General features: G+C 44.4%; 2 protein-coding genes and 1 long non-coding RNA gene across 4 annotated transcripts in view; 2 read left to right on the top strand and 1 right to left on the bottom strand.

The window, feature by feature from the left end:
- Positions 1-9,338: 9,338 nt before the first annotated feature.
- LOC141128178 (elongation factor 1-alpha, oocyte form) lies at positions 9,339-16,331 on the top strand. Of its 2 annotated transcripts, XM_073615296.1 has the most exons (7): positions 9,339-9,581; positions 9,676-9,855; positions 11,839-12,135; positions 13,077-13,227; positions 13,315-13,571; positions 14,565-14,799; positions 16,136-16,331. In XM_073615296.1, exons 1-7 carry the CDS (start codon positions 9,438-9,440, stop codon positions 16,255-16,257), a joined length of 1,386 nt encoding a protein of 461 aa, XP_073471397.1. In that variant the 5' UTR covers positions 9,339-9,437; the 3' UTR covers positions 16,258-16,331. The 2 variants fall into 2 exon arrangements, with proteins under 2 accessions (XP_073471397.1, XP_073471398.1); XM_073615297.1 differs by lacking the exons at positions 9,339-9,581; positions 9,676-9,855 and adding an exon at positions 11,003-11,169.
- A 35,973-nt stretch (positions 16,332-52,304) lies between these two features.
- LOC141129937 (uncharacterized) lies at positions 52,305-53,498 on the bottom strand. Its single transcript, XR_012241915.1, has 3 exons — positions 53,203-53,498; positions 52,680-52,786; positions 52,305-52,534 (listed from the first exon to the last, which is right to left on the bottom strand). It is a non-coding gene; the product is annotated as an uncharacterized lncRNA (long non-coding RNA).
- Positions 53,499-66,699: 13,201 nt separating this feature from the next.
- The window catches only part of RPL11 (ribosomal protein L11), an 18,844-nt gene continuing 13,454 nt past the window's right edge, over positions 66,700-72,089 (top strand). The window contains exons 1-3 of the mRNA XM_073615299.1: positions 66,700-66,842; positions 69,705-69,852; positions 71,733-71,839. Of these exons, the coding sequence (XP_073471400.1) occupies positions 66,837-66,842; positions 69,705-69,852; positions 71,733-71,839 (261 nt within the window). The 5' untranslated portion in view covers positions 66,700-66,836. The remainder of the gene's footprint in view (positions 66,843-69,704; positions 69,853-71,732; positions 71,840-72,089) is intronic.

A 72,089-nucleotide genomic window follows, 5' to 3' on the forward strand; every position in this document is an offset into this window, starting at 1 on the left:
CGCCTAGGGTCTAAAAAATCCTTGCACCAGCCCTGCCTGGGCTCAATGTAATTACATTCATATGAAACCTTGCTGCTCTGGGTTGTTTAATATTTGTTCATCTGTATATATTAACCAACATATACTGACTGTGCGCCATAATACATTTCAAATGGATGAGGGATAGGATAATGCTTTTATGATTCAACTGTGTGGCTAGCTAGGCCTAGTTTATACTGAAATATCTGGTTGTACAGTCTGAGGTAGACAAATTTCCCCATGAGTTTATCCCCATTTAGTCAGATCCTTAAAAAGACCCTGTCAGGTCTTTAGAGAATTCAAACCGTCAGTTCTCTGCAAAAGAAGGGCCCGTATACTCACATCTCTGATGGCCCCATGTCCTACCTCCTCTCTGCTCCATCAGTGTCTGACGCTACTGGAGTGTTAAGTAGAAGTGTCCTCCACCATGGTGTGTGGCCCCTTCCTCTAATCCCCATATCACAGTTGGGGTGACATGGGGGTTGGGGGAAGGAAGCACAATGCAGGGATGGGGAAACACAGGCATCCAAGACTCTGGTAAATGTCAAATGCTAAAGACACTGATAGTGGGATGGAGAAGAAAGAGGATAGACATCACAGGGTCTCTTTAAAGCTGACAGTACACATTATACTGTATACTGCTTATATAATCATTCCTGAAACTCCCTATAACTTTGCAGTGCAAAAGCGTACCTAAGTGATTACAAATAGATTGTTTAGGTGGGCCCTCACATAGTAAATCAAAACAGATTGTGGAGCATAACTCACTGAACTAATAGAAACCAATGCAAAAGTATCACAATGAATAAAGCCCAAAAAATCGCCCTAACATCCACTAGATCACCAATCACTAATAGGATCTATTATCTCTAACAGATACAAATCGGAATATGTGTGTCCATCCTCAGTCTAGCTTTGGCCCACCACCTCCCTTTTCCACTGTTAAAGACGGTTCGGCGAGCCAGAACAAACTAACCAATCTAAAAATACCTATAGATGGTGGTTGGCTGTGAATGCACAATCTGGTCTTCTTAACCAAAGATCATCATAAAGACATACATGTCCACACTGGGGAAAAAAGTACATGCCTTTGTCTATGGGATGGGGGATGCACCAGCTCACAGTGCTGAGGTAAAGTCTGGGGTAAAGTCCCAGAAAAGGAGACATCTTCTTCACAATGATTATATATACAGCCTATAATATATATTCTTCAGATCAGCTGGATTTTTATTTATTTTTTGCTTTTTCAGAAGTGTGCACATATGTATATCTATGTGCATAGGGTGAATACAAAGATCTTTCAGTCTTTTTTGATGTTACATTCAATTTGCTTGCTATCCTTTGTGTCCTCATAAATCTTAAAAAGCCTAATGTCTACTGATCTGGAAACCCCACATTCATTATGTCCACAGGGAAGGTATATCAGAAAATCATTCTGCTAAAGTAAAGTAGAAAAGAATGAAACAAAGTACTAGACTTCTGCTTCAAATGAGGACATTTCTGCTATAACGGGACCCTGTAGGCACACAACCTTTTGGCAGCCAAAGCAACTTCCCTTGCTAGAATCACCTGTGTAACATAGATCATTTTCTTGTTTTACAGGTTCTAACCCAGCTTAGAGTTTAATGACAAGCTATAAGTAAGCTTATAGGGGATGACTGAGAAAAAATGTGTGGCTCATAACAGTACTGAGAAAGGCTGCCTCTTTTATGACTTGGAATTTTCCTGGTTATAGCTTGGAAGTTAAAGCATAATGGGGGTTATTTACTAAGAGCCCTTGCACACTGGGGTGGTTTGCAGGCGCTATTGCGCTAATAATAGCGCCTGCAAACCGCCCCGAAAGTGCCGCTGCTTTCATTCCAGTGTGCAAGCCCCGAGGGCTTGCACACTGGAGCAATGCGCTGGCAGGACGGTAAAAAAAGTCCTGCCAGCAGCATCTTCGGAGCAGTGAAGGAGTGGTGTGTATACCGCTCCTTTACCGCTCCTGCCCATTGAAATCAATGGGACGGCGCGGCTATACCGCCGGCAAAGCGCCTCTGCAGAGGCGCTTTGCGGTGGTATTTAACCCTTTCTCGGCCGCTAGCGGGGGTAAAACTGCCCCGCTAGCGGCCGCATACCGACGGTAAAACGCCGCTAATAATAGTGCCCGCCCCAGTGTGCAAGGGCTCTAAGGGCAAATCCACTTTGCACTACAAGTGCAAACTACAAGTGCAAAGTGCACTTGAAATTGCACTGAAAGTGCACTTGGAAGTGCAATCGCTGTAGATCTGAGGGGGACATGCAAGGAAAATAAAAAACAGCATTTTAGCTTGCACATGATTGGATAATAAAATCAGCAGAGCTTCCCCTCATTTCGGATCTACCCCTCAGATTTACAGCGACTGCACTTCCAAGTACACTTTCAGTGCAATTTCAAGTGAACACAGAGGGTTCACCACAAGATGTAAACCATTGGTGAGCCTCAAAAACAGGAAGGCCAGATTAGAGTTTGCCAAACAACATCTAAAAAAGCCTTTACAGTTCTGGAACAACATCCTATGGACAGATGAGACCAAGATCAACTGCTCATGATCCAAAGCATACCACCTCATAAGTGAAGCATGGTGGTGGTAGTGTCATGGCGTGGGCATGTATGGCTGCCAATGGAACTGGTTCTCTTGTATTTATTGATGATGTGACTGCTGACAAAAGCAGCAGGATGAATTCTGAAGTGTTTCTGGCAATATTATCTGCTCATATTCAACAAAATGCTTCAGAACTCATTGGACGGCGCTTCACAGTGCAGATGTACAATGACCCGAAGCATACTGCGAAAGCAACCAAAGACTTTTTTAAGGGAAAGAAGTGGAGTGTTATGTAATGGCCAAGTCAATCACCTGACCTGAATCTGACTGAGCATGCATTTCACTTGCTGAAGACAAAACTACAGGGAAAACGCCTCAAAAACAAGCAGTAGATTGCACTTGTAGTGCAAAGTGGATTTGTCTTTCGTAAATAACCCCCATAGTGCCCAGCTATCAAAACTGATATTCTGATCAGTCATACTGCTTATGAATTTTGCCTGCCCTTTACCTTATGGTGCCCACAAACTCAAGGGAATACGGTGGACAACCTGTGCGGGCCCTGCTGTACAACCTGTGCGGGCTCCACACGTGTATTTAACTTAACTCCTGAACTTCCGTACCTCTAGGCAGGTTGGGAACCTCTGCAGTGTGAATCCACTCCTGTCGCTCTGGAAGACAGACCGCTGGAGGAAGGAGTGCTGACAACATCTCCCTCGCTACTAGAGGCCATTCCACCTATAACAGGTACATGCTAACAACAGGCTGCTGTAAAACTTCCATGTTATATCCACCTGCTCTGTTCAATGGTTTTGAACAGAGCAGCCCGAACCCTCTTCTTCTGGGGTTTGTCACCAGCACTCCGCCTCTTAGGCGGGTGCCCCCATTGAAAGCTGCTTGCTAAAGGGGGTGCTGGTGTGGGCTCAGTCTTGAGCCACCCTGTCTGTGTCTATAGACACAGACAGCGCAGCTGAGTCCCGTCCCTCACTACAGAATCTGATTGCCATTGGCTCCTGCTGCTAGCCATTTGCCCTATGAGGAGGAAGAAAGAGAAGAGAGCCGCTGCTCTCATGCACACTGCTGGATCGAAATACGGCTTGGGCAGGTATAGCGGTTAAGGGGGGATCCTGCAGCATAAAAGGTTTTTTACCTTAATGCATTAAAAACACCTTAAAACTTAACTTTACCCAAAAGGAGAAGTTCTGCGTGTCTGGACCCAACCCCCTCCTTTAAGTTTTGGCCCTTTTTTGAGGGTACCTGGGGGGAGCAAGTACCTAGTTTTGACAGCTACCTGCTTCCACTTCCAGTGGGATTGGCGTGGGGATCCGAGCGGAAGTTCGGCCCCTCTCATTCCTCCACAGCCTTCACAACACAAATCCCAGAAGCTGCAGGACCATTCAGAAAACGCAGCGTGGCTCGCACATGCACAGTGGGAAGCCAGCTGTGAAGCCGCAAGCAGTCACAGATGGCTTCCCAAAGTAAACAAGCTGGCGCCTGGACCCAAAGATGGTGAAAAAGCCAGCTCGTCCCATTCTAAGGCTTCAAAGAGAACTAAAAAGAATAATAAACTGATGAGCGGGACAACCTTGTGGACCATACCTCTACCTTTCTACCCTTTTTCTTCTTTCTCTTTCCTTTTCTCCACCTTATGATTACAGCTCATTATCAGAATTTATTTGACCTATATACACTCTACCTGTAAACAATATGTATAGTAGGTATAAATCATTTAAATACCTACAAAAGTAACTAAGGAAATGATATATATCTTTAATTTAGGTTTACGTGAACCCAATGTTTAATATTTGAAATTTCATGATATTTACCGATATATAAACCCTACTGTAAAACAATGAGCTTACTTTATAGATCCTTGTAAACTTACTTTATGTATCTTTATAATATTGTATACTCAATAAACTTCTTTTGACAAGGAAAAAGCCAGCTCGTGTGAGGACAGCGCTGTATCCCTAGACCTGTAAGTGTCCTTTTATTGAAAGTCAGCAGCAACAGTATTTGTAGTTGCTGACTTTTATTTTTTTGTTTCAAGGTTGAAGAACCGCTTTAAGGCTTTAAAACCACTTTAAGGCCCTTGGAATAAAGTTAGTTGTCTCAAAGATGGCAAGAAAAACATGTTCTGACAAATGTTTTTTTCAGTATTTCCAGACGAATGTTTGAACAAAAGTCCAACCATGTATGGCCAGTCTCAGGCTGATGTCAGATGAATGACTTTACCACTAGTGCTCCTACCATTTGTGGTTTATCAAAATCAGCAGCAGGATGGGAGGCTTGTCCCTATAAAACTGCTTCCTATGTAGCTTAGGCAGCAAAATGCGCTCCCAACTGAGATTTATCAGCGTTTGGACCAGCGTTTGCAGCTGGCTACGGAGGAACTGATTCCAAAGGGACAGACAGGCTGCCTCTTTAGCCATCTTGCTACTAGTGATTTGTTTCTAGCCATTCTGAAGTCATCCTCTTGGGGATAATAACTTACCTTTTGCATCACTTCACCTTCCAAGCTCTCTCGAGCAAGGCCCTCTCTGCCCTCTTGTATTAAACTGTATTGTTAAAGAGGAACTGCAGTCTGCTCACATAATTTGTAATAAAAACATCTTTACCATTCTGAAGTTTCCCTCCAACCACTTTGCATATTATTTTATATATACTGTGATTCTGTACTTGCCAAATATGCTGCAGAAATCTCCCTCCACTGAGTCTGGCTGCAGACATTTTAACTGTGGGCAGCTGAATCTGCTGCCTGTTCACTTCCTGGGTTTACAAAGACACAGAGGCACACCTCCAGCTCTGCAGCCCTGCCGCTTTTATTGACCCTCTTATGACTCACCCCCCCTCCCTTCCTGGCAAACGCTCACAAGAGTGAGGCTGAGTTCACATGAGCACGCAGCGGCTCACAACAGGAGTCCGGTGCATCCTTGTTCACCATTTCTGGTCTGATTTCAACCCGAATTTTTGGCTGTTTTCGGACCTGAAATGGACCAAAAGACACACAAGGCTCCTATGCAAATCACACCAGAGCCGCTGTGGAGATATGTGAACCAGCTCCATAGAGAGCTCTCCTGCTGTGCAAATTAGGTGTGGAGAAACTCGCATACAATTTGCACTAATGTGAACCCAGCCTGTGGGAGAGAGCTATGCATGATGTCATAAGCCTGGGCTAATGACCGGACAAGAAACAGGAAGTGGGCTGTATAACGGAAAATTTCCTATCAAATACTATTTTTCCTTTCCTGATAGACTCCATGGTAGCATACGTGTGAGTTAACCCCGCCTCCACTCCTTCCCTATAGGACCCCTCTCCCATAAATCTTTGCTCCAAGCCAGCGGCCATGTTCCGTAACTAGCCTAATCCGGACATTTGGGAGGGAACTCCTGCTGCCATGGAGTTTATCAGGAAAGGAAAATTACGGTAAGTATTTGATAGGAAATTTTCCATTTTCCTGACAGACTCCATGGCAACATACGTGTGGGAAATAACTCGCCCTACACACCCAGGTGGGCAAAATGTTGAGCAAAGAAAGTTTAACACCATCAAACGACAGTAGTTGTAAAACAAAATTAACTGAAAATGGGGCAGCTGGTTCAACACAGTAATGGGACACAAACATGTTCATAGACGACCAGGAAGCCGCCCTGAAAATTACTTCGGGAGCTACATGACGCAAAGCTTCCCAAGATGTAGACCCACTCCTGGTCGAGTGGGCAGACACTACCTCCAAAGCTCTGTGAGCCTGTTGGATGACCTACTGTAGGCAATCCATGTTTGGTGTGATGTAAGTAAAGACAGCACAAGCAATTACTGTACAGAAGCCATGTTCATTGAATAATAACCAGCAGGAACAGGAAACACCACACAGGAAGTAAATACAACAGAGATGCACCATAGAGTTGCATTTAAAGAACACAACATCCATGACAATCCGTGCCACAATCGCCCTAGATGAGGCACGTTTCTCTGTCCTTTCTGGCAAAAGAATGAACAGGCGTCCTGAAGCCTGGAGGAAGCTGTAACTTGTAGATATGACTTTACAATATCTGAGGGATTCCTAAAATTAAAAGAAGGCACTGCTAGAAATCAAATCAGGATTTCCTGTTTACTAGACATGCGCTTTAACCAACTAAGCCACAGCGTGCTTTCTCCCATGCAAGTTAGAACCCTAAGGTTGGCAGAACAATTTCTTGGCTCCCACATAGACTGATGCACCCTTGGGAATTGAGCCAAGAGCATAGGTAACAACACCGCTCAACTGGAAAGAACATAAGAAAGTTCTCCATGACCAGTGAACCAATCTCTAATGCCCCGTACACACGATCAAATTTTCCGACAACAAATGTTGGATGTGAGCTTGTTGGCGGAAAGTCCGACCGTGTGTACGCTCCATCGAACATTTGTTGTCGGACTTTCTGACAAAAGATGTTGGCTAGCAGGTTCTCAAATTTTTTGCCAACAAATGTTTGTTGTCGGACTTTCCGATCGTGTGTACACAAGTCCGTCGGACAAAAGTCCATGCATGCTCGGAATCAAGTACAAGCCGGAGATATAACTTGCGTTCGTAATGGAGAAATCACGTAGATCTTGTACGTTACTACGTTGTAATTGTTGGCCAACATTTGTGTGACCATATGTATGCAAGGCAAGTTGGAGCCAACATCCTTCGAACAAAAATCCACAGTTTTGTTTTCGGAGAGTCCGATCGTGTGTACAGGGCATAAGGCTTTTTATGCCAACGTGATAACCGGGAAAAGGTGAACTTGACAGAGAGGCCTCTAACTGATACACAGCCACTGGCTTGGAGCAAAGATTTATGGGAGAGAGGTCCTATAGGGGAGTAGTGGAGGCGGGGTTAACCCACATGTATGCTGCCATGGAGTCTGTCAGGAAAAGGTATTTACTGGCAGAAAAAAAAAGTTCTACTATCCAAAGTTAAAACAACAAGGGCAGAGAAGAAAAGTAAATGGAAAGTTGAAAAAATTACTGAAGGTCCGCTTTAAGCCTAGTACACACCGCGGGGTTGAACGAAAAAAACCTGACAGTTCCAGTCAGAGCCGCTGTACCAACAATCCGATGTTAGTACAGCGATGTCTCCCCGTTGAGCTATTGTGTTCTGACAGGGGGATGCCCCTGGCTGAGAGCGTTGATCGGGAACCAGTCGGCTGCTGGTTTTCCAGCATGTTCATCTGACAGAAGACGCAGAATGTCTGTATACACGGGCCAATCGTTGGATGCTTTTTATTGAAACAGCCGATGTGGCCGGACATTTGGCCCGTGTGTACTAGGCTTAACTGTACTGTCTTCCTTTCTTTTAACCGGTTCCCGACCAGCGCACGCCGATGTATGTCGGCAGAATGGCACGGCTTGGCAAATGGGCGTACCCGTACGTCCCTTTAAATTTGCCGCCGTGCCATTGCGTGCGCAGCGGCGCGCGCTGGCCGGGAGCTCTGTGAGTCGGGTCGCAGGTCCCGCGGACTCGATCGCCGCGGGGATACCCGCGATCGCCTCACGGAGAGGAAGAACGGGGAGATGGTAATGTAAACAAGCATCTCCCGGTTCTGCCTAGTGACAGTGTCACTGATCTCTGCTCCCCACAGTTGGAAACACTCCCCAGGACCTACTTAACCCTTACACTGCCCCCTAGTGGTTAACACCTTCACTGCCAGTGTCATTTACACAGGAATCAGTGCATTTGTATAGCGCTGATTGCTGTATAAATGACAATGGTCCCAAAAATGTGTCAAAAATGTCCCAAGTGTCCGCCATAATGTTGCAGTCATGATAAAAATCGCTGATCGCCGCCATTACTAGTAAAAAAAAAAAAAATCAATAGAAATGCCATAAAACTATCCCCTATTTTGTAGATGCTATAACTTTTGCACAAACCAATCAATAAACGCTTATTACGATTTTTTTTACCAAAAATATGTAGAAGTATACGTATCAGCCTAAACTGAGGGGAAAAAAAAGTTTTTAAAATATTTTTTGGGGGTGTTTATTATAGCAAAAAGTAAAAAATAATGCGTTTTTTCAAAATTGTCGCTTTTTTTTTGTTTATAGCGCAAAAAATAAAAACCGAAGAGGTGATCAAATAACATCAAAAGAAAGCTCTATTTGTGGGAAAAAAAGGACGTCAATTTTGTTTGGGAGCCACATCGCACGACCGCGCAATTGTCAGTTAAAGCGACACAGTGCCGAATCGCAAAAAACGCTCTGGTCAGAAAGGGGGTAAATTCTTCTGGGGCTGAAGTGGTTAAAAAGCGCTGTGCAAACTGTTGCCACTATATAAATCCTGTAAAATAATCATTTAAATTGAATCAAAAAGTTATGATTTATTTATCGCATACAGTGTATACAATTACTGTTGTAATATATACAATGAAAGTCAAATCTGAAAATGGCTACATAATGTGCAGAAAGTTTCCACAGTACACATATTTATTCCAATGCTTTAAAATGATTTCCTCTGATTTGTTTCATACTGTTTATTTAATATCACTGTTTTCAAGAACAAAACAAATCCTGGCACCTCACCTATAGAGGTTTATGTGTGCTTTGTGTAACATTACTGATTGTGTTGTAGCTGCAATTAGCATTTTCTTCCATAGACCCCATAGAAAGGCATATCTTACCTGGCTCAGGTGTGCTCAGCTGAGGTTCTTTCGCCAGCTGGAAGTGTTCGGCCAATCACAGTGCAGCACATTCAGCGCGCTGCGCCTGTGATTTGCTAGTCCCAGCCCCGCCCACCCGTGGACCTTTAAATCTCAGGTGCCGCTTGGACTGTTCTCTCTCTCCGCTTGCTCGGGAACTTTGCTTGTAGCAGATCGGTTGTGTGTCCAGTGCCCACCATGGGAAAGGAGAAGATCCACATTAACATCGTGGTTATTGGCCATGTCGATTCCGGGAAATCCACCACCACCGGGCACCTCATCTACAAATGCGGAGGTATCGACAAGAGAACCATCGAAAAGTTTGAGAAGGAAGCTGCGGAGGTAAGTAGCCGAGGGTTGTCATTCAGACGATTCGGGCGGATCTGGTCTCCTGAAGTGTGACTGCAATCAGCTGGCTCTTGTGTTCTGTCTGTAGATGGGGAAAGGCTCCTTCAAGTACGCCTGGGTGCTGGACAAGCTGAAGGCTGAACGGGAACGTGGTATTACTATTGACATCTCTCTGTGGAAGTTCGAGACTGGCAAATTCTACATCACGATCATCGATGCTCCTGGTCATAGGGACTTCATCAAGAACATGATCACCGGCACCTCCCAGGTAACTAAGGACTTTTAAATCAGTCATTGAGCAACTTTCACCTAGATGTGGCTGGATCTCCTGAGTGCTATGCCCGAGGCTTTCATACCTGGTTGGCTTGTCCAAATTGTGCTACAAAGGAATCCAGAGAGATCAAACCTTAGAGTTTCAATTTGTATGCAATCAGGCAGGCACTGTGGTAGATCTAAAGGAAATTGGATATCACGTTGTATGGGGTCTTAGGCTGGCCATACATCTTTAATATAATTTTTTTTTTTTTTTTTTTTTTTACTATACTTCTGGAAAAGTATATGGCTCAAATGGCTTTTTTTTTTTTTTCAGAGTTTGAGTTTTCACAGCTGAATATATTAAATATTGCACCCAAAGAGATGCTGCTGGCCAAATCATAAGCTAGGAAAGCCTGAAAAAAAACAAAAGCAGAATCTAACCTGCATTATATTGGGTTTAATCAACGCAAACCAATCCATAGGGCAGTTTATATCTGACTTTCCTGGTGCCTTCGTGGTAGTGTATTCATGCGTCTGCTGTCATAGATGGGCAACCAGGAAAGTTAAGTATTTACTTTTTTTTTTTTTTTTTTTTTTTTTTTTTTGTGTAACATGGAGTCTGAACAAGTGCTCCCCAAGTAAAAGATGCATTTTGACTTGTGGGAATCTTTGCAGGTTGACCTGTTCAAAACACAGCAAAAACTGAGCTTCACGAGAGGGTATATTTTCTCTTTCTGAAAAGTTTACAGGGAACTATGACTAACATGCAATGTAAGTGGGGAGGTAGCTGAAGAAAACCCTGCAGGGTAGGAGATAGATATATAGAGAGAGTGTATATATATATATAGATATATAGAGAGAGTGTGTATATATATATATATATATATATATATATATATATATATATATATATATATATATATATATATATATATATATATATATATATATATATATAATATACTATCACTGCGGGTTGGTGTTTGCAATGACTTTTCAAAGCTGGAGGTTTTTACCTTCATGCATTCTATGCATGGAGCTAAAACTTCAGTGTGCAACTTGCCCTTATCTGCTGAGGCTGCTCAGCAATGTGCATGAGAGCAGAAGCTCTCCTGGGTCTCTCCCTCATTGGCTGACACATGGCAGCATCCATTGGCTTCTGCTGCTCTCAATCAGCCAGTGAGGGGGTGGGGCCATGCTCGGTCTCCAAGCAAGCATACATGAATGGCACATAGCTTGTTGTGGGGGCACTGGGCAGGGATCAGGAGTGTTAGCAGGAGATGAGAAGATCGGGGCTGCTCTGTGCAAGGCCAGACAGGGTCACCAGGTGAAAATAAAGTGCGGGGGGGGGGGAGCGAAGCCTAAAAATCAATGCTGAATTTAAGGATTGGCAAGCTGCAGTTCTAAAGGCTCAAGGTTTTTTTTTTTTTTTTTTTTTTTTTTTTTTTTTTCTATACATGAAGGTAAACCTGTGCGGCAATGCCACCTCACAATCCAGTGATGTGCATGAGCCTCAGTTCTCAATTGGCTGAGGCAGTAGCCAATGGCTCCCACTGTCAATCAGCCAGTGAGCTGATGAGGGGGCAGGGCTGATCTCCACTGTGCGAATGGACACATGGCATAGTGGCTCTGAAGTGAGCCTGCTCAGGGGAAGGAGACAGACCTGGCAGGAGAAGTGGACCAGTGCTACTTTGTGCAAAACCATTGCACAGAGCAGTTACATATAATATGTAGGTTTAAAACGTCTATCACTTTAAATGTGTTTGGGTTTAATCCTGGTTTAAATCTGCCATATGTGAAGGTGGTGCCTTTAGTTCAAAGCCTACATGATACAAGTTGGTTGTGTATTTGAATGGACCCCTACTATTAAACCAAAGCTGTTCAACTTCTAAAGTAGTATTACTGCAAATTCAGCCAGATTCTCCTTGCACTGACTGGTAAAGAAATGAGCTTCTTTGAATCCAATAACTTTTTTTTTTTTTTTTTTTTCTCCTAGGCTGACTGTGCAGTTCTTATTGTGGCTGCTGGTGTGGGAGAGTTTGAGGCTGGTATCTCGAAGAATGGTCAAACCAGAGAGCATGCCCTTCTTGCGTTCACATTAGGAGTCAAACAACTAATTATTGGTGTCAACAAAATGGATTCCACAGAGCCACCTTACAACCAGAAAAGGTTTGAAGAAATAACCAAAGAAGTTAGCTCATACATCAAGAAAATTGGCTACAACCCAGCAACAGTAGCATTTGTGCCCATCTCTGGATGGCATGGTGACAATATGTTGGAGGCTAGCAGTAAGGTAAGTGTTATATTTTTATGGCTGATCCTGCATAACCTTTAAGCAGTCTCTACAGCCTGCTTTAGACTTGTAGCCTGTAGAAACACTAATGTATCTAAAGGCTTACTGTAATGGCTACTTTAGTGTTCATATTTATTTAGAGCACATGCTGGATCTGGTGGTCAAATGGACATTAGGCCAAGCCTTAATCTTTAGCACACTCTAACTTGTGTTGAAACTAATATGACCAAGTCAGTGTGTGGGTTTTTTTTGGCATTTAAAGTACTTTAAAGGGTTTGTTAACTCTTCTATAAGAATTATGCCAGCCCCACTTTGAGGCTGACATAGCACACTATCAATAGTTTTAAAAATGAGCAGTGTAAATGCCTAATTTGAGCTGTCGGGCTGGTCACCTCACCCTCTGACTTCAGATGGGGAGATCACATGGCCACTTGGCTCCTCCTCAGAAGCCATGTATTGGAGCTGTGAGTCACATGACTGGCCTGAAGACAGCTCAAATTGGGTATTTACAGTGCTTGTGTTTAAAAACTGGCAGTGTGCTATGTCAGTCTCTAATAGAGGCTGGCAGTGAAATTCTAACTTACAAGAATAGTGGCAGTACCAGCTGGAGACGGGGGGGGGGGGGGGGGGTTTGGTGGCAGCGGCAGGGCACCCAATCAGAGGGAGGCACTTTGACCACTGATCAGAGCAGTCCTGGTTTTTGTGGCTTGTTTAGAGTCCATACAGGAAGTTAGTAGTATTTTGGGGGGTTAACACTTTAAGTGAATTAACCTTTTGAACAGTAATGTAGCACTCTTGGTAGCAAAAAAGGGCAATACTGTAAGACCAAGTCACAAACAAGTTTTCGGGTGTTAGTTTAAACCTGATGTGGGATTTCATCTGCACATTGTAGCAGCTATCAGTATATCAAGGCCTTGGATTAAACATATTTCATCTTTCAGATGTCATGGTTCAAAGGATGGAAGATTGAGAGGAAAGAGGGAATTGCCAGTGGTGTTACACTGCTTGAAGCTCTAGATTCCATCCTGCCTCCCAGCCGACCCACAAGCAAACCACTGCGCCTTCCTTTGCAAGATGTGTACAAGATTGGAGGTAAGTGTAAAGGAGAGCCTTTAAATGGTACTAGTATTAAAATACTGATATTTCAATGTACTAGAACTCAATTTATCTTTTCTTTAGGCATAGGAACAGTTCCAGTTGGAAGAGTGGAAACTGGTATCTTGAAGCCAGGCATGGTTGTGACATTTGCTCCTGGAAATGTGACTACAGAAGTAAAGTCTGTTGAAATGCATCATGAGGCTTTAACTGAGGCTTTACCTGGTGACAATGTAGGATTTAACGTCAAGAATATTTCTGTAAAAGATGTCAGGAGAGGCAATGTAGCTGGTGATAGCAAGAATGACCCTCCAATGGAGACTGGAGTTTTCACATCTCAGGTAATTTTTCTTAAGCTTAGTGCTGGGTACACTATCATGAAGGTATGCTGCTTTATATTTTAGTTATTAAACCAAGGATGTTGGCTGACTTGCAGTCTGCTTTAACTGAACCTGCATTGAAATTGTCTTCAGGCTGTGCTAGAATGTGTTCCTCAACTTGCATTTGTTCTAAATCGCATGTGGCCCAAAGCCTATTTCCATGTGTCAGCTAATCCAAGGGTATCTTTGTTTTAAAAATGCATAAATTTGATTCCTTCTGTGTCGTCGTCAGACCACACTAGAATGTGTGCAGGGGTGATGCAATACAACATTCTTTCAGGCTGATATTCTGTACATTTAAAGTCAGTCACTCCAAAAATTTTTTTAATGCTGTCACAAATGATTACATCCTTGAGATGGGAACATTTTTTTATGGGGGGGGTCTAAGTCTCCAAACCCCCCTTAGCATTTAAAACTTTAGGCACCAAAATATATATATATATATATATTTCATTCTATTCTTAAGCTCCAGTAACTGATGTCATGACTGCTTCCAGGTTACTACATCAGACCCAATCGGAGCTGGTTCTGGCTTTGTTTGGGTCTTTGGCCAGCCGGCAGGTGTGCTGGCTGGTTGCTCGGCCCTCCCACTGCTTGTAATAAAGTGGCTGCTTGGCCACATCAGCTCTTAAGAGCCAACTTAGGCAGCTGCAGGCATCACCCCAGTACAACCCCCTTGAAGCAATATCAGTAAGTTGTGACTGACTTCAATTCAAGTGAATATTGGTTGCGTTTTTCTATGCAGCTAAACAAACCTAATGTCTAAGCCCCTACAAGAAATCTAACCGTGTACTTGAGGAGCAGGAAAGGGGCTGTTGTGACGTCTTGTAGATAAATGCCAATTTTAAAAGTCTTTCTTTCGAAAGCTAGCTTTCTTCATGCAGAAATTACCATTATGGCTTTGAAACCTGGATTTTTTTTTTTTTTACACTAACATCTGTTTTAATTTTGCAGGTGATCATTCTCAATCACCCTGGAACAATCAATCCTGGCTATGCCCCAGTCTTGGATTGTCACACAGCTCATATAGCCTGCAAGTTTGCAGAGCTGAAATCAAAGATTGACCGTAGATCAGGAAAGAAGCTTGAAGATAACCCCAAAAGTCTGAAGTCTGGAGATGCTGCCATTGTTGACATGGTTCCTGGAAAACCAATGTGTGTGGAATCATTCCAAGAATACCCTCCACTTGGTGTGTAACACTTTTTTTGAAATGGGGAACCTAAAGTGAACTTCAACTCTTGCTTAGTTTAGTTTGTGCCAGCTTTGCCCACCATTACATAACATGTGAGGCCACTAGATGTGTGGTATAAACTGTGGCTGAGGCTACATACAGCATACCACATTGTTTTGGGATCAAGCTGAGACTTCCTATCTGGTGTTCAGCCACAGAAAGCAATGAATAGAAAGCTTCCTCAAGTCTTAAGTTGTGTAATCAGCCTGCCTCTGACTCAGTCAATTGGGAAGCTTTGTATTCCTTGCTTTCTCTGGCTGAGCATCGATCAGACTTTTTAAAGCGGGGGGCCATATATATATATATATATATATATATATATATATATATATATATATATATATATATATATATAATTTTTTTTTATTCATTCACAAGCTTTTCTTCTCAGCATTACATACTCACATATTGTGTGTGTGTGTCCGCCTGTGTCAGATTTTGTCGGAAAGAGTAACTTATAATATTCACTGCAGGCGGTTTCCATCTTTGTGGGCAATTGAAGCCCACAAGCATTTATTTCCTGCATGCGGTGAATGCTGTGCTCCCAGCATTCACCGCTCGTTCCCGCACATGCTCAGTGGCATCCTGGGAAGAGGCTAGAAACATGCCTACTCCCACGGGAGAACCAGGAAGTGCAAAGAATAGAAAAATAAAAGGTAATTACTGCGATTTAAATTTCTTTAAACAGCATGTCAGCATCTAGGCAAGGAAGAGAATACATACAGATATTGTTCAAAATTTGGGTGGAACCCCGCTTTAAGTATGAGATGGTCTCAGCCTGCGCCTGGAATACAGTGCAGTATGCGGCCTCAGCTATGTAGTTTATACTGCGCTTTCAGTGGCCTCACATGTTGGACAGTTTGTTTGGGCCAGCTTGGTCTGCACAAACTATGTAAAAGTGTCTTGCTGGAGATCTGCTTTAGTTGTAGTGGGGTCTTAATATCTGACAAAGCACACTATTGCAAGCTCTGCAATACAATCTAAGTACTGTTAATGGCTTGATTAGCATGGCAAAGCTCTTTTGGTGTGAAGGAAAAGGCTACAGAACTCTGCTTTCTAATTAAATGCATAACTTTGTTTTGTGGTGGTCTTATGAGTTAGACTGGGGTTTATGCTGGCAGTTAAAATTTTTGGCCTATTTGTAAATTCCCACGAACTCAATTAAGCTATAACTAAGTTGTAGCTTCTTTGCGTGGTAGTGCAATAAGGGCCCAAGTTATATGTAATGTATCAGAACTTTTCAAACTATCAAAACCACTTTTACCAAGCTAGACTAACATTTTTGTCTTTACAGGTCGATTTGCTGTTCGTGACATGAGGCAGACAGTGGCTGTTGGTGTCGTTAAAGCTGTAGAGAAGAAGGTAGCAGCTGCAGGCAAAGTAACAAAATCTGCCCTAAAAGCAAGCAAGAAGTGATCTTTTTCAATAGAGAAACAAATTCTAAGTTATTCTGTGCTGTAAAAACGGTTAAATAAACAGGCGAAGCTGTACATGGTGGTCTTGTCTTTACTGTGTGGTGGCTTAATCTATAGGCTGTAACTGGCTAATTCTAAAATCCTAGAAAAGATGATTGGGACTTTGGGCTGTGGTCTGCTTTCCAAGAAATGCTTAAAGCTGGGTACACTGTTCATACTTTTTTTTTTTTACATGCATCCACACAATGAATGCATGAATCTGCTTCTATTGACATAGGGCTACAGATCAACATTTGGCCATCCTGGCTGAACCAGCCAATACCAATCCTTTGGGTGCCTAGCTTAACTGCAGCCCCTGATCTCAATCTGCATACATATTCAGTATATAATTCTTTAGACTTGGGTGGCACACGAGGATGGTCACTCCATGCTACAGGAGTCATTGGAAATGAGAGGATATGCTGCAGGAGACACTGGAGGGATGCCTGAGACTGTCTTTAAAGCCTTTACCAAAACTATCCCTGACTGCTGGGATCTGAGCGATGCAAGTTGGGCACGATGGCTTTAAAACGCATTGAACCACAAATTGTAGCTGAGCAGTCCTTGCATGTGATTGCTGCATCTATGGTGTGTGAACTATTATTTTTTTTTTTTTTTTTCCCCCTACAACTACCTTTTTAGATTTAACAAAACTATTTAGACTCATCTGGGCAACTGTTGGTAAATCTAAAGGATTGTACAATCAGATTGTGTGGTGAGGTTTACAGACTACCAGGGACACACTTCTGTTTTCAATACTAAAGCTCTATTTACTAAAGCTATAGAGTGCAAACTCGGGCTCACTTCTGCATAGAAACCAATTGGCTTCCAGGTTTTATTGCCAAAGCATTAAACAAGCTGAGGTTAAAAGCCAACTGGCTCCCATGCGCTGCTGCACCAGATGCTGAGTGCACCAGTTTGTAAATTTACCCCACTGTTTATAGAGAACAGTGCTCATTGGCAGGTGTGGTAATAAGGTTGTCAGCTGCATTGCTTCTAATGGTTTTCATGTCCTAAGACCTGGTTCACACTATTGCAGGTGCAGGCATCACACTTGTTCCCACAGCCAAAATGCACAGGGCTGCCATTCATTGCTAGTGTCATCCCTGCACATCAAAAAAGTGCTGCAGGAAATCACATGGTGCAAAAGTACCATGTTTTCTTCTTTGGACCCTGCATTTTCAAAATGGTGCAGGTACACTTTTTTTTTTTTTTTTTTTTTTTTTTTTTTCTCCCCTGCATGAAACACAGGCACAGCAGCCCATTCAAATGAATGCAAAGAGCTTGAACAGCACATCTTGAAACCCCAGTCTGCTTTGGTATCTTTGTCTGAGAGATCTTGCTGATGCAGTATTGTGTCTTGTTGCTGTGCTCCATCTTGCCGTAGTGCGTGTCCTGTGACTCGAAACTATCTTCCTCAACTTGGCAGAGTTCCTCACCCAGTTTTAAATCTCCTGCACAGCTTTTAGTTGGGGCCTGTTCATACCACACTAGGGCTGCAACTAACTACTTTCATTGATTAGTTGGCTGTTTCGATTAGTCGGTTAAAAAACCTAAATGTGGTGGTCAATTTAGTTAACATGTAAAGTGGGGGGGGGGGGGGGGGGAATTGTCTTCCTTCAAAAGTAGTTTTAAGAACATTCTTCTAATTAGTGGGGTCAAACTGACATTCATTTTCAACCAGTGATGGGAAAATTTGGAAATGGACTTCTTGGTAAAAAAATTTCAGACTGTATATATTCTTTTGATCTTTTTCTGCAGTGTTTTTTGCACACCATTTTGCAGTGTTTTTTTTTTTTTTTTTTTTGCCAATTGGGCAGATAAAAAAAAATTGCATGCTTTTCAGCAGCTTCTCAATTGAATTTTACTGAACCAAAAGCACAGTTTTGCATTTAAAGTCCCTGACCCTTTCCAAATGTGCAGTGGCTGAAAAAAAGCATAGATGTGAGCATGTCCCATAGGAAACCATGTAAATGAACTGTAGTGTTTCTGCAAAAACAGATCTTAACCAGGTCTAAGATGTTTAGTAACAATGGGGTTAAAACTAAAATTGGCCCTTTTATAGTACAAAAAAACAGATACTCACTACTGTAAGGGGTTTTTACTGTAGAACTGACAAATATTTACAGTAGCAATTTGCTTTTGAAGGGTTCATTTTAGTTTAACCCATTATGTTACTGGCCAATTGATTACAAAAAATTAATCGCTTAATTTCATCAACTGGTGTTTCAGCTCTACACCAGTTGAATGCACTGCAATGGCATAGTCCAAAAATCAAGGTCATCCTTTGGGCATAGTTCACATTAGTGTGGTCAAAGGTAGAGCATACTGTAAATTTTCCAAATGCAAAAATGCCTGGGAAAGAAGGAAGTGACCTCACAGGACAAATGCAGATAGAAAAAAATGTCAACTGCATGCAGGTTTTGTGTGTGTGTGTGTGTGTGTGTGTTTTGTGGTTTTTTTTTTTTTTTTTTTTTTTTTTTTTTGATGGCTTTGATACTGATTTGATTTGGGTGTAGTAGGCAGGAATTCCTTTGTAAATAAAAACAGAGGTGGAATGTGTAGGGTGGGGCTTGCAGTGATGTAACTTCAGCCATTTGGAGCGCAGGTGAAATGCAAACTGGTGTTCCTGCTTCTAGTTTGCTGTGGCTATTATGGAAGTGCAATACTAACCCTCTGCAACTTTTAATAACAATGACTGCACTATATACTGTATGGGGTTTTCCCCCACTCTTAATGGTGCAATGCGGGGCAAGTATTGAACACCTTTTAAAGGGACGAAGGCATTGCAAGACCTTAAAAGAGATGGGTTCAGAAGCTGATATTTAAAAGGACCCAGGACCACCATTTGTTATAGGCATGACACACCGAAGGTAAAGCACTATTTGACTTCCCTATAGAAGTCAACATCGTTTGGTGAGTACGGTGTGTGTTTTTAGTGTAATGGCATGGAGGAAAAGTAATGCACTATAACTGGGTACAACGCATGTTTATTCACGTGAGCACTTTAATAATGTCAATGTATATACAAAACTGTATTTATTGAATTCACAAAAAATAAAATAATTACTACAGTACAGTATGTGGTTCCTTATTACCATTTTTCCCTTGATGGTTAACGCGGGGCAATATGAGGGAGATACCACAAAAGGCCTTATAGGAGAGGAACCCCAGTTAGTAATACTGAAAGGGACCGCATAACACACTGATGAAAAAGCTCTATTTGACTTCTTTTAACTTGGAAATCAACAACATCTGTTGAGTGTGGTGTGTCTTTATTTTAAAGACACAGATGAAATAATGCACTTCCACACTAGGTACAGTTTTATACAAAAGTTTAGGAACCCCTGGCAAATTCCATGATTGTCATTTATAAATATGTGGGTGTTTTGGATCAGGAATTTCATTTTGATCTATCAAATAACTGAAGGACACTGTAATATTTCAGTAGTGAAATGAGGTTTAGTGGATTAACAGAAAATGCGCAATATGCATCAAAACTAAATTAGACAGGTGCATAAATTTGGGCACCCCAACAGAAAAATCACATCAATATTTAGTAGAGCCTCCTTTAGCAGAAATAACAGCCTCTAGATGCTTCCTATAGCCTGTAATGAGTGTCTGGATGAATGTATTTTGGACCATTCCTCCTTACAAAACATTTCCAGTTCAGTTAGGTTTGATGTTTGCCGAGCATGGACAGCCTGCTTCAAATCACCCCACAGATGTTCAATGATATTTAGGTCTTGGGATGGCCATTCCAGAACATTGTACTTGCTCCTCTGCATAAATGCCCGAGTAGATTTTGAGCAGTGTTTTGGGTCGTTGTCTTGTTGAAATATCCAGCCCCGGCGTAACTTCAACTTTGTGACTGATTCCTCAACATTATTCTCAAGAATCTGCTGATATTGAGTGGAATCCATGCGATCCTCAACTTTAACCAGATTCCCAGTACCAGCACTGGCCACACAGCCCCACAGCATGATGGAACCTCCATCAAATTTTACTGTGGGTAGCAAGTGGTTTTTCTTGGAATGCTGTGTTCTTTTGCCGCCATGCATAACGCCCCTTGTTATGACCAAATAACTCATATGTTTCATCAGTCCACAGCACCTTATTCCAAAATGAAGCTGGCTTGTCCATGTCCAAATGTGCGTTTGCATACCTCAAGGGACTACGTTTGTGGCGTGTGTGCAGAAAAGGCTTCTTTCGTATCACTCTCCCACGCAGCTTCTCCCTGTGCAAAGTGCGCTGAATTGTTGAAGGATGCACAGTCACACCATCTGCAGAAAGTTGATGTTGTAGGTCTTTGGAGGTGGTCTGTGGGCTGTTTTTGACCGTTCTCACCATCCTTCACCTTTGCCTCAACAATATTTTATGTGGCCTGCCACTTCTGGCCTTAACAAGAACTGTGCTTGTGGTCTTCCATTTCCTCACAATGGACACTGACAGCTTATAGCTCGGTGATAACTTTGTGTAGCCTTCCCCTAAACCATAATGTAGTACAATCTTTGTTTTGAGGTCATTTGAGAAATGTTTTGAGGCCCCCCATGCTGCCACTCTTCAGAGGAGAGGCAAAGAAAACAGCAACTTGCAATTGGCCACCTTAAATACCTTTTCTCATGATTGGATGCACCTGTCTATGAGGTTCAAGGCTTAATGAGCTCACCAAACCAATTGTGTGTTCCAATTAATCAGTTACGGGTATTCAAATCAACAAAAATGACAAGGGTGCCCAAATTTATGCGCCTGTCTAATTTTGTTTTGATGCATATTGCGCATTTTCTGTTAATCTATAAAACCTCATTTCACTACTGAAATATTACTGTGTCCTTCAGTTATTTGATAGATCAAAATGAAATTGCTGATCCAAACACCCAAATATTTATAAATGACAATCATGGAAATTGTCAGGGGTTCCTAAACTTTTGCATATGACTGTATTTTAGTACACCCAGGAGGCACAAGTGCAGTGTCTAGCCCCACTCCCTGCAGCCTGTCAACATCTATTGCAGGCTGAAATATGCTGTGGCTGGATAAGGCCGAATTCTGTACAGAGTGGTACGTGCATTTAGCAACGTACACATTCAGGGATATACAGTGAGGGAAAACAGTATTTGATCCCGTGCTGATTTTGTACGTTTGCCCACTGACAAAGAAATGATCAGTCTATAATTTTAATGGTAGGTTTATTCTAACAGTGAGATACAGAATAAAAAAAAATCCAGAAAAATGCATTTCAAAAAAGTTATAAATTAGTTTGCATTTTAATGAGTAAATTAAATATTTGATCCATTATCATTCAGCAAGATTTCTGGCTTCCAGGTGTCTTCTATACAGGTAACAAGCTGAGATTAGGAGCATTCTCTTAAAGGGAGTGCTCCTAATCTCAGCTTGTTACCTGTATAAAAGACACCTGTCCACAGAAGCAATCAGACTCCAATCTCTCCACCATGGCCAAGACGAAAGAGCTGTCCAAGAATGTCAGGAACAAGGTTGTGGACCTACACAAGGCTGGAATGGGCTAGAGCAAAAATAAAAGTGTAGCACTATATATTATACAAACATATTAATCAAAAAAATCCATAAGTGTATACAGATAGTAAGTGGAACCTTATCACACCTTGTATGACCAAAAATGTGAGATGCATAGTAAAGTAACACTGTATTAATCAGCGAAACAGTTAAGGTGAAACATTAAATAGTAGAATTAATTAACAATTATGAGCAATAACTTAAATTTGAAAAACCGCAAAGGTTCGGCAAATCAGCCACCTAATTTACACAAAAAAGAAGTCCACAATAGAGTTTTGTAGAAAAAATTGTGAAAGAAAAAAACCACCACCAAAAGTCTATGGGGGGTTGCACGCTGAGGTGGTAGAAATATAACTCCCAAGTTCACACGTAGATAAAATTCATCGAATCTGGCAGATAGGTAGACACTGAAGGAACCACAGGTGAACAGAGGATCTAGATTGGTGTCAGGGCCATCACCGGAAACATCAAGAGGCTTACCGGAACTTAATGACTTGAAAAGACATACGTCCTACAAGTCAAAAAGGCTAGTTGACCAACCGGTCTGAATGGTATATCTTGTCAGGTATCCTCAGCATACAGTGGGAAGGGGGATATCAGCACAGCTTCCACATCCATATACAATCCGACATAGGCCAAACGGATATTCATATGCCATGCGAGGAGTAAAAAAACTTACATAGCGTGATAACGTTTAAACGTTATCACTCTATGTAAATATAAACTCACATAGCGTGATAACGTTTAAACATAAACATCCATGATAATCCGTGCCACAATTGCCCTAGATGAGGCACGTTTCTCTGTCCTTTCTGGCAAAAGAATTAACAGGCGTTCTGAAGCCTGAAGGAAGCTGTAACTTGTAGATATGAGGGATATATCTGAGGGATTCCTAAAATTGAAGGAAGGCACTGCTAGAAATCAAATTAGGATTCCCTGTTTACTAGATATGCACTTTAACCAATAAAAAGGTGGTAAATCCGCGCAATGGAGATAGGTACCAATGTAGTTCAGAACTGCTGCCTCCACAGATGCAATTACCACCAGAGTGGAAAATGCTGAGATAGAAAAAAGATGGATGTGGGTGTGGCGCTATTCTGGTATTTTGGCAGTGTGTTATAACCATGTAATTACATGATGTTGCAGCCCCTAGTGAATAAAAAGAAATGAAAATAGGTGGAATAACTAATTTCCTAATACCTTTATCCTGTGTAAATGATATTGCACACAAAAATTGGTATATAAGGGGACAGATTCCTCAAAGGGTAATTGGCCCCATATACCTCACATCTACCACGTGATATTAATAGTAAGCAAATATACGGTCATAACAAATGTGTCCATTAAATCATACGTGCATTACTAAAGTGCATAGGCAAAAAAAGTGCTGCAGTAAAGAAGGGGAGAGGGGAGGTGGAGGAAATTAATTAATAAAGTGACTTGTGCTCAGAACAACCAATGTTGGTTAGAAAAACAATATTGTTTTGAATAGTCTTATTGGGTGCACTATCAGTGCTGTGCTTGAAAAACTTGTTCCTCTTGTTAAAACAATATTGTTCAAAACAATCTTCTTATGCCAGTGTGCCTTAGTGCCAGTGCTGCTTATTCATGCTCCTACTGTGCAAACACTCACCGAATACCATTACCCCAGCAGAGCCAGAATTAAATCTGACTGGAGGAAGCCTATAATAACTAAAACTTCTAGATCACCCCATAATCTGTCAGCAGCAGACATGTATTGAACAACTTTGACCAGATTCTCCCATCAACTTTGTCTGCGTTCATTCTTCTAGTATTCAAGAGAGCGGAGATGACTCTGGAAGAGCAGCCAAGGAGCTCTAATCTCGAGAACCAGAACGTCAGACACAACCATGCTAGACATGGATGTAGAATTAAACTCGGTAACAGAAGGCCTGGCCTGAGGAGAAGGTGAACTGGGTTCCAGAAGCTGAACTGTGCTAGCAAGGGGAACAATTACCTAATTGGTCGATAAGGCATCACTGCCACTAACACCACAACCTCTGTTTGGAGTCTTCGAAGAAAACCCAAGGTTGACCAGGACTGGAAGAAATGCATAGGTCCTTCCAATGATCCTTCAGGGCATCTGCACCTGAAAACCTCCACATGTAGAGACCATTAATTGTGGACTCCGGAAAGAAAATCCGTTAGAACATTTTAGACTCTGGGAACATACGCTGCTGAGCTGTATGCTCGATTCTTCTGAGCCCAAGACATAATTGGCTCCGCTTCCTGTAATAGAGAACAGGCTGTGAGTCTCCAGGCTATCTTTTAACGTAGAAGACCACCGTAGTCTTAACTAACCTAAGAGCACTGACGCTCCCTGTGCTATATGGTGAAAGGCCTGAAATCTGCTTCCTGGCTCCCACTGCTGGAGAAACCCCTTCCAGAATTGACACCTTCTCAAGCTTCCACTTGATCCTCAGACACCATAGTGCCAGTCATTTTAGACACTGAAAAGCATGCAAGTAGGAAGAAGACAGTGGGGTGAACACCGCTAAAGTCTATGGGACACGAACGTGAAAAATCAAAAGTGCTCATTTTAAAGGCTTATATGCAAGTTATTGCCATAAAAAGTGTTTGGGGACCCGGGTCCTGCCCCAGGGGACATGTATCAATGCAAAAAAAAGTTTTAAAAACGGCCGTTACACTATACGGCCTGCCCTATATACTCTGCAGAAAAATTGGGCCTTAGGTGTTGGTGCCAGAATACTGTAACCCCTCAGTTACTCTTGTTGGGTGTAGGAATGGGCCCTGCTGTGAAATATTATATCAAAAATTGTAATTACATAAATTGTAATTACATGCCCCTGTTAAACAGGGGCAAAAAATGTGGGCATTTGGTTTTGGTGGTGCCAGAACAGAGTAACTCCTCAGTTACTCTTGTTGGGCGCAGGAACAGGACCTGCTGTGAAATATTATATAAAAAATATAGCAATTTGGCCAAGCTAGCATTTAGATGCTGAGCATGTGGATGGCTGGGACCGAATTTCTTTTTCCGCTTCAGCAATTGGAGTAGGGAAATTTGCCTGCTAAAATCAATTGTGGTGTACTGCTAGCAGATTGGTTGCAAGTACACCTATTGCTATACCTTCATTCCTCTTAGTGCAGGTTTTTGGAAGGACTGGAGGTATAGTAGGGTTGGAGATCCCAGATGAGGAGCAAGTTGAAGTCCGCCATTTTCTATGATGTGGGTCTTTCAAGTGCTGTTGCCAATAGACTACATGACAGGTCGTCATATGTCTGGTCAAGCATGTGGTGCCCAAGCAGCTGCTGTTCTGGCCACGCTTGATCCACTTCAGACATAGGTTGCAAACAGCAATGGTGCGATCTGCTGCACACATGTTGAAAAAGGCCCACACCAAGTAACTTTTAAAAGTCAGAGGGGAGTCAGCAGCTCCCTGCACCTGCGGAGCTCTGCGGTGTGATGCAATAGGGTGGCTGCTCCTAAGCTGCCCCCTAGCGGACATCCTGCCTCCTTGGGGTTGTGTCTCCTTCTCTTCCTCTTAGGCACCCAAGTACAGTCAGTGCCCTCATCATCCCCTCCCTCCTCGTCACTGGAGCAAACTTGGCAGTATGCTGCAGCTGGGGAACATGATTGCCAGTTTCTTGTCCTTCTTGGGCACCCCCTCTCTCTAGGCTCACGTTACTCCCTTCCTCAACCTGTGAACCAACATCGGAGCCTTCAAATTGCTGCGCATCCTCCATCAGCATATAACCGTCACTGTGGTCGAATAATTCTGGGGACTCCTCCGTGCATGATGGTGGGGCTACGGAAGGAGTGACTGTGGACAAGGAGCTGGTGGAATAGGCTGATTTGGCAGCTGCGTTGGAAGGCAAACTACTCTGAGCCTGGGTGACAGAGGATGAGGAGGATGAGGACGGCTTCGTTATCCACTCCACCCACTCTTCTGCATGTTGTGGCTCAATAACACGGCCAGCAGCAGAAAAAAGGACAAGCGTGCCCCACGGCCACCTGCAGAGGATGCACCATGTTCATGACTACCACACACGGCCGCTATGTAAGCAGCCTAATATAGTGTGGGGTGTGGACTTAGTGCCCTGAGCCATGATTGGCCAAAGGCACCCTGCCTTTGGCCATCTATGGCTCTCTCAGCAGAGTGCGCTGTGATTGGCCAAAGCATGCAGGTCAGGTGCATGCTTTGCAGGGGCGGATCAAGAGTCTAGTCTCGGGAGGGGCACTGCCAGAAAATACTTTTTTTGAGGCAATTTATCGGGGAAATGGCTGGTGCTGGCACTTTAATCATTACGGCACTGTGGTTGTTATGGTGTCAGGATGATTAAAGCGCATTATTTCTATTATTACATTGTTATATAAAATGATGGATAGTTCAACTCACCATAATGCAGAATCAGTGGGAGCCCCGAGTGTGTCACTTGCCATGTCACCCGCCACACATTGCGGATTGTCACTTGCCACGTCACCTGTCACCAGATGGAGATTGTCACTTGCCACGTCGCCTGTCACCAGATGCAGATTGCCACTTGCCACGTCACCTGCCATACATTGCGGATTGTCACTTGCCATTTCACCTGCCACACGTTGCGAATCGTCACTTGCCACATCACCTGCCACCAGATGTAGATAGTCACTTGCCACTTCACCTGCCACACGTTGCAGATGGTCACTTTCCACGTCACCTGCCACATGTTGCGGATTGTCACTTGCCACGTCACCTGCCACACGTTGCGAATTGTCACTTGCCATGTCGCATGCCACCAGATGTGGATTGTCACTTGCCACGTCACCTGCCACACATTGCGGATTGTCACTTGCCAAGTCGCCTGCCACCAGATGCGGATTGTCACTTGCCACACGTTTCGGATGGTCACTTACCACGTCACCTGCCACCAGATGCAGATTGTCACTTGCCTGCTACAGTGGTCTCTTGCTGCGTCCCAGAGTCAGGCAGCAGATTACTAGTCAGGCAGCAGAGAGAATATGTAATCTCTCTGCTGCCCGCGACTGTCTGCACAGTGAGGGTGGAACTGCAGGGATGCAGGGCGGGTGATGAGAGATGATGTCATCTCTCTGCTTCCCTGCCTGCCGGCTCCCTGATTGACCAGCAGCCCGCCAGTGCATTCACCCACGGAGCAGCCCGCCCGCTCACTGACACGCATTCTCGGAGGGGGCAATTGCCCCGTTGCCCCCCCCCCCGGATCCACCCCTGATGCTTTGGCCAATCATCATACAGCAATGCACTGCGCTCTCGCAGTGCATTATGGGGTGTACCGCGGCACTCAAATTTCCCGCGAACGTCCCATTTGTTCTGTTCGTTTTAGAACAAACACCCGATGTTCAAGTCAAACCACGAGCTCATCCCTATTCAGATCCAAAACATCAGGATGAACCGAGCCCGAGGCCCACAAGAGACTGAGTGGGCTCCAAGTGTCTCCTTGCCAGATTCAGCAGCCAGCCAAATTTGAGGAGCATAGAAAAGACCTGTGGATAAATAATGAAGAAACTCCTGCGCTGTCAGAAATACCTATGCTAAGGGGCACTGCTGCAACACCTAAATGACTGATCCAAACAGACAAAAGTGGTGTGAATAAAGTAAGTGGTGATTGCGCTGTGATAAGTGGGGAAGGAAGGAGGAGGGAGGGGAAGGGGCTAGCTCAAATGTATAGAGAGGTGAATGAAAAATGAAAAAATTATTCAAAATATAAAGGTATAATGAGCATGAGGGCTAGTATCATACTAGCACATAAACAATATCATGTAAATACTGAAACAGAAGAAAAGAAAAATCTCAGTGCAAACGGGCTAGTACCATACTAGCACATATGTGGTAACTCAGCAAATACTTATCAAAAGAAAAATCTCAGTGCAAAAGGGCTAGTACCATACTAGCACATATGTGGTAACTCCATGGCGGCCAAAGTGGAAAAAAGGGACAGGACACAGAAGGGGGATGCACTCACTTTTGTAAAATGAGTGTGGGCGTCAATCCAACGAACGCCGAGTTCGTATACCTCAAAAAGGGTGTCTTCAAACCGTCCCCATTTCCTCAATGCTCGTCACAATGGGATGCATATATGTAGAGTATTGGAAGAGAGTACACTTAGCGTGATCCCGTATATAAATCAGTTTATTAGCTTAAAAACAACATGATACACTTACATTTAGCAGAAGGCTATAGTAAAAACATCCACGAGCGCCGAGCTCATATCCTATCATCAGTCTGTGACAGTTCCCGTGCTCTAAACCTCACGCGTATCGTCACGTCACGTGACTTCATCAGAGGATGGTTTCTCTGATGAAGTCACGTGACGTGACGATACGCGTGAGGTTTGGAGCACGGGAACTGTCACAGACTGATGATAGGATATGAGCTTGGCGCTCGTGGATGTTTTTTACTATAGCCTTCTGCTAAATGTAAGTGTACCATGTTGTTTTTAAGCTAATAAACTGATTTATATACGGGATCACGCTATGTGTACTCTCTTCCAATACTCTACATATATGCATCCCATTGTAACGAGCATTGAGGAAATGGGGACGGTTTGAAGACACCCTTTTTGAGGTATACGAACTTGGCGTTCGTTGGATTGACGCCCACACTCATTTTACAAAAGTGAGTGCATCCCCCTTCTGTGTCCTGTCCCTTTTTTCCACTTTGGCCGCCACGGAGTTATACTATATACTGTCTACTTATGTTTTTTATATACCATCCTGCACACCCACCACCCGAATCGCCTGAACTACTGGATGGGACCCTTGCTTGCTGGTGATTTGTTACTGGATTACAAGCTGTTTTCTTGCAGCAGTAAGGTGAGCTGCTTGCGAGCACAGAGGTGTCCCCACTGAAGACTTTGTTTCCCTTTCCTGTGGCTTGTGGACTTGCCTTTTTGGAACTGATGACTCATTGTTTGAGCACTTTGTACTACAAGGTGGTGGGACTGTTCCCCATTTATTTATATATATTTATTTTTCTTGGAGTCACTAATAAGTATTTGCTGAGTTACCACATATGTGCTAGTATGATACTAGCCCCTTTGCACTGAGATTTTCTTTTCTTTTGTGTCAGTATTTACAATATTTTTATGTGCTAGTATGATACTAGCCCTCATGCACATGGACTTTGTTTGATTTATATATTCTATTTTGTTCAATTTTTTTGTACCCACACTGTATTTGTCACTCATTTCATAGCTTTTTATACGCTTTAGACTATTTTGGTTCTTCAGTTTATTCGGATTTAGTGCTCATTAGACTGCACTTTATTACATTTCATCACACTTTTATATTTTGTATAATTTTTCCATTTTGCCTTTTGGAACTGATGACTTATTGTTTGAGCACTTTGTACTACAAGGCGGTGGGACTGTTCACCATTTAGTTATTTACTTGGAGTCACCATTAATTATTTGCTGAGTTACTACATATGTGCTAGTATGATACTAGCCCTTTTGCACTGAGTTTTATCTTTTGATAAGTATTTGCTGAGTTACCACATATGTGCTAGTATGGTACTAGCCCTTTTGCACTGAGATTTTTCTTTTGATAAGTATTTGCTGAGTTACCACATATGTGCTAGTATGGTACTAGCCCTTTTGCACTGAGATTTTTCTTTTCTTCTGTTTCAGTATTTACATGATATTGTTTATGTGCTAGTATGATACTAGCCCTTATGCTCATTATACCTTTATATTTTGTATAATTTTTTCATTTTTCATTCACCTCTCTATACATTTGAGCTAGCCCCTTCCCCTCCCTCCTCCTTCCTTCCCCACTTATCACAGCGCAATCACCACTTACTTTATTCATAGAAAAGACCTGGGCTCCAGCAGCTGCCCTCTGTCTTGGGACAGTAGGACAATGACATCCACGTAACTAGGTAGGCGTATGCTACTTGTTTTGATAAAGACTATAACAACCAATAAGACCCTGAAAACACACAGGGTGATGTTGAAAGCCCGAATGGCTGGAGCTGGAGATGGTCTTTACCTACAGTGAACTGAAGGTACTTGCAGAAGTCTTGTACAATAGGCACATGAAGGTAAGCATCTTAAGTCTATTGGAAACAAGCCAGTCACCTGGCTGGACCCCCTATGAATCAGGGACAATGTTTCCATCTTTAACTTCTCTTTTTCTGAAAATTGTCTCAGGTGTGCAAGGTCTAAAACGGCCTCCGCAAGCTGTTCCTTTATATGACCATAAGAGGGGCAAACACCTGCTCTGAAATCTCTCGCCTTCAGAGACTGGGACAGCAGCACTTTTCGACACCTGTGATTTACAGAAATAATGAGTATATGCTCCTTTTACCTCAACGTGAGGCAAAATCCATGGAGATGAATCAGAGAAGATGGAGGACAAGCCCAACCCAGTAGCTTCTTGGATTCCGAGTTCAAGCTTTTAGCATACTTCTGAGGGGATATTAGGTCCCCTCACCAGCTCTTCCTAAAATCCTGACCTGGTCTGTAAAATGTGCGACCCTCGCACACTCTGAACTTTCTTCTCTAGACTGTCCTCTTCTGGCCTAGCCAGTGCTGGTCCTGAGGTAGGACCTCAACTTGTCTACTGTGGCCTGGGTTCCGGTGCTATCCGGCTTGCCAAAAGATGAAGCTCCCTAAAAGGGAATGCTACACTACACCTATTAGAGACAGGAACAGCAAGCCCAGGCCCCAGCCATAGCATTCACTTTTCCGTAACTGATGAGCATAACCGGTGCCACTATGCGGCTGATACCATTTGGAGCCTTATCATGGAAAACGACACCAGCTCTGAATCCTGAACTATAGAGTTTCTGAAAATACTCCTGAATACTACATCCACATTCTCCATCCACATTTCCATCCTTTTCAATATGGCCACAAGAGCCCAGGCCGACTTTCGGGCTATTCTCTGCATCTTCCAAGGAAGAGCGATATGTTTGCTCGCCTCATCAAGGCCTTATCCATTTAGGGAGGCAGCCTTTAGATGCTTCACATCCTTATCTCTGAATGGATAGAGCTTGCCCATCTTGCTCAGAATGGAGGGATGTCTTGTGATCTTGCTCCACTTATCCAAAATGATGTCCCGTAGTTCTGTCAAGAATAAGAATTCAGAACACTCTCTCTATGGCTGTTTCTCAAAGTTGTGCCATTAAGAGTGTGAACCCGATCCGACTCTAAGAGCAGCCAAGATCCAAATTTACAGTCTCTGGATCGAAATTGCATCAAAGTAGCGCAGGAACCTCTCAAAGTCGCTGCAACTCTAAGTTGCATAAATTGGAACGGGTGCCATTGAACTCAATAGACTGTGACCCACCATGTGACCCCAAAGTGTCTAAAGTCGCATTACAAGACGCGCTAGTATAAACAGAGCCCAAATGTGCTTACAGAACTTACTCTTGCTTTGCAGGAGACTCTACCTTGGTTGGGACAGTTCCAGTTCTTCCTGGTCATCCTAGTGGGAGAACACACCACAATGGCTGTTGGACTTCGTGTGTGGCTTGTATCCCACTCTTTAAGGGATTCTTGCATCACGTGCCTCACTAGGGATTCCATTTTCTGAAAAACACCACCGCCTGGGCTTAGCATGGCTCACACAAAGACTTGCCCTCTGGGACCAGAGTCCCAGCCCCCAGCAGGGCTCCCTCCTTGGAGAAGCTGGCATAGAGGTGGGTGTGGAGAGGAGGATTCAGAGCTTCTGCTATGAAGGCTGGACCTTGACGGTGATCTATGACAAATACATCTGAAGAAAAATGTTGTGATGTCTTTACCATCTCGTGCTGTGTATTGTCAACCTGACCTAGAAAGAATCACAAAAGCAAAATAGGATAGAAAGGAAATGGTTAAAAAACCAAAAAGAGTACCCAGGTCAGCAAGGAAAGGAAAGGGTTAAACCCACCCTCTCAACCTGCTGCACCAGGACTGGCCACACGGGGTGGGGGGCATCGGGGGAGAGTCAGTGATACATCCAGTGTGAAACTGCACAGGTGTTCAAATTATAGCAGAATCAACCAGATGCAGCATACCAGGGTGTTAGTGCAGAGCATATACCTGTGATTATTTCACACAGCATTTAAGGAAACTGCTGCAAGCTGCCCACAGAGAAATCCCATATATCAACAGTACTAACCGCTGATTGAATTTCTCCCCAGAAATGATGCCCCCCGCAGCACGCATGCGCTGGGCCCCTGGGCAGGAGCAACCCAGGGACACCTGGCCAGAAGAGAAAGCAGCGGCTTGGAATGCAAATGAGCTCCAGCTGCCATAGACTGGAAAACACTAGAGCCAGAGAAGAAACAGACAAACAGAAAACACACTGCTGCCATGGAATATGTAATATAAAGGTATACATCACTGCACATGGCATGAACACAGATTTGCGATTCATTCCTGCTTTCACGATCAAACCAGATCAGGTAGGCAAATAATGCCGCACTTGGGGCAGATAGGGCCACCCGCTAGTAGGTAGGCTATCTGGCCAATGCGCCACTTGCCTGCCAATGGCTAGATTTCAGCTCTTCCAGCACCTCTTCCATTTGCCCACTCCATACCTCGCTAGTAGCTAAGGTTTATCGGAGTATTGCAACCTGTCTTCCCAGTAGTCGCTGTAGGCTGGTCCTGATCGCAGAGCTAAAAACTTCAGGTAGATGAATAACCAAACCAGTCCTTAGGAAGAGAACAAAAAAGGAACACGGCCGATGGCTTGGAGCAAAGATTTATGGGAGAGGAATTCTATAGGGGTGGAGTGGATGCAGGGTTAACCCACACGTATGCTGCCATGGAGTCTGTCAGGAAATACTTATTTCACTCATTAAAATACAACTCAATTTATAACTTTTTTGAAATGCGATTTCTGGATTCTTTTTGTTGTTATTCTGTCTCTTACTGTTAAAATTATAGACTGATAATTTCTTTGTCAGTGGGCAAACGGACAAAATCAGCAGGGGATCAAATACTTTTTCCCCCTCAGTGTATGCGGCTAGTGTCGGTGTTCTGTATTCTGGGCATATGTCCCAAAAGTCATAAGACCCTAAACGCGAGTGATACACAGTACAGCATTTAGCCCCATCCGGCTGCAGAGTATTTCTGCCTGCCATATAAAAAACATGTGGCGTGAACCACCAAGCACTACACCACAATAATTCTACATATAAGAATAGTTTTTAATAATATACACCATTAAAAAGGCAGGACCAAAAAGTTCCAGTAGTTTGAATAAAAACAAGTATGCACAAAACAGATCATTAATGTGTATTGAAAACCACCACACATCACATCTTCAATAGATGAAATATGTCTATCGTATGTCCATTAGCCACAATGCGTTTCAACTCAGAGAGTATGAGCTTTCTTTAGGGGATGTTAATAGAATGGTGGGATCTGCAACATAGATACATCTAAGTATATGACCAAAAAAACACAGAAATGGTCCCAATATAACAAATAATGTATCAAACAACTCACAATTACAGTTTTTAACATGACATAAAGTAGGATGAGTGTATTTCCAAAAAGAACCCCAAGATGTTAACTTGTTATGAAACAAAGGATGCCCAAACTTCCACCTCAGACGAATCAGCTCACCCAAAAGGCAAAAAGGATAAGCAAATAAATAATATATAGCCTCAAAAATGAGTTTGGGTTTAAAAAAAAAACAATCACACTTAGAAAAAAGAAGTGATGTGGCCGGAGAATTCCACCGAGCAGGGCTGGTAAAAACTATCAAACAAAACATGATACTGATATAAGTGGGGGCGCCTAAAAAATGGATGTGTGAATGGAAATAATGCATGAAGACACTAATTATTAGTTATACTAAGTGAAAGGATACTCCAACATGTCTTATAACAAGTTAATAGTACCTTTCTATCAGTAAGGATGTCCTCCCTATATTTTACTCCTATACTAACCTATAACGGCACTCTCAGACACACAGAGCTCTGTGGGGAGCGATGTTGACCGAAGTCAAAACACGGACACAAAATAATGCATAACCCGTCTTTTATTCCTTGGTTCAGTATCTTAAATACAATATATTGCCAAGATATGTCCAAGCGATATTTACAACATTACACCAATAGAAAAATGTTCACCCATTGCTTGTCATCATTAACCGCTTCATTCCCGGAAGAATTTACCCCCTTCCTGACCAGGCCATTTTTTTCTATACCGCACTGCGCCGCTTTAACTGACAATTGCGTGGTCGTGTGACGTACCCAAACAAAATTTACGTCCTTTTTCCCCCACAAATAGAGCTTTCTTTTGGTGGTATTTGATCACCTCTGTGTTTTTATTTTTTTGCGCTATAAACAAAAGAAGAGCGACAATTAAAAAAAAAAACACAATGGGGGTCATTTACTATAGCGCCGCGGCACTAATTAGCGCTAATTACCGCAAATTAGCGCTAAAACCCTATTCACTATAGCGCTGGTAAAAAAAAATACTCCCAAAATCAAATTTACTATAGTTCCCTGAAAACAAATAAGCACCCAAACCCTTACTCTGTTAAAAACCTGGAGTAGTGCACGTTTAAAACGTCCATTTATTATAGTCCAATACAAGTTTTAGCCATTGATTCTAATGGTACAATTGTAACTTCCCCAAAGAAATCCTTTTAATGTTGAAATGAAATGTATCTTTCTCTGAAATAAATTTTCCATTGCAACATTGTTGCTTCTACTTCAAATATTTTGTTTTTAGGAATCTTAGAATATGGAAAATTGTTATCAAATACTTACCGTAATTTTCCTTTCCTGGCGTACCCTCACGTCAGCAAACCATGGGTTAATCCTCCGTAGGTAACTCCAAGAACCACCTCCAATAGATAGAATAAAAAACCCTCTCTCCTAACCCCTGGTGTTCTTAACTAGATAGCGCCACAAGCCACCAGGGCAGGAAAAAGACAAAAAAAATGCGACCGACCGGCCTACATGGGAGGCACCCGCTGTAAAGATGGTGCTCTCAGGTGACAGCTCTTTTATAACTGAGGGCGGGGCCACATGGTGACATCACCGAGTGACCCCCGCCCCCTCTGACACATGGGGACATCCCTATGGCTTCCCCGTAGCGTCCGAGAGGGTGGGGCCACCCGGCACGGGTCGGTCTCGTCTCCGTCCTTCGGCGGAGCAAGAGAAGAAGAAGACTACGTGGGACAGTTTTATTTTTTTATTTTTTAATAAAGGACTTGTCCCCAAGCCGTGTCATGTCATTTTTAACATTTTCACACTTTTTTTGTGAAATGGTAGGGGTACATTTGTACCCCGTTACCATTTCACGCGGGGGGGAGGCCAGGATCTGGTGGTCCCCTTGTTAAAGGGTGCTTCTAGATTCCGATAAGCCCCCCGCCTGCAGACCCCCACAAAGCACCCTCCCCATGTTGAGGGCATATGGCCTGGTATGGTTAAGGAGGGGGGTGCTCTCTCGCTCCTCCCCTTTTTCTGCGGCCTGCCAGGTTGCGTGCTTGGATGAGGGTATGGATTTTTGGGGGGACCCCACGCCATTTTTTAAAAAAATTTTGGCGCGGGGTTCCCCTTAATATCCATACCAGACCTGAAGGGCCTGGTATGGAATTTAGGGGGACCCCCACGCAATTTAAAAAAAAAATTTTGGTCCGCGGTTCCCCTTAATATTCATACCAGATCCAAAGGGCCTGGTAATGAACTGTGGGGGAATCCAATGCCGTTTTTTTAAAAGACTTTTATGTGTATTGCCGGGACCGACAATTCATTATAGCCGCGAGTACTTTTAAATGACTTTAAATTCCTTTAGAAATGTCATTTTGAGCAGGGACTGTTGTATACATGGGAAACATGCGCCACTTTACAGGCATACTATAGACACCCCCCAGGTACGAAATTAAAGGAATATTTCACTTTTATTGTTTCACTTTAAGCATTATTAAAATCACTGCTCCCGAAAAAATGGCCGTTTTTAAAACTTTTTTTTTGCATTGATACATGTCCAGTGGGGCAGGACCCAGGTCGCCTTTAAAATTAGCACTCTTGATTTTTCATGTTCGTGTCCCATAGACTTTAACGGTGTTCGTGTGTTCAAACAAATTTTTTGCCTGTTTGCATGTTCTGCTGCGAACCAAACTGGGGGGTGTTCGGCTCTATCCCTACTCTTGAATAATGTAATTCCATCACCTGTATGTCCAAAGAAATGCAGTATATGTGTATTTATGTGTAGGAGGTTCTCACATCAGCAGCTCTGTGGTTTAGAGGTTAAAACTTCTGCTTAGCATCCCCTAGCGTCTGGGTTCAAATCTCAAACATGCTGCTTCATGTAGAGAAGTTGTCTCATCTCCCAGGTCCTAAAGCTACGTCTAAATGTAGTATTTATGTATAGGAGGGTTCCACCACCATTGTAAATCTTGCCAGATACACTATCTAGCCAAAAGTATTGGGACACCTGCCTTTATACACACATGAACTTTAATGGCAGCCCAGTCTTAGTCCGTAGGGTTAAAAATTGATTTGGCCCACCCTTTGCAGCTAGAACAGCTTCTGGGAAGGCTGTCCACAAGGTTTAGTGTGTCTATGGGAATGTTTGACCATTCTTCCAGAAGTGCATTTGTGAGGTCAGGCGCTGATGTTGGACGAGAAGGCCTGGCTCGCAGTCTCTGCTCTAATTCAGCCAAAAGGTGTTCTATCGGGTTGAGGTCAGGACTCTGTGCAGGTCAGTCAAGTTCCTCCACCCCAAACTCACTCATCCATGTCTTTATGAACCTTGCTTTGTGCACTGGTGTACAGTCATGTTGGAACAGGAAGGGGCCATCCCCAAACTGTTCCCACAAAGTTGGGAGCACGAAATTGTCCAAAATGTCTTGGTATGCTGATGCCTTAAGAGTTCCCTTCACTGGAACTAAGAGGCCAAGCCCAACCCCTGAAAAACAACCCCAAATCATAATCCCCCCTCCACCGAATGATTTGGACCAGTGCACAAAGCAAGGTCCATAAAGACATTGATGAGTGAGTTTGGGGTGGAGGAACTTGACTGGCCTGCACAAAGTCCTGACCTCAACACAACAGAACACCTTGGGGATGAATTAGAGCGGAGACTGTAAGCCAGGCCTTCTCGTCCAACATTAGTGCCTGACCTCACAAATGCACTTATAGAAGAATGGTCAAACATTCTCATAGAGACACTCCTTAACCTTGTGGACAGCCTTCCCAGAAGAATTGAAGCTGTTATAGCTGCAAAGGGTGGGCCAAATGAATTTTGAACCCTACGGACTAAGACTGGGATTCCATTACAGTTCATGTGCGTATAAATGCAGGCGTCCCAATACTTCGAACAATATATTGTATATTGCGTGTGACACTGAGCATGGCTATGGACTTAGGGCTGGTTCACACCACAGAAATGCAGACATGTGTGAGGCTGCCCGCTGGCTAAGTGGGTAGCAATTCCGTCTAGCAACACTGGGGTTGCTGGTTTACTGTAATTCCCCAACATGCTAATGTTTGTGTTGAAGTTTATATGTTCTCCCTGTGTGGGTTTCTCACCACAATCCAAAGACTTGCTGGTATTTTATTTGTCTCCTGTCAAAATAGTCTCTAATGTAAGAAAGTTAGTTTTGGACTTTAGATTGGAAGCTCACTGCAGCCAGGGACTGATGTTAATGTTTGTTAGCACTAATCATGCCCAGGGACTTGGCCATCTAAAACTGTAGGGTTTACACTGCACAGATACATATGCTTAGAAAATTGTTGCTTTATTTTTGTGCATGCAAATGGACTTTGATCTTTGGCCTGTAGTTGGAGATTTGATGCACATAGCCAAGGGCTAACACAATTACATATAGTATTATGTGTTCCTGCTCATCAGGTGCAATCACTTTAGACATACATGAAGAGACAGATTGAAAGATACTGGTAGGCGTGTGTCAGTGTGCTAACAATACAACCTATCTTATATAAAGAGCTGCGGGGGGGGATTCGTTTTTGCCTGAGAAAGTCAGTTTTTTTGCTGTGATTTGTGGGGGAGAAGGAATGATATTGTGCATATTGACAAACGCCCAACTAGGGCTGTTTGCTGAAATTCTTGTGCATTTTTTCCATCAAAAGTAGGTTTATGAGGCCATTCTGTCAATGTTACATAGTTACATAGTTAGGTTGAAAAAAGACACAAGTCCATCCAGTTCAACCTTAAAAACAATAAATAAATAAAATAAAAAATATCGTACAATCCAATGTACCCAATTTTTCACCCACAGTTGATCCAGAGGAAGGCAAAAAACCCCAGCAGAGCATGCTCCAATTTGCTACAGCAGGGGAAAAAATTCCTTCCTTATTCCCCAAGAGGCAACCGGATTTTCCCTGGATCATTTACCTATAAATGTTAGTACCCAGTTATATTATGTACATTTAGGAAAGTATCCAGGCCTTTCTTAAAGCAATCTACTGAGCTGGCCAGAACCACCTCTGGCGGGAGTCTATTCCACATTTTCACAGCTCTTACTGTGAAGAAACCTTTCCATATTTGGAGATGAAATCTCTTTTCCTCTAGACGTAAAGAGTGCCTCCGTGTCCTCTGGGTTGAGCGTAAAGAGAATAACTCAACATCAAGTTCACTATATGGACCCCTTATATATTTGAACATGTTGATCATATCCCCCCTTATTCTCCTCTTCTCAAGAATAATGTTGTGTGTGTATTGTTCCTGTCTGACCATGCAAACATGGTTTAGGAGCATCTGCTGACCTTCTACACTTTGATCTCATTGCTTAATCATGTACACGGAAATGCAGCTTCCAGCAGAACATGGTCACCTATGTATGTGTGTGGATTACCCATTATACACTGAAAGTAAAGCTGTGTCCACTCTAAGGTTTAGACAAATTTTAGATTGTAAGCTCATATGAGCAGGGCCCTTAAACCCCAATTGCTAACTGTTTTGCTAAATGTAGCATCATATATCCTGTAGATTTTTTTTTAAGCTAGCAAATGAATGTACATAATTTTGTTTCTGTTGGCAAAATAAAAGTACATTATTGAGCTTGTGTGTGTGTGTTTTTTTCTTTTCTTTCTTCTTTTTAACTAGTTTTGGGGGTGGTGGTTTTGGGGAAGTGCAATATTTTTTTATCCCTATATGTATTTGTGCACCAAAAAAACTAATCTTTTCAGTACACCTGCAAGTAAATGATTAGGCTCCATGCACACTGGAGCTCATAAACGGCTTTTCTAAAGGATTGTCGGATGCTGGCAGGAAAACGCTGCTTTAAAAACGCGATTTTATCAGAGTTTTGCATTGCCGTCAATGCACGTTTAGTGGCGCTAGCTTTTAACCGCGTTTCTCTGCATCTATTCAACATCAATGGTTCCCTATGGGAGCCCATTGACTTGAATAGAAGTCGCACCAGAAGTCGGATCATTATGATCCGACTTTCAGTGCGACTTGTGTGCTGAGGATGAAGGGGAACCCCGCCACAATGAAAAAAAAAATTGACGTGGGGTTCCCCCCTGAGACAATACCAAGCCCTTTGGTCTGGTGTGGATTTTAAGGGGAAACTCCTTCACTGAAAAAATGGTGTGGGGGTCCCCCCCAAAATCCATACCAAACCCTTATCCGAGCACGCAGCCCGGACGGTCAGGAAAGGGGGTGGGGACAAACGAGCGCCCACCCTCCTGAACCGTACCAGGCCGCATGCCCTCAACATGGGAGTAGGTGCTTTGGGGCAGGGGGGGCGCTGCGCCCCCCCACCTCAAAGCACCTTGTCCCCATGTTGATGAGGACAAGGGCCTCTTCCCGTCAACCCTGGCCGTTGGTTGTCGGGGTCTGCGGGCGGGGGGCTTATCGGAATCTGGGAGCCCTCTTTAATAATGGGGCCCCCAGATCCTGGCCCCCCACCCTATGTGAATGAGTATGGGGTACATCGTACCCCTACCCATTCACCTGGGAAAAGTGTCAAAAATAAAACACACTACACAGGTTTTTAAAGTAGTTTATTAGTCAGCTCCGGGGGTCTTCTTCCAACTTCGGGGGTCTCTTCCTTCTTCTCCATGCTCTCCGGCCTCTTCTCCCGGTCTCCGGTGTCTTCTCCCGCTGTCCGGTTCTTCTGCCGGGCTCTTCTGCTCTTTTGCTAGCGGTGGCCCGGTCTTCTCCGTCGTCTTCTCCCCTCTGCTCTTCTTCCGATGTTGACATGATGCTCTCTCCCGCTGTAATGCTGGGTAGGCATTGGGCGTGGTCACCAGGTTATATCATATGGTGATGCCGCCCCCTTATGACATCAGCACCCGGGGCATGTTGGGACGTTGACGTCATAAGGGGGCGGGGTCACTTGATGACATAACCCGGTGACCACGCCCCATGCCTATATAAGTCGTTGCGCAACGCGCACCCGGCATTACAGCGGGAGAAAGCGACGTGTCAACATCGGAAGAAGAGCAGAGGGGAGAAGATGACGGAGAAGACCGGGCCACCGCTAGCAAAAGAGCGGCAAAAGAGCAGAAGATAGCGGAGGAGCTCGGCAGAAGAACCGGAGAGCAGGAGAAGACACCGGAGACCGAGAGAAGAGGCCGGAGAGCGCGGAGAAGAAGGAAGAGACCCCCAAAGTCGGAAGAAGACCCCCGGAGCTGACTAATAAACTACTTTAAAAACCTGTGTAGTGTGTTTTATTTTTGACACTTTTCCCAGGTGAATGGGTATGGGGTACGATGTACCCCATACTCATTCACATAGGGTGGGGGGCTGGGATCTGGGGGCTCCCGGATTCCGATAAGCCCCCCCGCAGACCCTGACAACCAACGGCCAGGGTTGTCGGGAAGAGGCCCTTGTCCTCATCAACATGGGGACAAGTTGCTTTGAGGTGGAGGGGGCGCAGCGCCCCCCCTGCCCCGAAGCACCTACCCCCATGTTGAGGGCATGCGGCCTGGTACGGTTCAGGAGGGGGGGCACTCATTCCCACCCTCTTTCCTGACCGGCCGGGCTGCGTGCTCAGATAAGGGGGGAACCCCACGTCAATTTTTTTTCATTGTGGCGGGGTTCTCCTTCATCCTCAGCACACAAGTCGCACCGCAAGTCGGATCATTATGATCCGACTTGCAGTACAACTTCTATTCAAATCAATGGGCTCCCGTAGGGAACCACTGATTTTTAATAGAGATAGAGAAACGCAGAACGAGGCTTAATGCTCTTTTTACAGCGTTAACCCTCGTTTAACACCTTTTACCGGTGTCTGGCGTTTCCAGTACTGCTCTTGAATGCAAATTTCTGGCATTCAGAAAAAAAGACAATAAACTCCACTGCTCATTAAAGCTAAAAAACGTCCATATGTGCATGGACACATAGGAAAAAAACGCCCAAACTCCAATAAACTGCAGTTTATCAGCTCCAGTATGCATGGAGCCTAAAGGTGGAATCTTTATATATAACAGCTGTGTAGAATTGCAGGTAATGGATTCAGCTGGTTGATAGGCAGTGTTGTATGTGTCAGCCCTGGTTCACACTGGTGCGATTTGACATGTAAAATTGGCGGCAATTGTACCGTTCTAATTGGTGCGGTGCCGCAATCTCCAAAAGTAGTTTCTGTACTACTTTTTGGCGACTTCGGGATGCAATTTATTTTTTATTGACATCAGTGCAGAAACCTGCACAGATGTCTCTGAAATTCCCCCCACAGTCGGGACTGACATGCGGGAATGAAACTGTGAGTGCAGCTGAACTCGCACGATTTCCTCCCGCTGTCAGTGTGAACTGGGGCTCAAACTGGGCCTTTATCTTTGTAATTTATCTGCTGCTATCCCAGGGACACCATTTCTTATCAAACTCTCTTAAGTTTACCTTCAAATATCTTATGTAGAAATACAGATTCGCGTATCTACAAATAAAAGAAAATAAAAAAATTCTAATCATGGTTGCGATCAAATATTCGCAGCTGCGATCAAAAGATTGTGGTTTCACCTTCTGACCCGGAAATGAGTCATTGTAATCTCCCGGAATTTCCTGTGCTGGTCAGGATCTCCATCTAGGTAGACATGGCGAGGTCCCTCTTTAGTAAAGAGGAGGTGCTGCTCATTTGCCAGGTAAGTGTAGGATATGTACTTGTGCTTACTCAATGTGGGGGTTGATGTGGTAGTTAGATTTGGTGTGGGTGGGGTTCAATTATTTATTTGGCATCACCACACATTTACTTCTGGCCCATGTGCACACATCACTTCCCACATTTGTTCTGCTGATGTAAATCAGTAAGGACTATGCAAATATAAATAAGAGCACATTTCTATTAAACTATCTATGACTTGTTTCACAGTTGGGTGACTTTACCTGCAAATTTGGATCTCCTAGTTGTATGACAAGTTGTACCCCATGATTCTCAATGATAACCATTCATATCTGTGCTACTTCAAGTTGCAATAACTTCAGAGTAGTCCCTGTAATACTTTGGTGTGACTTTCATGTGATTTGAGGTACATAGGGCGCAATATTACACAGGCATTCCCAGAAGTTGAGGCCAAGTTGCAGCAGCAAAATAGTGTGAATTTCAGGTCGCAGCAGTGTGAATGAGATTAATGGATAATACCTTTAAATTGGGCACTATTCTCACTTGTGCATCCTGCAAGTGGGTCAAATTCGTCCCTGCACTACTTTGGTTTGACTTTGATGTGACTTGAGGTCCATATATCGCAAGATTACACAGGCATTGGTCACACAAGTGCAAATAGAGCCTAATTCAAAGGTGTTATCAATGAATCTCATTAGGTTCCTTTCACACTCGGCTTACATTTCATACAACTTGAGGCCCATAAGGTCCCTATCACACTTGTGCGACCTGAAAGTCCAGCGATTTTGCAGCATTTTTTTCTACAAATTTGATGTCATTTGAAGCAATGCCAGTGTAAACTTGAGGTGTATGGATGCAGGAGTCGCAGGACAAGTTGCACAAGTGTGAAAGGTGCCTTAGGGCCGGTTCACACTGCTGTGCTGTCCGACATTGGATGTGATTTGCCCAGTACTGCAAATCACATGCGATGTTTGTGTGATGCAAACTCAGCCATACAGACTGTATGGTTGAATTTGCATCGCATTTGGACCAGACTCGCAAAGGACCCTTTTTTTGGTCCACAGCATAATCGGATCGCATGGGTGTTGTCTGAATTTGCAGTTCGCTCTGCGATATGCGAACTGATTTGGGGATGTCATTAACTTTATACTGACACTCCCAGCAGTTCGCAGTGTGAACTGCCTGTGAGTTGTATGCGATGTGGGAACTCGCACTGGATTTGCAGGGTTCCCACATCGCTCCAGTGTGAACTGACCCTGACCCTAGGTTCACACCTATGCATTTTTTAGTGCATTTTGCAGTTGGCAGAAACACTCTACAGTCCATTTAACATGGTTTCCTATGGTACTAGTTCACATCTATGCGTTTTGCGGCCAGTGCGTTTTTGGAAATAGTTGGGGACTTTTTTCACACGACTTGCGGGTAATAGATTTCAATGGAACTGCACCAGAAACGCAACTGTTGCATTTGTGATGCGATTTTTGATGTGTTTTGCAGTTCTTATTTTAACACTGTATATAGCTGGTTGCTAACCGGGGGGCCGGGAAGCCAGACGTCACGTCCTTAACAACCAATGAGTCATCAGCTGTCAGTGGCTTCCCCACTGAAAGTAAAAAATAATTGCCAGCCAGGTCTATACCAGGCTCTTCGGGTCTGGTATGGATTTGGAGGGGCCCCCCACGCTATTTTTAAAAAATGTTGGCGTGGGGGGTCCCCTCCAAATCCACACCAGACTGGGGGGGGGACCCAATGCAGTTTTTTGTGATTTTTTTTTTTTTTAAATTTATTTATTTATTTATTTTGGCTGGCAATTTTTTTTTACTTTCAGTGGGGAAGCCGCTGACAGCTGATGACTCATTGGTTGTTAAGGACGTGGCGGCTGGCCAGCTGGCTTCCCAGCCCCCCAGTTAGCAACCAGCTAAATACAGTGTTAAAATAAGAACCGCAAAACACAACAAAAAAGTCTATACCAGGCAATATGGGTCTAGTATGGATTTGGAGGGGACCCTCCCACACCAAAATAAGAAAAGAATGGCATGGGGTTCCCCCCAGGTCTATACCAGGCCCTTCGGGTCTAGTATGGACAAGGAGGGGACCCCCCCATGCCAAAAGTAAAAAAAATGGCGTGGGGGTCCCCCCAAAATCCATACCAGACCCTTATCCAAGCATGCAACCTATCAGGCCATAGGAAAAGAGGGGGGAACGAGAAAGCACCCCCCCCTCCTGAAACATACCAGGCCACATGCTCTCAACATGGGGAGGGTGCTTTGGGGTCCCCCCCAAAACACCTTGTCCCCATGTTGATGGGGACAATGGCCTCATCCCCACAACCCTTGCCTGGTGGTTGTGGGGATCTGCGGGCGGGGGGCTTATTGGAATCTGGAAGCCACCTTTAACAAGGGGGTCCCCAGATCCCAGCCCCCCTATGTGAATGGGTATCAGGTACATTGTACCCCTACCCATTCCCCAAAAAAAGCAGTGAAATGTGACAAAAAACAACAGCCGGTTTTTGACAATTCCTTTATTGTAAAATAGCTCTGAGTGGTCTTCTCCCCCGAGCCGTGTCGCCAGCCGTCATTTTCTCCTGGTGCTGTCTCTCCAGCCACCGCCTACTTCTCCCACCTCTGTGTTCTTCCTCGCCTCCGTGTCCTTTCTCGCTGCTGTGTTCTTCCTTGCCACCGTGTTCTTCCTCACCATCGTCTTCCTCCATTGTGTTGTCACCCGCTGTCTGGCATCTCTTACACAGCCATGGGGTGTGACCATCTGTTGACGTCACACAAAGAGCCCGCCCCCTTTCGTTTTTGGAAAAAAAGGAGGCAGGCTTTCCATGTGTCGTCAACGAATGATCACGCCCCATGGCTGTGTAAGAGACGCCAGACAGCGGGTGACAACACAACAGAGGAAGACGATGGTGAGGAAGAACACAGCAGCGGGAGAAGTAGGCGGTGGCGGCAGAGACGGCGACAGAAGATGGCGGCAAGAGAGACAGCACCAGGAGTAGATGACGGAGGGAGACGCGGCTCGGAGGAGACCACTCAAAGCTATTTTACAATAAAGCAATTGTCAAAAACCAGCTATTGTTTTTTGTCACATTTCACTGCTTTTTTTTGGTGAATGGGTAAGGGTACAATGTACCTGATAAAATTCAATGGGGGACCCCCTTGTTGATGGGGGCTTCCAGATTCCGATAAGCCCCCTGCCCGCAGACCCCCAGAACCACTGGGCAAGGGTTGTGGGGATGAGGCCCTTGTCTCCATCAACATGGGGACAAGGTGTTTTGGGGGTGACCCCAAAGCACCCTCCCCATGTTGAGGGCATGTGGCCTGGATGGTTCAGGAGGGGGGGGCGCTCTCTCGCCCCCCCTCTTTTCCTGCGGCCTGCCAGGTTGCGTGCTCAGATATGGATTTTGGGGGGACCCCCATGCCATATTAATTTTGGCGCAGGGTTCCCCTTAATATCCATACCAGACCTGAAGGGCCTGGTATGGATTCTAGGGGGACCCCCACGCAATTTTTTAATTTTTTTTGGTGCGGGGTTCCCCTTAATAATCATACCAGACCCGAAGGGCGGGGGGGGGACTCGACAATGCATTACAGCCGCGAGCAGTTTTAAAAGACATTTTTTCCTTTTAGAAATGTCATTTTGCTGCGGTACTGTTCTAAATATGAGAAAGATGCGCTACTTTACAGGCATACTAAGGACACCCCCAGGCACGATATTTAAAGAAATATTTCATTTTTATTGTTTCACTTTAAGCATTATTAAAATCACTGCTCTTGAAAAAACATCAGTTTTTAAAACTTTTTTTGCATTAATACTTGTCGCCTGGGGCAGGACCCGGGTCCTCATCCTCAAATTAGCACTTTTTCATGTTTGTGTCCCAACATTGTTTGCACAAAGTTTTTGCCTGTTTGCAAATTCTGGTGCAAACCGAACCAGGGGGTGTTCGGCTCATCCCTACCCAATAGCCATTGGCACATGAGCATGGTTGGTACCATAATATTAATGCCTCAAATGCAAAACATTATTGTACAGAATGAAAAGAATGAAACATTAGCTCAGCTCCATAGTGTAGTGGTATGCCCTGCTACATTCAAAGGTTCAAACCATGTGTTTTTACATCCCACCAATGGTATCACCTCCTGAAAACGTACATTGTACTTAGCAGCATAGCGAATGCACATCATTTTGGTTTGGTTTATTCCATCAATTTAATTCTTCAAATCCATGCAATGGTATGTAATTATTCAATAATGTTATGGTGTAGAATTCCAAAAATCCAGCTATTCAAAAATCAAGGAAAAAAACAGCGTACTCCCCTCCCCCCAGTGCATATCAGGCCCTTTGGATCTGGTATGGACTTTAAGGGGAACCTTGCGCCAAAATAAAAAAAAATGGCATGGGGTCCCCCCAAAATCCATACCAGACCCTTATTCGAGTACGCAACCTGGCAGGTTAGAAAAGGGGGGACAAGCGAGTGCTCCCCCTTATGAACTATACCAGGCCACATGCCCTCAACATGAGGAGGGTGCTTTGGGGTGCCCCCAAAGCACCTTGTCCCCATGTTGATGGGGACAAGGGCCTCATCCCCACAACCCTTGCCTGGTTGTTGTGGGGGTCTGCGGACGGGGGGCTTATCGGAATCTGGAAGCCCCCTTTAACAAGGGGCCCCCCCTATGTGATTGGGTATCGGATACACTGTACCCCTACCCATTCACCTACAAAAGAATTGAAATGTGACAAAAGACAGCACAGGAAGATGGGGGAAGAAGAAGCTGGAGGAAGAGGGAGAAAACGGAAGGAAGATGGAGGAAGAAGCGGGGGAAAGAAGAAGACATGTTTAATAAAGGAATTGTCAAAAAGCAGCTTTTGTCTTATTTCACTGCTTTTTTAGGTGAATGGGTAGGGGTACAATGTAAAACGGGGTTAAAGGGGGCTTCCAGATTCCGATATGCCCCCCCACCCGCAGACCCCCACAACCAAAGGGCAAGGGTTGTGGGGATGAGGCCCTTGTCCCCATCAAGATGGGGACAAGGTGTTTTGGGGGACCCCAAAGCACCCTCCCCATGTTGAGGGCATGTGGCCTGGTATGGTTCAGGAGGGGGGCACTCGCTTGTCCCCCCCTTTCCTGACCTGCCAGGTTGGGTGCTCGGATAAGGGTCTGGTAAGGATTTTGGGGGGGACCCCTATGCCATTTTTTTATTTTGGCGTGGAGTTCCCCTTAATATCCATACCAGACTCGAAGGACCTGGTATGGACTGGTGGCGCAAACCTACTCTGTTTTTTCCTTAGATTTTTACTCTAACTTTTATATTGCCGGGAAATTTTAAATTACATTTTTTCCTTTAGAAATGTAATTTTGCTGCGGTACAGTAATAAACATGGGAAAGATGCGCTACTTTACAGGCTTACTAAGGACACCCCCAAGCACGATATTTAAAGGAATTTTTCATTTTTATTGTTTCACTTTAAGCATTATTAAAATCACTGCTCCTGAAAAAACGTCCGTTTTAAAAACATTTTTTCCAATTGATACATGTCCCCTGGGGCAGGACCCAGGTCCCCATACACTTTTTATGGCAAAGAACTTGCATATAAGCCTTCAGTGAGAAATTTGGATTTTGCATGTTCGAGCCCCATTCACTTGCACTATTCCCGCATATGTGATCTGACAGGCATGTTCGCCGGCAATAGTGCTGCTTTCCATTTGCATTTGTGCCCAGTTTCTGACAGTTGAAGTCTTAATTAGGCGCTATTTTCCAGGACTGTAGGATCATTTATTAGCGCTATAGTAAATGACCCCCCCATATTTTTTTACTTTTTGCTATAATAAATATCCCACATTTAAAAAACAAAAAAAAACAAATGTATTCATCAGTTTAGGCCAATATGTATTCTTCTACATATTTTTGGTAAAAATAAAATCGCAAAAAATGTGCATTCATTGGTTTGTGCAAAAGTCATAGTGTCTACAAAATAGGGAATAGATTTATGGCATTTTTTTCTTTGTTTTACTAGTAATGGCGGCGATCTGCAATTTTTATCGGGACTGCGACATTGTGGCGGACAGATCGGACACTTTTTTGGGGACCATTGACATTTATACAGCGATCAGAGCTAACAATAGCCACTGATTACTGTATAAATGTCACTGGCAGGGAAGAGGTTAACACTAGGGGGCGATCAAGGGGTTAAGTGTGTCCTAGGGAGGTGTTTCTAACTGTGAGGGGAAGTGACTGTACTTAGTAGGAACAGACGATCTGTTTCTCCTCCCCTGTCAGAACAGAGATTTGTGTGTTTAAACACACAAATCCCCATTCCTGCTCTCGTGCCCACGATCACGGGTGGCCGCCGGCCACTCGCATCGGTCTCCCGCCTGCTATGGCTCTTAAAGGAGCCACCATACATATACGATGATTTGCCCAAGAGAGACATCCTGCCGCCATGTATGTACAGGAGCCGGTCGGGAAGTGGTTGAAGACAAACCCACTTTCATAGAATTGTTAATATACAGTATTTCACAAAAGTAAGTACACCCCTCACATTTTTGTAAATATTTTATTATATCTTTTCATGTGACAACACTGAAGTAATGACACTTTGCTACGATGTAAAGTAGTGAGTGTACAGCTTGTATAACAGTGTAAATTTGCTGTCCCCTCAAAATAACTCAACACACAGCCATTAAATAGGAACTGTAAAAAAAACATCTTTGCCATTCTGAAGCTTCCCTCCAACCACTTTGCATATTATTTTAGATATACTGTGATTCTGTACTTGCCAAATATACTGCAGAAATCTCCCTTCTTACACTAATGCACTGTACACACGATAGGATTTTCCGACAACAAATGTTGGATGTGAGTTCATTGTCAGAAAGTCCGACCGTGTGTATGTTCCATAGAACATTTGTTGCTACAGTTCTTTGAGGGAACCATGAATGCCAACATGTACTGTGACATACTGAAGCAGAACATGATCCCCTCCCTTCGGAGACTGGGCCGCAGGGCAGTATTCCAACATGAGGACGACCCCAAACACACCTCCAAGACTACCACTGCCTTGCTAAAGAAGCTGAGGGTAAAGGTGATGGACTGGCCAAGCATGTCTCCAGACCTAAACCCTATTGAGTATCTGTGGGGCATCCTCAAACGGAAGGTGGAGGAGCGCAAGTCCTCTAACGTCCACCATCTCTGTGATGTCATCATGGAGTAGTGGAAGAGGACTCCAGTGGCAACCTGTGAAGCTCTGGTGAACTCCATGCCCAAGAGGGTTAAGACAGTGCTGGAAAATAATGGTGGCCACACAAAATATTGACACTTTGGGCCCAATTTGGATATTTACAGGGGTGTACTCACTTTTGTTGCCAGTGGTTTAGACATTAATGGCTGTGTGAGTTATTTTGAGGGGACAGCACATTTACACTGTTATACAAGCTGTACACTCACTACTTTACATTGTAGCAAAGTGTCATTTCTTCAGTGTTGTCATAAAAATATTTACAAAAATGTGAGGGGTGTACTCAGGGCAGGACTTAGGGTGGTGGGGGCCCCTGGGCTTGAGTCAGTTTCGGGCCCTACTATACATTACTTTACATTACTTTAAACCTTTAGTTTTCTTTTAAGCGTGCCACTCTGATACCGTTTGTCCGCCATTACATCACTGTCTAATGCAGACAGGTTTTCTCAACGGCAGTAAACGAGGCACTGCGTAACTGCCAATAACCAATCAGCAAACCTCAAGATAAGAGTTTAAGGAATTTTAAGGAAAGAAACTATTTAAGGAAAAAAACTTACATTTAAATGCTCATCAATGCAGCCTTGCACAGTGTCCATCTGCATGCTTGTCCAGTGTCATTTGCAGCCTTGTCAGCGTCATTTGCAGCCTTGCCCAGTGACATTGCAGCTTTATCAGTGTAATTTGCAGCCTTATCAGTGTCATTTGCAGCCTTGCCCAGTGACATTGCAGCCTTATTAGTGTCATTTGCAGCCTTGCAGTCATGTCAGTGTCATTTGCAGCCTTGCAGTCTTGTCAGTGTCATTTGCAGCCTTGTCAGCGTCATTTGCAGCCTTGCCCAGTGACATTGCAGCTTTATCAGTGTAATTTGCAGCCTTATCAGTGTCATTTGCAGCCTTGCCCAGTGACATTGCAGCCTTATTAGTGTCATTTGCAGCCTTGCAGTCATGTCAGTGTCATTTGCAGCCTTGCAGTCTTGTCAGTGTCATTTGCAGCCTTGTCAGCGTCATTTGCAGCCTTGCCCAGTGACATTGCAGCTTTATCAGTGTAATTTGCAGCCTTATCAGTGTCATTTGCAGCCTTGCCCAGTGACATTGCAGCCTTATTAGTGTCATTTGCAGCCTTGCAGTCATGTCAGTGTCATTTGCAGCCTTGCAGTCTTGTCAGTGTCATTTGCAGCCTTGTCAGCGTCATTTGCAGCCTTGCCCAGTGACATTGCAGCTTTATCAGTGTAATTTGCAGCCTTATCAGTGTCATTTGCAGCCTTGCCCAGTGACATTGCAGCCTTATTAGTGTCATTTTCAGCCTTGCAGTCATGTCAGTGTCATTTGCAGCCTTGCAGTCTTGTCAGTGTCATTTGCAGCCTTGTCAGCGTCATTTGCAGCCTTGCCCAGTGACATTGCAGCTTTATCAGTGTCATTTGCAGCCTTATCAGTGTCATTTGCAGCCTTGCCCAGTGACATTGCAGCCTTATTAGTGTCATTTGCAGCCTTGCAGCCATGTCAGTGTCATTTGCAGCCTTGCAGTCTTGTCAGTGTCATTTGCAGCCTTGCAGCCTCCATCTGCAGCCTTATCCGTGTCATTTGCAGCCTTGCCCAGGCTGCAGTTAAACTGCAGTGACCTGTCAGTGCAACCGCCGAGATACACAGAGCCGGTCCTGTGTATCTCGGCTCCTGTCGGCTTTTCTTGGCTCCTCTCGCAGTCCCACCCAGTCCCGCCCTATGATGGACATAACACAGGTCCAATGGCGGTACTGGGCGTGACTGTGAGCGGAGCCGAGCGCCGCCGATACACATACATAGCCGCGTGTACTCGGCTAGCTCCGCTCACAGTCACGCCCAGTCCCTGTGTTATGCCCATCATAGGGCGGGACTAGGCGTGTGACTGTGAGCGGAACTAGCCGAGTATTGCCGAGTACCCCTATCGGATGGGGCCCATGGGCTTGAGCCCAGTCAAGCCCAATGGTAAGTCTGGCCCTGGGTGTACTCACTTTTGTGAGATACTGTACATAGGTTTGTCACCCTTAATAACACCTGTTAGTAATTAATACACATATTCCTAAAGGATATATGTGTGTGTATTATTGCACAATCTTAAAGTTAGTTCCAATTATGTCCCAGGCATATTGATCAGTATTTATGATTATATTTTGGTAAACATTTTCTGGGCATTTCGCCTGTCTACAACTATTTTTCTAGTTCTCACGTTCAGTGTCATCTTTTGTATAACAGTGTTGCCACATATTAAAACTTGTCAGATAAAAAGCCAATGTTTAAGAAGCACTCTAAATTAAGTTATAGCACAGGACAAACTGAAGCCAATGTTTTTAAGGGACACATCCTAAGTAATTTACCTGGAACAATGTAGACCCACACATCACTATCCTAGGTGTGTAGGTCTAGATTGTTCCAGGTAAGTTACTGATTATAACTAATTAACGAATTAGTGTCTTCATGCGCTATTTACTGTACATGCACACATCCCTTTTTTATGAGCCCCCTCTAATATCAGTATTATGTTTCATGTTTAGAAGCTGAAAAACTTTTACTATCCTCCTCCTCATCCTCAAGGGGTATGGAGGGGAATGTACTTCCTGCATGGAAGATCCTCCAGGCTCTACACTAAGAGAGGCAGACGACACTGAGGGATGAGTAAAGACTCTAAAATAGCGGCGCTTGCAGGGTGGGAATACCCAAAAGTGAAAACAATATAGGTATTACCTATAATTGTGCACCCTGGACCAACAATCTACTAAAAAATACTAAATGACTTTAAAATGTGTGGAGCAGCTCGTACTGAGACCGAAGTCTAAAAAGTGTAAAAGAAACTAGATAAAAAATAATTTCATACTGCGCTCTACAAACAATCAATCAATATAAACATAGAAAATATATTATATGGTTAAATAATGGTGTCCATATGCAAAAATTCACATCAAATGTGTAATGTCCGTAAAAAAACCACCACCAGAAATCTTCAATTGGGTGACAGTGAAGAATCCTTAGTTGCTAGATGAGGTAAGTGCCATTATCCACCAGAATCAAGCATACATCCTACTCACCAGACCATTGTGACACCCATTACAGGTAGTCAAACAGGCATATATCAATGAGAGTATGTCCTCCGGTGAGAAATGGTCTCCCGCATGATAGACACCAACGATCAGTAACATGGATCAAAAAAAGGGAAGAAGGAACTCCTCATGGTGTAGTATATAAGGATTTAATTGTTAAAAATAGCATATAACAATTAAATGAAACCTCAATTTGCCCAGTAAAAAGACATGCAGGTACGCCGATTACGTTCTACCTGCGCTCCAACAAGCGAAAGTGACGTGTCATGCACTTTGAGGTCCGACGCGTTTCGTCAGCAATGCCTGACGTCATCAGGAGTCATGTGATCGGACCCGTCACTTCCTCGTATTTATGCAATACCGCACACTGGATATCCAATCCACTCCCATCCTCGATATTCATTAAAACTATATGGAGAACTACAAATGGATATAAATTACAATAAAAACTAGTTTTCATTTTACCTTATTATTAAATTAAAAAAACTGGAAATTAAAGATAAAATATAATGAAAGATCAAATAAATAAAAAAAATATATATATATAAAAATATATCTGACATACCCTCTAGTGGTGGCCTAAAGAATAGCAACTTGGAAATTCAAAATAGTATATGCGCTCATCTTCGGAATCGCCATCTTGTGGATGAAAAGAATATTGCCCCCACATTACTAAAGAATATAATCAGGAATGGAGTAAGTTGGAACACCATAACAAATTAATAGTTGCAAATGTAACAATTTAGATATATATCCACATTAATTTCATTTTTTGACACTTTTTGTTTCATATTGCCCCTCCCGTCAATGCGGCAGGACCCTATCAATATACATAAACAGCACAAGGTGCGCTACCTAAAAAATACAAACTTGTACAAAAGTCAATATTCTTAACCTAAAATAGACGTGAAAACATATAAATAAATATAAGTGAAATCAATTATGTGTAAAATCCATCAGGGGGCTTGATGACGTCATTATACTGACACTCAGCGGGATAAGCCTTCACTGGGAACAAATCCTTCAATCAAGCGGGGGGATATAATCTTCATCACATATGCCAAGCAAAGATAAAGGAGGCTGCTTACCAGATATGTAGGACCCCAATTACAGAGATCTTTAGAGCCCATTCACACAGGGGCAACTTTGGATCCGACTTCAAGTCGCCCCTAGTCGCCTCAAGTCGCGCTACATGAAAAAATCAATGTAAGTGAATGGATCCGTCTTAATGCACACTACTGCAGTCGCTCTGACTTCAGAAAAGGTTCCTGTACTACTTCAATCCGACTAGAAGGCGACTTGTACCCATTGATTTCAGTGGAAGTTGCCTCCAAGTCTCATCACTGTTCATACTGAGGCACTTTCACAGGAAGCAGAAAGGAAACCGAAAGTAATTTAATCCACTAAACAGCCAGCCCCCTCCTTCACACACACAGCTGATAAGCTCTGATTGGCCACTTGTAAAGTTCCCTGTCCTGGAGGCGACTTCAAGTTGTGTTGTAAGTTGCCCCAAGTCGTGCTGTGATTCATACTCAAGTCGTGTCCAAGTTGCCTCCCAAAGTCGCGCTGGAAGTCGTGTTGCCCCAGTGTGAATGGGCTCTTAGGGCTCAAGTGTATCAAACCTTCAAACCAGGACAGCTGGTTCTGACTACCAACAAAATTCGGCAATTACTGGACACTGCGGTGCTGGTGCAGGTAGCTGCAGTAATCTCCTTTTGCCCTTTATCCAGGAAAGACCATTTGTGGCATGTAGTGAAGCATTAAAAGGAGGAAAAAAAGTGTCCATCAAATGGAAATAAAAGGATTTTATTAATCTGCTGCACTATGAAGCACTTTTTTTCCTCCTTTGAATGATTCACTACATGCCACGAATGGTCTTTCCTGGATAAATGGCAAAAGGAGATTACTGTAGCTACATGCACCAGCACCGCAGTGTCCAGTAATTGACGGATTTTGTTGGAAGTCCGAACCAGCTGTCCTTGTTTAAAGGTTTGATACACCTGAGCCCTAAAGATCTCTGTAATAGGGATCATACATATCTGGTAAGCAGCCTCCTTACCTTTGCTTGGCATATGTGATGAAGATTATATCCCCCGCTTGATTGAAGGATTTGTTCCCAGTGAAGGCTTATACTGCTGGGTGTCAGTCTATAAGGACGTTATCAAGCCCCTTGATGGATTTTACACATAATTGATTTCACTTATATTTATTTATATGTTTTCATGTCTACTTTAGGCTAAGGATATTGACTTTTGTACAAGTTTGTATTTTTTATGCCGTGTACACACAAGCGGACTTTCCGGCAGACTGGGTCCGGCGGACCGGACTCCGTTGGACAATTCGATCGTGTGTGGGCTCCAGCTGACTTTTTTTTCCCCAAAAGTTCCGACGGACCTAGAAATAAAACATGTTTCAAATCTTTCCGACGGACTCAAGTCCGGTCAAAAAATCCGCTCGTCTGTATGCTAGTCCGACGGACAAAAAATGACGCTAGGGCAGCTATTGGCTACTGGCTATCAACTTCCTTATTTTAGTCTGGTCGTACGTCATCACATACGAATCTGTCGGACTTTGGTTGATCGCGTGTAGGCAAGTCCGTTAGTTCGAAAGTCCGTCAGAAAGTCCATTGGACCAGTCCGGTCGAAAAGTCCGCCCGTGTGTACGCGGCATTAGGTAGCGCACCTAGTGCTGTTTATGTATCTTGTTAAAATCTTATGTTCAGGGTTATTTCTAGGTTGCAGCTCCTTTATTCATGTTATTTTAGGAATATTTAGTCACACACACCTTTTTTTTGGCATTTGTTAGGGGGTAGCGCGGATTGCCCATGTTATATATATAGGACCCTATCAATACCACAAAAAGAGACCAAACTAGGGTCCCGATTGTGGTAAAATCTAAATAGTTGGACAAGCTATGTTTTGGAAACCCATTCTTGATGTTATCAAGATGCTCGTTAATTCTAATCCCTAGCTTCCTGGTTGTGTGCCCCATGTATTGGAGCCCGCATGGACAGGAAATCAGGTAGGTAACAGGTGGAATCACATGAAATGAACTGATCAATATTACATTGTTTCCCATTACTTAATGATGCAAAGGACTCTATCTTTTTCTTTGTAATTTGTGTGGTCCTACAAGCCTTACACAGGGCCAGTGCTACCACTAGGCAAACTAGGCAGCCGCCTAGGGCGCCCTTCTGCCTAGGGCGCCCGGCCACTGGTGTTCCTACTCTTCTCTCTGCAGCAAGCAACTAAGTCTCAGCATCAGCAGGCAGCCACCGCTCCATTTGCAAATAGTGTCATAGGCGCAGCTGCGGTGGAGGACTGTGTCCCGACTCCCGAATGAATGGAAGCAAGCAAATATTCATTGATAGGCACTGGTAGGCTGCATTGATGGGCACTGGTAGGCTGTATTTGATGGGCACTGGTGAGGCTGCATTGTTGGGCAATGGTGAGGCTGCATTGATGAGCGCTGGTGAGGCTGTATTTGATGGGCACTTCATTAAAAAGGTGGGGTTTACATGGGCAGGGAAAGGGGGGTGGAGTCAGGAGTGGAGCGGGGGGGGGGGGTGACAAAATGAGATTTCGCCTAGGGTATCAAAAATCCTTGCACCGGCCCTGGCCTTACACCTCTTACAGTGAAAGAAACCAGTAGCATCTAAAAAAGTATTAATCTTTTTTGGGGGATTGTAGCTGTTAGGTGAAATCCTATTCCTTAGTATAGAGGCTCTCCGATAGATAAAAGTGGGTTGTTAAAGGAGAATGTCTACCAAGGTTTTGTCCCTCAAAAGGTGGGAATACCCAATAGCATGGTGCAAAAAAAGGTTGAAACGCATCAACGCTCATTCTTGATTGAAGAAATTAGGTCATTACACACAATTGAAGACTCCTCCTTAACATGCAGAGCAATACAGTCTTTGCACAGTGACTTTTTTCATGTATCCGCAGCTTGACTCTGCGGTGCTAAACCTTTCATCCAATTTCTAAATTGCTGTAAATTTCAAAAGCCAGTGTAAAGGAATAGTAGTGGTATAAAAAAAGCACTTGTGGGTTTAACTAATCTTCTTTTTTTTGCTTAATTCTCCTTTAAGGGGCGTGTCCTATGCCTACATACTCTTGCTAATAGGTGTCCCTCATTTCCATCTCAACAAAATTGGGTGGTATGCCTACTTGGGCTTTGCTGTTGCCAGTGCCTGTCCCCACTGCTGCCAAGGATCCTGCTTCCTTCATCCTGCAGAGCCTGCAGTGCAAGGTGTGGCTCGGAATGCTGGTCCTGGAGTCCTGAGACGTAGACGTTGCTGGGTCCTGCCTCCTCCTCCTGCATCCTTGTGGCTAGAACTGGCACCACATTACTGACCCGGGAGTCCCGCCCGTTCCAGAAAAGACAAAACTGCTGCCTAATATGGCCAAGGGCACAACTCAGCCACCAGAAACATGGTGCTGCCTCAGCAAGAAACTAACAGTACCGCTTCTGAGACAAAATTTGGACAAGAGAACTGACCAGTACAGGCTCTCCCCAAGCACAAAAAGTGGAGAAGGAGCCACAATATCCTCCATATTAGGGATGAGCCGAACACCCCCTGATTCGCTTCGCATCAGAACATTCGAACGGACCGAAAGTTCGCACAAACTTTCAAACCTCGTTAAAGTCTATGGGACTCAAATGTGAGAAATCAAAAGTGCAAATTTTAAAGGCTAATATGCAAGTTATTGTCCTTAATAGGGTTTGGGGACCCGGGTCCTGCCCCAGGGGACATGTATCAATGCAAAAAAAAGTTTTAAAAACTGACGTTTTTACGGGAGCAGTGATTTTAATGATGCTTAAAGTGAAAAAATAAAAGTTAAATATTGTGCCTGGGGGGTGTCTATAGTATGCCTGTAAAGTGGCGCGTTTCCCGTGTTTAGAACAGTCCCTGCTCAAAATTACATTTCTAAAGGAAAAAAAGTCATTTAAAACTGCTTGCGGCTTTAATGCCATGTCTGGTCCCAGCAGACATGACATTACCAGCCCATTACCAGCCTCTTTGGGTCTTGTATGGATATTAAGGGGAACCCCGCTCCCAAAAAAAAAAAAAAAAAGGGAAAGGCGTGGGGCTCCCAGGCCCTATATACTCTGAACAGTAGTATACAGGTGGTGCAAACAAGACAGGGTCTGTAGGTTTGTTCTTAAGCAGAATCTGTTTATAATTTTGAACTGGTACATTTTTTACATGCAGCTCCAGCCAAAAAATCTATTTTTAAGCTTTTTGGAAAACATAGGGTTATCACCCCTGTAACATTTGTTTTGCTGTCTGTTTGAAAATGTGGGGGTTTTAGTGAAACAAGGAACTCTTACAGGAGAGAATTTCCCTTGCTAGGAGTAGATTTCCTCTCACTTCCTGTTGTCTCCTTCCGTTTGCAAGTAGTCCTTTGTAAGTTGGATGTTTGAAAGTGGGGGCCTGTCCTATATACTCTAAAGAAATTTGGGCCTTAGGTGTTGGTGTTGCCACAACACTGTAAGCCCTCACAGTTACTCATGGTGGGCGCAGGAACGGGCCCTGCTGTGTTATATTAGATCAAGAATAGCAATTACATGCCCCTGTTGAACAGGGTCAGAAAAATTGGGCCTTTGGTGGACGGTGTGGTGGTGTTGCCACAACACTGTAAGGCCTCACAGTTACTCTTGGTGGGTGCAGGAACGGGCCCTGCTGTGAAATATTAGATCAAGAATTGTAATTACATGCCCCTTTTAAACAGGGGCTGAAAAATTGGGCCTAAGGCACTGGTGCTTGTGCCACAACACTGCAACCCCTCACGGATACTCTAGTTGGAGCGCAGGAATTAGCCCTGCTGCAAAGTATTGCATCAAAAATTGAAATTACACGCCCCTGTTAAACAGGGGCTGAAAAATTGGGCCTTAGGCACTGGTGCCACAACACTGCAACCCCTCACAGATAGTCTAGTTGGAGTGCAGGAATGAGCCCTGCTGCAAAGTATTGCATCAAAAATTGTAATTACACGCCCCTGTTAAACAGGAGCAGAAAAATTGGGCCTTAGCCACTGGTGGCGGTGCCCAGAACCAAAAATGTTCTTACAAGCTATCAGCATGAACATTGAGGAGGAAGAGGATAGTCACTCAGCATAACAGGATAGTCACTCAGCATAGGCAGTCTTGAAGGGATCTCACATTAAAAAAAAAAATTATTCGGTTACATCAGCCTCAGGTGCTTGGTAGCTGGTGATCCAAGACTGATTCATTTTTAAGAAGGTCAGCTGATCGACCAATTCGGTTGACAGGCGCACCCTGTGATCGGTTACAAAGCCCCCAGCAGCACTGAATGTGCGTTCCGAAATAATGCTGGATGCAGGACAAGCCAGTAGCTCAATTGCATACTGTGCAAGCTCTGGCCAGGGATCCATCCTCAAGACCCAGTAACCCAGAGGATTTTCGATGGGAGAGGTGTCCTAGTCTGATCTCGCCCCTAGGTATTCCTGCACCATGTGAATCAGACGCTGGCGATGATTGCTGGAACCGATCATACCTTGGGGTTGTGGACTAAAAAATTGTCTGAACGCATCGGTCAGACGGCCACCTTCTCCACCGCTCCTTCTGTGACTGACCGAAGCCTCAGCAACACGTTGTCCAGGAGGACCAGGAAATTGTAACCTCCCAGGCTCTGGAAACGTGTTGCACAAACCTTTCTGCAAGGCCTCCCAAAGATGTTTCATTCTCTGCTCCCTCTGCGACGGCAAGTGGAACCTGGATGAAGGAGGGTTGCCAGCCAGTAATGATCCCTCTCCTTGATACCACGAATACGAGGATCCTTCCGCAGGCTTTGCAGGATCAGGGAGGGCAGGATCAGGGAGGCCATGCAGCGTAGGTGTGCTGAGGCATTCGGTCCAGAGTCCTCTGGGTCACTAAGGACGACATGATCCGCAGCCACCTCCTCCCAGCCACGTACAAGTCCATGGGTTTCTTCGGACTGTAAATGATCCCTTAAAGACTGCTGCTGATACTGAGTGCTAGCCTCCACCTCCATGCTGACACAATCCTCCTCCTCTTCCTGTGTGATCGGTGGGCACGCAGGAACACTGTCTGGATAAAGGGGGCCTTGAGAGCTAGGGAAGTCCTCCTCTTCCTGCCTCAAGTGCCCTGTCCATTATTCCACGCAACGTGTGCTCCAACAGGTGGACAAGAGGGACAGTGTCACTGATGCATGCAGTGTCACTGCTCACCATCCTCGTGGCGACAGGACAGTGCATGCATCCCTGATCATGGCCCACTGGCGAGCGAGAAAAAAAAACAAGCTCCCCTGACCCTGTTCTGGTGCTATAGTCGCACAGGTACTCATTGATGACCCTCTGCTGCATGTGCAGCCGCTGCAGCATGGCCAACGTTGAGTCCCACCTGGTGGGCATGTCACAGATTAGGCGGTTCTTGGGCATGTTAAATTCCTTTTGGAGGTCAGCCAGCCGAGCACTGGCATTATATGACTGGCAGAAATGCACATAGACTTTCCTGGCCTGCCTCAGGACATTCTGTAAGCCCGGGTACCTGCCCAAGAACCGCTGCACCACCAAGTTAAGGACATGAGCCAAACAGAGCACATGGGTCAGTTGTCCCTGTCAGAGGGCAGAGAGGAGGAAGGTGCCATTGTCGCAAACTACCATTCCTAGCTTAAGCTGGTGTGGCGTCAACCACCTCTGAGCCTGCCCCTGCAGAGCTGACAGAATCTCTGCCCCACTGTGGCTCCTGTCCCCCAAGCACACCAGCTCAAGCACCGCATGGCATCTTTTTGCCTGCTTGCTTGCGTAGCCCCTTGAACGCCTATGGAGCACCGCTGGTTCCGAGGACAAATCAGCACAGGAAGAGGCCATGGAGGAAGAAGAAGAGGAGGGGGTGGAGGAGAAAGGGGTGGCAGAATCACCACTAGCAGAATTTTGGAGGCGTGGTGGCAGAACAAACTCCCACACTACTGCACCCTGTCCTGCATCCTTCCCAGCTGCCAGCAGAGTCACCCAGTGTGCGGTGAAAGATAGGTAACGTCGCTGTCCATGCCTGCTGGACCATGAGTCAGCAGTAATATGCACCTTACCGCTGACCGCCCTGTCCAGCGAGGCATGGACATTGCCTTCCACATGCCGGTAGAGAGCCGGAATCGCCTTCCTTGGAAAAAGTGGCGTTTGGTTACCTGCCACTGGGGTACCGCACATTCCACAAACTCACGGAAGGAGGCAGAGTCTACCAACTGAAAAGGCAGCAGTTGAAGTGCTAGCAATTTAGCCAAGCTAGCATTCAACCGCTGGGCATGTGGATGGCTGGAAGAGAACTTCTTTCGCCGGTGGAGCAACTGGGGTAAGGAAATCTGCCTGCTAGAATCGGACGTTGGTGTACTGATAGCAGATTACCTGCAAGTACTTGGCAGTGGCACACCTAATTCTACCCCTTCATTCCTCTCAGTGAAGGTTTCTGAGAGGACTGAAGGTATAGTGGGGTTAGAGAACCCAGTTGATGAGGAGGAGCAAGGAGAGGTCCGCCTTGTTCTTTTGGCGTGGGTCTTTTAGGTAGTGTTGCCAACGGGCTGCATGGGAGCTCGACATATGTCTGATTAAGCATGTGGTGCCCAAGCGCTTGCTGTCTAGTCCACGCTTGATATGCTTCAGACATATGTTGCAAATAGCAATGATGTGATCTGCTGCACACGTCTCAAAAAAGGCCCACACCAAAGAACTTTTGGAATAACGCACGGAGTCACCAGCACCCTGCACTTGCGAAGCTCTGCGGTGTGATGCAGTCGGTTGGCTGCCCTTAAGCTGGTCCCTGGAGGGCATCCTGACTCGTTGGACATGTGCCTCCTCCTCCCTCCTATCAGGCACCCACGTAGAGTCAGTGAGCTCATCATCCCCTCCCTCCTCGTCACTGGAGTAAGCCTGGCAGTATGCTGCAGCTGGGGGGAACATGACTGTCAGTTTGTTGTCCTTCTTGGGCAACCCCTCTCTCTGGGGTCACGTTACTGCCTTCCTCAAGCTGGGTACCATCATCAGAGCTGCCCATCCTCCTGCAGCATGTACCCAACACTGTGGTCGAACAGTTCAGGGGACTCCTCCGGTGGGGCTAGGGAAGGAGTAACTGATGATGACCTCGAGTCCAAGGAATAGGCCGCTTTGGCACCTGCATTGGTAGCCAAGGTAGACTGGGTGACAGAGGATGAGGAGGATGTAGACTGCTTGGTCATCCACTCTACCAACTCTTTGGCATGTTGTGGCTCAACATGGCCAGTTGCCGAGAGAAAGGACAAGTGTGCCCCACAGCCACATGCTGATGAGGATGCACCGTGTCCACGACCAGCACTGTTGCCTCTAGACACAGAGCCTGCTTGCCCTCTTTTATTGGCCTGTGACTGTCTGCCTCTCCTTGATGGCCTTCCAGACATACTGTCTTTGATGTATTGGAATAGGTACACAAGGAATGGCCTGCAGTGAGATGTAGCTGCACAAAGCTGGGATGTATATATATACTGATTATACTGCAGCTAGCTGAATCGCCTGCCTGCCTGTAGTATTATTAGGAAGAAAACAACAGGAATTGTCTGCAGTGAGCTTTAGCTGCACACTGTGCCCAGTATACAGTACACTAATATACTGCAGCTAGCTGAATCAACTCCCTGCCTGTGGTATTATTAGGAAGAGAACACCTGCAATTGTCTGCAGTTAGCTTTAGTTGCACACTGTGCACAGGATACAGTACACTGACTGAAAATACTGCAGCTGCCTGCCTGTGGTATTATTAGGAAGAGAACAGCAGCAATTGTCTGCAGTTAGCTTTAGTTGCACACTGTGCACAGGATAGAGTACACTGACTGAAAATACTGCAGCTGCCTGCCTGTGGTATTATTAGGAAGAGAACACCAGCAATTGTCTGCAGTTAGCTTTAGTTGCACACTGTGCACAGGATACAGTACACTGACTGAAAATACTGCACCTGCCTGTGGTATTATTAGGAAGAGAATAACAGGAATTGAGATATATATATATATATATATATACACACACACAACACCTGGGATGCATATATATATATATATATATATATATATATATATATATATATATATTAAATACACGGAGTGCAGCTAACTGACTCGACTGCAGCGAACTTACGTTCGACTCGAACTCAAAGCTCATCCCTACTCCATATGTACCAAGGGGATGTTTGGGAGAACAAAGAAAAAAGGTAAGGGGAGACATCCAGCCTTCCAGGACAGCCTTGAAAGATCTCCCAGTTCCAAGGTGTTCCTGCCAGGCTGGAGGAAACAGGAAAACTGCGGATCTGTGGGGAGATGCCTCTTTTTAAAATGTTACTAAACCCACAACAGTAAAATCAGTCTATATATGCAGTAAAGCATGCTTGTTATACTCCCTGTGGAACCTAAGGAGTTAATCCTCTGCTTTTCGTAAAAAGGGTGTTTGATCCTGTCTTTTCTGATCCTCCCCTTTCCACTGACTCCTAATAATTTCCTGATAACAGTCTATGGAGTCAGGCTGCACATACTCAGTTTGGTGTGTATTGATAGAGATTTTTTTATTTTTTCCCTAGAGAGGGCATGTGATCAGCACAGGGCCAATCAGCACTGTCCAGACAGAAGGTCGGGGGTCTTGCAGTCTCATGGGTCAGTCAGAAAATTCCTTCTACCAGCTTTAACCAGTGCTTGGCTGGACACTGATAGAAGTCACAAGACTGCTATATATTTCTGATGAGAAAAGGTATTTAGCAGATTATATTTACTAAAATAATTGCATTTCCATGTTCTGTGTACTGTGGGAGACCACATATAGCAGGATCCTGGGTTTAGTAACACTTTAAAGTCTGGTGGTGAAGTGTATCTTGTCTCCTATGGGAGGACCTATGATCTCTGTGCTGTTCTGAAAGACGTTTTGGGAAAATTGGATTTTTGGTTTACAGTACATGTAATAACCTTTTCTTGGAGTACATCACAGGACACAGGGTATCTTCATGTCCAGTACAATAGCGTTATGCTGCCACCTTCAGACTAAACACTGGCAAAAAACCCCCAAAAAACAGGAGATCCTCTTATAGGCGTAATCTCTCCCTGTCTGGCATAGCCTCAGTTTTTTAGCAAGCCGTTAACAAAGGAAGAGGGATGGGAATGGATACCTGTGTCCTGCTCCAAGAAAAGGATTTTCCACGTAAAGTAAAAATCCCATTGTCTTTATCGTACATCCCAGGACATGGGGTATCTTTGTATCCAATACGATAGGGATCTCAAAGCACTCATAATGAGGGAACAGCAACAGACCCCTCCTCAGAGGCTTGAACATCCACTTGGCCCTCACATGGGTATACGCTTAACTAATCTTTTTTTTTTTTTTCTATATATAATTCTCCTTTCAGGGGGCATGGCAGGGGTCGTCCCTCATTCCCATCTTAGAAAGCTGGAAGGTATACTGTAAAAGTAAGGTAGTAGAGAGAAGATCTGCAGCACCAGCTAACAGGAGTAATGTGAGGTTCCACCAGGGTTGCCACGTCCAGGATTCTCTTGGACAGTCCGGGTTTTAAATCATGTGTCCAGGTTTCAGACCACCTGGACACATTATTCAGACTGGACTGTGGCTTCAAGTAACCAAGTACCACAACCACCAAGTGCATAGGTGTGTGCACGGGCCGGTTGCGCTTGGGCTCACCCTAATCATCAGGATTGCCAACTGTAGTTGTCTAAGTTGAGTGTCTGTGCCACTCTCTCTCACACTCACAGAGCCAGTACAGTTCTGCCCCCCACCCCACATGGACAGCAGAGGAGAGAGAGCTTGTTCTGCTCCTCCTCCTCTGGTCCCTAGCCCTCTGTGTCTGCAGGCCTGAGCTTCCATCTATGGGTGAGTGAGCTCACCATCCACTGTCTGTGATGGAAGTCTCCCCCTTCCCTCCCCTACATCTGAGAGGGAGTGAGTACACTAAGATAAGGGGGACTCAGATGTAAGGGGTGCTCTGCAGACTCTGATGTAAGAGGGGCTTTGGGAACCCTGATTTAAGGGTAATGCTGGGAACTCTGATGTAAATGGGGGCTTTGGGGGGCAGAAACCCCCCTACATCAATTTTCCTTGTTACACCAGAGTCCACAGCATTCCCCCTTAACCACTTGCCGACCTGCTCACGCAGATATACTGCAGCAGGTCGGCTCTCCTGCACGAACTGATGTACCTGTACGTCAGTCCGTAAAATCAGGATATCGGGCGCGTACCCACAGACTCGATATCCGCTGGCGGCCCGCGATCGTGACAAAGAGAGGCAGAACGGGGAACTGCCTATGTAAACAAGGCAATTCCCCGTTCTGCCTAGTGACATGACAGGGATCTACTGTCCCCAGTGATCGGGAACAGTGATCCCTGTCATGTTTCAGTAAAACCATCCCCCTACAGTTAGAACACGCGGAGGGAACACACTTAACCCCTTGATCGCCACTAGTGTTAACCCCTTCCTTGCCAGTATAATTTTTACATTGATCAGTGCATTTTTATAGCACTGATCAATGTAATAATGTCACTTGTCCCGAAAAAGTGTAATTTGGGGTCAGATTTGTCCGCCGCAATGCAGATTGCCACCATTAATAAAAAAATAAAAAAATAAAAGTCCCTAAATCTTTCCCATAGTTTGTAGACGCGATAACTTTTATGCAAACAAATCAATATACGCCTAATGTGATTTTTTTTTTAACCAAAAATATGTAGAAGAATATATATCAGCCTAAGCTGATGAATAAATTATTTTTTTAATAATTTTTTTGGTATATTTATTAAAGCAAAAAGTTAAAAAAAATTATTTTTTTCAAAATTGTTGGGTATTTTTTTGTTTATAGCGCAAAAAAATAAGAACCACAGTGGTGATCAAATACCACCAAAAGAAAGCTCTATTTGTGGGGAAAAAAAAGGACGTCAATTTTGTTTGGGTACAGCGTCGCACGACCACGCAATTGCCAGTTAAAGCGACCCAGTGCTGTATTGCAAAAAATGCTCTGGTCAAGTGGTTAAAGAAAAAAAAAATTGCGCTGCTAAAGTGTTCGGGTTTGGCTTGAAGAAAAGGTGGCAACCCTAGTTCCACCTCTTCTCCATCCTATCCAACTCATGCACCCCCACCACAGTTTCCATTGTATTTCCACTTTAACTGCTTGCCGACCAGCCGCCGTCATTATACTGCAGCAGGTCGGCTCGTTCCCGCAAACCGCCGTAGGTGTACGTCGGTCCCTTTAACAGCTATAGCGGGTGTGCTGATGTGTGTGGCCGGCAGCCGTGATGTCCGCTGGCCACCCGCGATCGCTCCACAGAGAGGCAGAACGGGGATCCGCCAATGTAAACTAACAGATCTCCATTCTGTCAGGGGAGTAGAGAGTAATCTTATGTTCCTAGTGATCAGGAACAACGATCTCTCTACTCCCAGTGAGTCCCCCCCCCCAGTTAGAAACACCCCCCAGGGAACAAATTTAACCCCTTGATCGCCCCCCCTAGTGTTAACCCCTTCCCTGCCAGTGTCATTTATACAATAATCAGTGCATTTTTTTAGCACTGGTTGCTGTATAAATGTCACTGGTCCCAAAAAAGTGTTCGATTTTGTCTGCCGCAATGTCACAGTCCTGCTAAAAATCGCTGATCGCCGCTATTACTAGTAAAAAATAAATTTATAATAAAAATGCCATAAATCTATCCCCTATTTTGTAAACGTTCTAACTTTTATGCAAACCAATCAATATATGCTTATTGCGATTTTTTTTTTTTTTTTTACTAAAAATATGTAGAAGACTACATATTGGCCTCAACTGAGGAAATAAGTATGTTTTTTTTTTTTTAACATTTTTGAGGGATATTTATTATAGCAAAAAGTAAAAAATATTGTTCTTTTTTCAATACTGTTCAGTTTTGTTTGGCTACAACGTCACATGACCGTGCAATTGTCAGTTAAAGCGTCGCAGTGCCGGTGTCTTGTCAAATACAGTCCCCTATCATATAGTGTCCTCCCTGTACTGCGCAGGCGCAGTACGGAGGACAAACGAGACGCCGAAAGTCTCCGAAGTTTAACAGCTGATCATCAGCTGTACACGGCGCCTGCGCTGTTATTCTCATCCTATGTCCAGGATCATTCCCTACTATCCAAGTGGACATAGAGTGAGAATATATAGTTGCCGAGCGCAGCGAGGCCGTGCCCGAAGCGTGGTGAGCGAAGCGAGCCCGCGAGGGGCCCTCTTACACAGCCATCGCTAAGAACTGCCGAAGCGCCGTGTACAGCTGATGGTCAGCTGATCAACTTCGGACATTTTCGGCATCTCCTTCTCCTCCGTACTGCGCAAGCGCTGCGCCTGCGCAGTACGGAGCGGACACTATCCGATAGGAGGACACTATATGGCAGAACACCGTCTCACAAAAAAAATGGCCTGGTCATTAAGGGGGTAAATCATTCCAGTCTGTAACTGGTTAACGTACGCCTGCCACGATTATAATCTATCGGCTTCCACCGGAGAACCAATCCCCCATCCACTGTGAACGTTCAGTGCTGGAAGGAACGTTCCGCACAGTGTTGCTGGGATACCATAACTAACCCTCCACCATTCAGCTTCCTGTCAACTCTTAGGCACTTCCGCCAATCACGTGCTACGACGAGAAGAGCGACTTCGCGCACTTACGTCACAGCGCGGTATAAAAGGCTAGATCGGAAATCTCGCGATCTCTTCCCTTCTCCCAACATGGCGGTGAGTGTACGCGGCGACGGAGAATACCGGCTGCTTTAATCCGCTGCAATCCTTCTGCTGTGATAATAGCGGGCGGGTCGGCTTTGTGCTAGTGTTATGTAGCCTCCTGCCGGCCTCGGGCGCCTCATTATTGTATGGCTGAGAGTGAAGAAAGGGGGTTGTAGTGGTGGCTGGGCCTAGTGTGTCTATACATGACACTGCACCTAGCAATGCCTCCCTAGGGCTGCTCTATTCTACAGCTGGAAGCTACACTTTGTCTTGTTGGTCTGGAATGAAGTGAAGGCCTGCGTTCTTTTAGCTCTTGGAACATGTGTTGGTGTTATTTGTGATGTTAGTGTCTCTATAGATGAGAAAAGCTGGACTTTGTACATTGGAGACCTAATAATCTCATGTATAGCTATGCTGTATGTATGTGACGTATAATGGTTTTTTAAAGGGCACCCCTAGAGAAAATGTGCTGTGCCCACCTCTCCTATGTCCTGACTAGCTGTGATGGTTGTGCTCTGCTGGTCCCCTGTACTGCAGATGTGATCAGGACATGATCAGACTTGTCCCATACTACAGTCTGCATGTTGCTGGAATCAGACCCTACCTCTGGATGCAGCAGCCTCTGCTCAAGGCCTAACCCTCTTAGGATTATTGTGTTTTGATTTTTATTTTGGTATAATGTATGAATTATTCCATTGATGCCAGATGCAGTGGGATAAGTTTTGGAATACATGCCCACTGCATGGGTTGTTTAGAGACACACACACACTCACACTCACACTCAAAGGAAATGCAAGCAAACTCCTAGGAGAATTGCAATTGTGCGTCGGTCTGCATGGCAAAATGCATACTTTTTGCTGGGGATGGGTGCTTACTCTTCTCTATAAAGTGGATCTTACCTTGTAAACAAAAAATATAAAAGTCAGCAGCTACAAATACTGTAGCTGTTGACTTAAACAAAAAAAAGTACCTGTCCCAGGATCCAGCGATGACTTCACCTGACCTATCTCTTTGCTGATATTCATGCTCAGGCATCCTAACTGTGGGAAACCGATTGACTCCTTGTGGCTTTGCAGCCAACTATGCCCTGTGATTTGTCCCGCAGTCTCCTGTGACATGTCCCAGGAGTATGGGGGGGGTTTGAACTTTCACTTGGATTGCTGCGTCAAAAGTGGAACTTCCGCTCATCTGATTCCTCCCCCTTCCATTGCCACAATTGGCACTTTTCATGGGGGAGGGGGTGCAGATACCTGTCTACTACAGGTATTTGCACCCACTTCCTGGAATAGACTCCTGCGGTAGTCACGCCCCCCCCGGTCTCCTGGGAAACACACAGGTCCCAGGAGATGGCAGGGACCATTTAAGACGCGCGGTGTGACTCGCACATGCGCAGTAGGGGACCGGGAAGTTAAGCCGCAACGCTTCACTTCCTGATTCCCTCAGAGAATGGCAGCAGCTGGGAGCCGAGCGATTGATCAGCTTTGGCTGCCGACATTGCTGGACTGCAGGACAGGTAAGTGTTCATTTATTTAAAGACAGCAGCTGCAGTATTTGTAGCTGCTGGCTTTTAATTTTTATTTATTTATTTTTTTGGTGGACTCTCTTTTAAACTTTTTTTTTTTTTTTTTCCCCTTGCGGTCTGTGCCGCTGTTCAGGCCATTCGCCCTTTTTGTCCTGTTTACCATTATCATTCAATGTAAATAAAATCCCTAATTTTTGGTTGTCTCTAGAAAAGTAAGAGAAATGTTCTAATGAGGAACACTGGTTCTGGTGAGCAAAGGGATTTTCTTTGCAGAGATTTCCTTTCACTTCCTGATTGGCTATGGGACAGGAAGTGAAGGGAAATCTCCAAAATGGGATACAGATGGCAAAAAAAAAAAATCTGACACGTTTTATAACCCTTGCTCAGTCCACAATGAAGAAAAAAGTTTTTAATATGGATTTTCACATAAAACAGGAAGTTCCACTTATTCCCCTCCATGCACTTCTTGGGTAGCAGTTACATATTTCTGACCAGCCCCTACCTCTGCTGTTCTTGCCTTTGTGAGAGGAGCAGAAGTTCAGCCTTCCCACCTGAGATACGTCCCAAGAGACTTCAGGGACCATTTAGAAGGCACTGCACGTCTCACGCATGCGCAGCATAAAGCCGTTGTAAAACAGGAAATTTCACCTGGCTTTCCACAAGCAAGATGGTGGTGCCAGGGACCCCAGGACTGGTGAACTGGCCTGGGTGATGACAGCATTGGATCCCTGGGCTGGTAAGTGTCTATATGTTAAAATTCAGCAGCTGCAGTATTTTGGTGCTGCTGACTTCATTTTTATGTAAATGAATGTAGATCCTCTTTAATAACCTCATTTACTTAGAGCAGAGTGAGATGCCTGGTATATTAAAGTGGTGTTCCAGCCTGTAAATACATTTTAACTGTAGCTGCTGAGTTTTAATATGACACTTGCCTGTTCAAGTTATCCCCCAATGTCGGCACCCCTAGCCGATTCATTCATCGGCTTTGGGTGCAGGCACTGGCATCTTCGATATGGGAAACAGGAAGTAAAGCCTTGCCGCTTCAGATTGTTTCCAACTGCACATGCACCAGTCGTACTGCGCTTCCTGACTGGTCCTGCTGTCTTTTGGGACTTGTGTGTCTCCCAGGAGGTGGGGGGAGCTGGATATTTCATAGATCGCTGTGTTGATCTTACCCATAGGTGGAAGTTCAGTACCTGGTGCCAAATGTAGCAGTGGAGGGTGTGAACAAGCTGAGCTCCACTTTATAACACTTTATTGATAATGCTAAAATTATATAAGCTGGCTTTCAATTATATTTATTCCACAGTTTGAGTGTTGTGTTTTTTTAACACTGACATGCTCTTCCCTAGGAAAAATCTGAGAAAGAAAATCCTATGCGTGATCTGAGAATCCGCAAGCTCTGCCTCAATATCTGCGTTGGAGAGAGTGGTGACAGACTGACCCGGGCAGCCAAAGTGCTGGAGCAGCTCACTGGGCAGACACCTGTCTTCTCCAAAGGTAAGCTACTTGCCCTGCAGGGAGGCCAGTTTCACTAATTGCATAACAAAGCTTTGCTTCTGGAGGGTGTGCAATACTGTTGGTCTGATGGGGGGGGTATATTCTGTGGGTAACATTCTTACATTTTTTCTATATTTAAGAGAAGTTTAGTGTTTTCCAAAAAAACACCTTTATATGAGCCAGGGTGGGTGCAGCATCAATCTGATGCTGCATCTGTCCCCTACCACCTCTGCACTGAGAGCTGAGCAATTAAATGCTGCTGATCACTCAAATCTCCCTTATGCTCTGAGTGGAGAGCCATGACTGTCAGTCACCAACTTTGTTCTTCACCTCCAATGCTTACTGGAGTGTCGGGCTGGGGAGAGGGTGGCTGGCTTGGGCTCCCAGCGGCACAGCTGAGAGGCTGAACCAAGCTGCTGGTCCAGGTATCTGGGTGGATCCCAACTGTAAAGTCAGGATCTTTACCCAGCCAGCCTGAATCAGATGAATGATGTCAGCCGGCTTTAGCCTGATGTTGGCTGAAAATGGGTCATGAGTGCAGAACTAACTGCACTCCTGTGATCCATAGATTTGCTGCTAAAAAGCTTTGATCATCCTTCTCTTTATAAGTAACCCTTAACTCATTTTTTTTTTTTCTGCATTGCCCTGGTCTGTTGGAGGCAATGTTTCAGTGTGATTTTTAATCCTGTGTATACGGACATGCAACGGGTGTTTGGCACCTAGCAGAAACCTGTGACATGTATGCATGCCATCATGCAGCTTAAACAGTAAAGAACAGGAGTTTCAGGATGGCGGTGTGGAAACAGGGGCAAAGAAGGACTTGACTCCATGGACTATAGCACTGTTTTTTGTTTGTTTTTTTTGTTTTTTTTTCCCTTCCCTAATCTTTCAGGATAGCCATCTGAGAGATGATTGGCTCCACCTTTAACAGGAATTACAAGCACAGAAAAATTGGTTAAAAGTACCTCCCCTGCCCTGAGTTTCATTGTATAGTGTATAAAGAGGTCATTTAGTTTACCCGGTTAGTTAAGGTCCTCTTTAAGCAGGTGTAATCAAGTCACTAGAGGATCTCCAACTCCTGGGGAGAGATGATCTACAAATCTGTTTTGTTATACAAAGTTGGATGTATGGCGCATCAAGCCTTCAAAATGAGTTGTATTTCTTTTGTTTAAAAATAACAAACATGTTATACTTGCCTGCTCTGTGCAGTGGTTTTTCACAGAGCAGCCTAGATCCTTTTCTTGGGTCCCTCTTTGGCTGGCCTGGCCCCTCCCTGCTGCTTGCTCCCACAGCAAGCAGCTTGCTATGGGGGCACCCGAGCCGCAGCTCCATGTTCATTCAGGCACAGAGCGGTGGTTTGGCCCTGCCCCCTCTCTATCCTCATTGGCTCACTGATTTTGAGAGCGGGCACCAATGGCATCCCCTGCTGCGTCTCAGCCAGTTGGGAGGGTGAGTCCCGAGCAGTTGAGTCGTTTGTGCAACATTGCTGGATCGAGATGGGATCAGGTAAGTATGGGGGGGGGGGGGGGGGGCTGCTCAGTTTGTTTGTTTTTTTTCTAAGCATGGAATGCTTGAAGATAAAAAAAAAAAAAAAAAAACCTTCTGCCTTTTTAGAACCATTTTTTAAGGGGACTATTCTAAGGTTCACATGGTAGTTCTCCTTTTGTGGCATTCTGACACTTTTTTCTTTTTGAAAGGCTTTTTCTGTAAAGTGGAAATGACCCTGTCTACTAATCTCCAAAATAGCCAAATCATTGCTTAGTTTAGCTGTTTTAGTAATGTAGGTGATAGTGGCCAGACTGATTTTCATTTATCTGCCTGATTTTTGGACAATAAATACGATGGCTTGCATGTCAGTGTAATTTTTATTTATTCTACAGCTCGTTACACCGTGAGATCTTTTGGAATTAGGAGAAATGAAAAGATTGCAGTTCACTGTACTGTCAGAGGAGCCAAAGCAGAAGAGATCTTGGAGAAAGGGCTTAAGGTACACCAAAAATCAAATCAAAATTTCAAATAGGCCTGATATGTTGTGCTTTAGTGCAACTTTCGGAATTTCACTTAGATGCCAGCTAAGGTAGGGCTGCAGAAGCATGGCTTTTCAGCTCCTTGCTGGACATCCTCTCAGCTGCTGTCATGATCGTTTTAGTGCGGTTGTTTTCTAGAACAATGTTTCTCAAGTCCAGTCCTTAAGACACCCCAACAGGTCATGTTTTCAGGATTGCCCTCAGATGAAA

This window comes from Aquarana catesbeiana, linkage group LG02 (genome assembly GCF_042186555.1).
Source record: "Aquarana catesbeiana isolate 2022-GZ linkage group LG02, ASM4218655v1, whole genome shotgun sequence".
NCBI classification, from domain to species: domain Eukaryota; kingdom Metazoa; phylum Chordata; class Amphibia; order Anura; family Ranidae; genus Aquarana; species Aquarana catesbeiana.

Bases quoted from the DNA above. Each gene is read 5' to 3' on its own strand.
- LOC141128178 (XM_073615296.1), top strand. From the start codon at position 9,438: ATGGGAAAGGAGAAGATCCACATTAACATCGTGGTTATTGGCCATGTC. The intron at 9,582-9,675 runs GTAAGTAGCCGA...TTCTGTCTGTAG, and splicing joins TTGAGAAGGAAGCTGCGGAG to ATGGGGAAAGGCTCCTTCAA. The intron at 12,136-13,076 runs GTAAGTGTTATA...TTCATCTTTCAG, and splicing joins TGTTGGAGGCTAGCAGTAAG to ATGTCATGGTTCAAAGGATG.